Source organism: Cibotium barometz, chromosome 55 (genome assembly GCF_041138505.1).
Source record: "Cibotium barometz isolate CiBa-2024 chromosome 55, ASM4113850v1, whole genome shotgun sequence".
NCBI classification, from domain to species: Eukaryota; Viridiplantae; Streptophyta; class Polypodiopsida; order Cyatheales; family Cibotiaceae; genus Cibotium; species Cibotium barometz.
The window spans coordinates 23,279,193-23,351,281 of NC_141100.1; the positions used below are offsets into that span (position 1 = coordinate 23,279,193).

General features: G+C 41.0%; 1 protein-coding gene and 1 long non-coding RNA gene across 4 annotated transcripts; both read right to left on the minus strand.

Annotated features, from left to right (window-relative positions):
- Positions 1 to 26,464: 26,464 nt before the first annotated feature.
- LOC147607517 (zinc finger A20 and AN1 domain-containing stress-associated protein 8-like) lies at positions 26,465 to 28,002 on the minus strand. 3 transcript variants are annotated; one of them, XM_086790682.1, is made up of 2 exons: positions 27,889 to 28,002; positions 26,465 to 27,286 (listed from the first exon to the last, which is right to left on the minus strand). In XM_086790682.1, the coding sequence occupies exon 2, from the start codon at positions 27,256 to 27,258 to the stop codon at positions 26,722 to 26,724; it is 537 nt and encodes a 178-aa protein (XP_086646808.1). In that variant the 5' UTR covers positions 27,259 to 27,286; positions 27,889 to 28,002; the 3' UTR covers positions 26,465 to 26,721. The 3 variants fall into 3 exon arrangements, with proteins under 3 accessions (XP_086646808.1, XP_086646809.1, XP_086646810.1); XM_086790683.1 differs by having other exon boundaries at positions 26,465 to 27,327; positions 27,889 to 27,934; XM_086790684.1 differs by having other exon boundaries at positions 26,465 to 27,316; positions 27,889 to 27,909.
- A 30,746-nt stretch (positions 28,003 to 58,748) lies between these two features.
- Positions 58,749 to 61,469, minus strand: LOC147607518 (uncharacterized). The gene is made up of 3 exons (XR_015264752.1): positions 61,350 to 61,469; positions 61,068 to 61,206; positions 58,749 to 58,908 (listed from the first exon to the last, which is right to left on the minus strand). It is a non-coding gene; the product is annotated as an uncharacterized LOC147607518 (long non-coding RNA).
- Positions 61,470 to 72,089: the final 10,620 nt, after the last annotated feature.

The following is a 72,089-nucleotide window of genomic DNA, read 5'->3' on the forward strand; positions in this document are numbered from 1 at the left end:
CGGTGGTCGCGTCGTGGAACCTGTGTGCCACGGAGCGACTTTTGCCTTGCCGAGGGGGGGGGCCGGTGGTCGCGCCGTGGAACCTGTGTGCCACGGAGCGACTTTTGCCTAGGCAAAAGTCGCTCCGTGGCACACAGGTTCCACGGCACGACCACCGGTCCCCCCCCTCGGCCCCGGCGCACCCCGCACAGCTGATCTAGGCAAAAGTCGCTCCGTGGCACACAGGTTCCACGGCGCGACCACCGGCCCCCCCCTTGGCCCCGGCGCACCCCGCACAGCTGATCAAGTCAAACAGGCAAAAGTCGCTCCGTGGCACACAGGTTCCACGGCGCGACCACCGGCCCCCCCCTCGGCCCCGGCGCACCCCGCACAGCTGATCTACCTTTTTGGGGCCATACGCAGGAGAAATCAGCCTGGTCAAACAGGCAAAAGTCGCTTCGTGGCACACAGGTTCCACGGCGCGACCACCGGCCCCCCCCCTCGGCCCCAGCGCACCCCGCACAACTGATCTACCCTTTTGGGGCCATACGCAGGAGAAATCGGCCCATCGAGTCGAGCCATAGTCGGACGGGCGGTGGTAGACGAGCGTTCACATGAGGTCGAATGTACATAGCGACAACAATTACATGCAAAAGACTACAATTACCTTGACAAGACAACAATCACTTGCAATAGAAAATAACTTTTTTGAAAATAGACATGGTTTTTCATTAATCAAATTGAGATTACAAAACACGGATTTGTTGCATTACAAAGGCTTCCCCTATCTAGTGAAAGAGAGCTTCCTCTCCACGGATACGCCTAGCTAGATGAAGATCAGATGGCTTCGAAGTGACACATTTTGCATGCACCATGCACAAAACCGTGTCTTGGAAAAGCGAAACCAAAATATCCTCGGCACCTTGTTGCAGAGCGCCTAGTGCCGCCGCTTGCACACGATTGACATCCCGGCGCTGGTCGTGGATAATCTCTTTGACGAGACGCCCAAAAGGTGCCTTTGGAATAATTGGTGTGCAGGTCTTTTGATATTTGCAAATTTCTCTAAGGGCAACTGTCCCTGGTCTCCACCTTTGCTTCTTCTGCGTTGTTGGGGGCGGTGGTGCTTGCGCGTGGCGAGTCCAAGCTGGCATGTCATTTTTAAACTTTTGTCGCTGCTCTTGGAAGTTATCGGAAGGGGGTTCTGTGCGTTTAGGAATGGTTTTCCCCTTCTTAGCCTTTGCAGGTGTTGGAGTTTTCTTTGCCTTTGCAGATGGAGTCTTCTGAGCTGCTCTCTGCTCTGCCTCCTTCCTTACTCGCTCCTCTTCATCTTTCCTTTCTTTTTCCTCACGAAGCCTCCGTGTGTTTGCTGCCCTGGCTTCTCGTTCAAGCTTCTGTCTCTTATTTTCTACTTCCTCAGCTGAGAGTTTTCTCTTTCCTTTACCAAGTGCACGAGCCAAGACTCTGTCTAGCATTGCATTGAGAATCCTATTGCTCGGCAGGTGCTCCCTTTCTACTGTGTCTTCATTTCTCCTCTTTGTATATTCTGCTCGAAGACTTTGTATAGCCGCTTCCAAAATTGTGTCATCTTCGTATCCGGCCATTCACAGGTCAGCAACAAATCCGTGAGCTTTTCTGTTAAGCCAATCCTCCTCCGCAGCAGCAAAGAATGCTAATCTTCTCTTGTTGCTTGCGGCGGCCTGAGCTTCTTCTACAGCCTTCTTATCTGCCTCCGCCTTCCTAACTGCCTCGTCTTCTTCCGCCTTCTTGGCAGCCTCATCCTCCTGTGCTTTCTTTGCTGCCTCGTCCTCCTGTGTTCTGACGGTCTCTTCGGCTTCTTTTCTTGCTCTCTCAGCTGCCTCCATGTCCTCTGCTTCTTTGTGTAATCTCTTCGCTTCTTGGCATTCTTGGGCTTCTTGGGCCTCTCGCTCAAGCCTCACATGCTCAGCTTCCAGATCCATTTGGGCTTGTGGGTAAATGTTTGGGATTGCAGTTCTATGTGCCACCGGTAAGGGCCCAAGGTCTTTGAAAATGTCATCCCACGTATTGGAGGGAGGATCATTTGGGGGCTCCATGTGCGTGAGATATTAGTGCACGAGCGAGAGAGAGAGAGAGAGAGCGCGCGAGAGAGTCAAGGGGAGAGGAAGAGAGAGAGCTCACAAGTCAAGACTTTTAAAAATGACTATACTCACTGATATTTATAGGGGGCCAAAATTACAAAAAAGTCAATTTACAAAATGAACGCGCCAAAAAGTGGCGAACAAGAATTATTGGGTGGGTAACCACACGCGGCCATTTCTTAGTCGACCACTGTGCCATTGCCTCGCTCTTTCACGTGCCATTGACTCATTGCACCCTTCTCTTTCGCCTTGCACCTAACACCTTCATGATTTTGCGCCTCAAAGACAAATTTTCGGCTCACTTTTGGGCCTTTCTCCCAGTAAGTGCACGGTAAAACCAATTGAACATTTCCTAAAACGCATTGCTGCGAACCTTGCCACCGCCATGACCCGTGTTCTTAAAATAGGCCGCCTTGGCTTGGTAATGTGATCGTTCCATGCCTTGGTTGCTCCAGGCCTGTTCTCGCCGTGACTCTGGCTCCATGTTCCAAGCATAATTGATGTGGAGCATCAACAATTTGTCCATAATTCTAAGTCTTGCGTGCAAGGTACACACATGTACTCGCGACAGTGGAATTGAAAAAATAGGGTTCCAAGTAGCATCCTCCTCTGCGCGAGATGGTGCCTTGCTTTGATTGCAGCTCATAATTCCATTGAGCCAAACGTGCATACCCTTCCCTTTTTGTAATTGATTTGAGCCCTTTGCACTTGCCTGCTTACGACCTTTCACCTTGGTTGCTTGTTTGGCCTTCCCCACTGCGACACTTGGCATCCTTGGATGACAACAAAAGATGCATGGAAACAAAGTGTTAGCACCACTTTTAGTTCCCAACATGCATTTGAGGGTCTTGAGATCACCACCAAGGTGCCACTCTATTTCAAAGTGACCAGTGCTGCCAGGCACATGCAAGACTTCACCATTTGATTGCTTGTGTATCACTCCTTGAATACCTGTACGGGTGAAGTACCACCTCAGACTGTCATGGTCCTCGTGCGGAAGGGTCCATGCCGCCTGCCACCATATGTTCTTCTCAGACTGCACTCCAAAGTAATCTTGCTTGCGTCGCTTTGTGTGCAAGTTATTCTCCGCATCACCTGTTTCATCTTCGCCGTCTAAGCTCTTTCGCTTCAATGCCCTGCTCATGAGTGTCAGACTTGTACGTTCCACCCTTTGGCCCTTTACAACCTGACATTCATCCAATTTGAGGACAAATATAGCCTTTCCATCCGTCTCCTCTAATGTCATATCATAAAACTGAATCATAGCTCGTTGAAGCGCCTCCACCTCGACGTAAACATTGTTAAACTTGTTGTAAGCAAAATCTTTTGAATTTGACATTGGCATGCTACCATCCACCCATCTGTAGCCGCCTAGCAAGTCGGCAATATTGTTGTTTGCTGACTTACTTGCCATAACTATATTGTATGGTGTTGGAAGTATAGATCGTGTCATTCCTTTGCCTCATAGATGTGCTGTGATGCAAGTATACAAAGCCCTGTATCCCTTATCACTGATACCTGCTGTGTCGCACACAGTGAGCATGTCAACGGGACTGACAATCTGCTCGAATTTCTTGAGAAAATACTTTTGAATCCTGTCACGCAACGCACCATTTACTGGATTGGTTATCATATTGATTACTTTCTGCTCTGGAATAATGTGCTCAAGGATAGACTCCTCAGTATTGGAACAACCTAATATTGCTTTAGCACATTCCCTGGACATCACATAGTTCACAGTCAATGACATAACTATATGAAAAAGGAATGTAATGCTAGTTTTGAAGCTGTGATTACCTTGTTTGACGCACACGTCGCTTGCGAGCCCCCCCATCTTTGGAAAGAAGACTCAGAGGCTTGCGCTTTCGCTGCCTTGCATTATATCCCACGGGGAGGTGAGTGAAATGATCGACACGTCGGCGAAGGTTCCGAGTTGAGTTTCAAAGACGGAGATAGTTCTCTATAGCTCGATCCCTCCTTTCCACACCTTTATCAAGCTTCATCTTCTGCTCTGCATCCTCCTTCTCTAGATCCTTGACTCGAGCCAGCATATGTTCCTTTGTGGCCATGAAAGTTGACGCACATTCTTCCTTTTCTGCCTTGCATAATTTTAGAAGCTTCCTGAGGTGATTTTGATTTGAGAGTTCCTGCAAGTACAAAGAATAGAGCCTCTGACAGTACCCTAAGAAACCATTATAACCATCACCCAAGAAGCGTACGACCTGCGTGATATTACGAAAAGGGGGAGGTGCACCAGTCTGTGGATCAAGGGGATAAATGCTTCCATCAGTCCAAAGATCAATGGCTTTTGCACCTTGAAGTCGTAGCACCTCAGCAGGAATACATCCCTTCGTTCGATTACTTCGCATTGTGGCATACTCCTCGTCTAAGTCCACGTGCAAGCGAAACTTTGATTGCTTGTTGGTGATGTCCCGTAGAGCCATTGTACCTAGCAAATGGAGATGGAGATGTAGATGGATACAGAGATGGAAATGTGGATGGTGATGGAGATGGAGATGTAGATGGATACAGAGATGGAAATGTGGATGGTGATGGAGATGATGGAGATGGAGGATGGAGGTGGAGGATGGAAATGTGGATGGTGATGGAGGAGATGAAGATGGAGATGGTGATGGAGATGGAGGTGGAGGAGATGCAGATGGATATAGAGAAATGGAGGCCTTGAGGAGATAGATATGGAGAGCTTGCTAGTGATGGAGATGGAGAGCTTCAGCTTGCAAGGATGTGTAGATCTGTACCTTCACAGGAGGGGATGGTGAGCTCTTCCATGAGAGCTGGTGGAGAGGATGATAGATATGGAGAGCTTGCTAGTGATGGAGATGGAGAGCTTCAGCTTGCAAGGATGTGTAGATCTGTACCTTCACAAGAGGGGATGGTGAGCTCTTCCATGAGAGCTGGTGGAGAGGATGATGGAGTAGGAGGTCCAGATCTGCAGGCCATGGCTCCTAGAGAGAGAAAAAGAAGCCCTTACCCAAGTAAAACACCCTAAACGCGTTTTAGAGAGAGAGTGTAGAGAGAGAGTGGGATCTGCAGCACCTCCAAAAAGGGAAGGAACAAAGTGACGAAAATTTTCAAACATTCTTTGTGAAAGGTACTTCACTACAAGACAAAAAGGCAGTTAGGTCCATATTCCTTCCCAAGGACAGAAGATCTAATGATTAGATTACCTTTTGGCCTATTTTTTTTTTGTAGAAAAGGAAAAATGCATTTTCAGGCCTAGGCCACTAGCTTGGTCAAAGCTTGATTAGCATTTTAAGCATTTCACTAAGTGTCCAAATAAAAGGGCCCAAGAAGATCCCAAACATGTCCTAATAGTGGTTGGGCAGTTGACTAACCCACAGGACTATAGGCTGGACTAATGGATCCCTAAAATGAGACTCAATTCTATTATGGTACGATAGATGAAGTAAATCCCGGATAAAAATTGTTCTATGGAAAAGAATCAACGGCTGTGCCTCTCAATGAGGAAAAAAGCATTGGTCTCTATGACGCAAGTGCAAGTCTTTTCCTTGATCTGACTATGATACTTACGGGTTCGGTTAGATCAGTTCAGTTAGTTAAGGCTCTTGACTACGTTAGAGTAAAAATATCCTGGAGAAATCGCCCGTGCTTTTCGGGCGAGGGAAGTTTTTTCAAGTTTCGGTTTTGGAAGAACCGAGGGATTAGTCTCTTGTCCGAATATTCGTGGGCGAGGCCCCGAGTGAAGGATCCTGCCCTGTGCAAGAAGTGCTACTTCCACTGCTAGCACCCCAGGATTCATTGCACGGAGGGGACAAGGATCTTTCAAACTATGTGCAAGGGAAAATGGATGAAGGAGTGAATAATGGGGAACTCCTTATATAAAAAAAGCATGAGTGAGCTGGCCGATTGCCTCTGGGGCTGGCCGACTTCTCACAGGACAAATAAATAGGAGAAATACAATAAAGTGTCAGATAAATGGTAAAGCCCTAGAACACTGAGATGCACAATTCTAACAGCAATCTCTTTAGCACTTATTTGCTTTCACACATCTAGCTTTAGCCCATGTGGTCAGATAGTCTACTCCAATCAAAATATAGGTCTTGCCCCCTAGTAGAAGTGGTGGGCAGAGGACCAATTGCATCCAATCCCCACAAAAGCCCCATATGATACAATAGTCTTTCTCAATTCATAATGCAATACTTTTCTACCTTGTTTTCTGGTGGCAAGGGTCATAGCTCCTGCACCAGTGAAACATCTCAGACTAGGCCATACATATCCAACAACAGTTAAAATCTTCCTTAGTATTAACTTCAAGGCAAAATACCCTCCACAGACCCCTTCATGGTGGCAGGAGGCCATAATGGCGAAGATCTCCCCCCTGTTTGTTGGAACTCTCCTCAAAATCAGGTCCTTGCCTTTCATATACAACTGATCATTCAGAATAGTGTACTATAAAGCTTTCCTTATAAAACCACATTTTTGCCTTTTAGAGACAAATATGTAGGTACAAGACTTGAGTGCAAGAAATCTTCAATGTCCTGTAAATTCTCTCTTCCAACATATCTAGGATGGGCTACTATGATGGGATGTACTTCTAGATCCTTGCCCAACCCCCTTTTTGCTAATGCATCTGTAGCTTGATTCAAATTTCTCTTCACATGATGAATCTGTGTACTTCCTAGAATCTATGTAGCATCCTCCTAATATGAAAATTCCATTCTTTCAATTTGCGGTTCTTAGCTTTCCAAACAGCTTGTAGCTATCTAATGAATTCCCTTCTTGAGACACTTCTGAAGGCCATACTCTAAGGTAGCATATTCAGCTTCATTACTAGTCTGCACTTGCAATTTAACTCCGTCTTGAAATACTTCACTGCCCCTCTAGATTCAGTAAAACTACTCCTCCATTGGCCACTCTTGAACTTCTCTTGAAAGCCCAAAGTGAAAGCATATGACAGCCTTGTTTCAGGGTCTTTCCATCTGGGCACCTTCTTCTTTTCCACTGTTTTCTCCTTCAACACCACTAGATTTTGTCTGTATGTCAAAATATCAGTAAACTAGCCCTTGTGATGTCCTCCACCATGCATGTAAATTGAAACTCTTTTAGCTCAGTCAACAACTAAGACAATCTCTTAGAAGGAATTTCAGACTGAATCAGATGAGGAAGCAAAGAATAATGGGTAAGAATTGTCAAAGGCTTTGGGAATAAATAGGATCTTAATTTCCTTAGAGAAAACACCATAGCCACCATCACCTATTCTGTCTCAGAATAAGTCCTCTCTCCGTGTGTCTTTGTCATGTGCTGAAAAAAAATAGCCTCATATAAGAGCGTTCCTTCTCTTGTTATAACAACATTGCTCTCACAACAGCCTCACCCACACTAGGGTTCACAAAAAATTCTTTGTTCCAATAAGGAGGCATGACTACTGGCAAAGTGCTTAGCATCTGTTTTATTTGCATAAAGGCCTCTTCCTCTTTGTCTTGCCAACTAAAAGGATCTCTTTGAGATGCCTGCTATAATGGATATAAAGCCTGAGATAAAAGAAAGATGAACTTGGCAAGATATCTTACCTTGTGGTTAAAAGTCAGCAAAATTGCTTTACATTTTGACGAGCTTCCAACAAAAGAAAAGCCTTCACCTTTTCATTCAGGATCAACTTCAATTCTGTTCTCTAAAACCACATGACCAAGCAGAGCCACCTTGGCGTGAGCCAAATGACATTTATCAAGATTAAGCTGCTCACCCAAATCATCTAATCTCTTCAAAGCCAACCTCAACTTCTCACAATGAATCCATTTGCCCCACTGTATATACAAAAATGATCAGTAAGCACTCTAATGAAAGACCCTATATAGGCCTCAAACACCAAATTCATAAACCTTTGGAAGGTTTCATGGGCATTTGTTAGCCCACCCACTGTATATATAGAAATGATCAATAAGCACTCTAATGAAGGACCCTAGATAGGACTCAAACACCAAATTCATAAACTTTTGGAAGGTTTCATGGGCATTTGTTAGCCCAAAGGGCATAACCCTATAAGCAAAACACCCCAAGGGGTAATAAAGGTGGTCTTCCTCTGATCCTTTGGAGCAATTGAGATCTGAAAGTATCTTGAATATCCATCACATACACTATATCTTGCCCAGTCACACTATCTAGAATCTCATCTTGGAAAGGGAGTGGTTAATGATCTCTTTTAGTTACTACATTCAAAGGTTTAAAATCAACACAGACTCTCCATTTACCATTCTTATTTGGGGTAATCACTATTGGAGAAGCTCATCTTAAATTATCAACTGGGTATATAAACCCTACCTTCAACAATTTATTCACTTCTTCTCTCAACACTTGCTGTTGTGTACAACTCCCAACCTTCTCAACCTCTGTACAACTATAGCTTCTGGCTTTAGTTGGATCTGATGCTGCACTCTGCAGACACTCCCCTAACTTGTGTATAAGAAGAAATGAACAAGTCTAGAAATTGCTTTAGCATTCTTATATACTCCTTCCTCTCAGCCTCAATTAGATCCTTAGCCAACATCTTTTGTAACACTTCTCCTCCACCAGGTTGTACCTCAACCTCAGACTTCATCCCCTTCCCTTCCTTTGTACACAGTTACAATTCCCAAACATCTGACTTTAGCACTATTTTCCATTCTTACTCTAAACTCTTATGGGGATCCAACCTTCAATCTTTATGCTTCCATGGTCTGTTGGGTCATTACACAGACTTATGCACCACCATCAATATAAAATTTGGGAACTCTATGCTTGTTGACCCAAGCATCCATAACTGGCAACAAATAATCCTTATCTCCCTTCACCTGCACTATATTAATTTGACCTCCCTTCTCTTTCCTCGGGCGTCTTGTGCTGACAAACTTTCTCCATGTCCTCTTGAGTTTGGGGCACAATTGCAAAAGTTAGGGCCATATCAAACTAGGACCCTTCTGCTAAAGGTCTTTCATTAAATCATACTCTTCCTCATGGACACCCATACGGAAAATCCTACATACAAATGTGTCTTTTGGACCTATCTTCTTTGGGCCAATCCTTCACTTGCTTTCCTTTCTTCCTCTTGGATGGCCCTAGTTCATCCTCTACTTCTGCCCCTATGGTCCTTTTATTATCTAAGACGTCTACTTCTTCATCCACTCCAATCAAATTTACTTTTCCTTGTCTTGGTCCATTTACTAGTTGTGCTGAACCTGTGGCACTAGTTGATCAGGTATCTCTTTTGCCCTCCTGACATTATCTAAGATGTCTACTTCTTCATCCACTCCAATCAAATTTACTTCTCCTTGTCTTAGTCCGTTTACTAGTTGTTGACATCTTGTCTTTCCTCCCTCCTAGGTGCCAAGGGGATAAACATCACCTCCCATCCTCTTAGGATAAGGGCATTGAGAAGATATGTGACCCCTCTCCATACAATTAAAACACTGAATATTCATGTTTGGGCCTCCTCTTTCCCTGCCTCTCATACCATCTCTATCTCCTATCCTAGGGGCATTTCTGCCTCTATGCAACAGATTGAGATTCAAATTTTCCATGTGGTGAGTCGGATGATTAATACCTTGCATCAGCTGATCTGTAGCCATCCAAAATACTGGAGCAATCCTCCCTTCTTCTCTTCTTTCCCCAAGAACACCTAGCCTTCCTTCAGTCTGAACTTCTCTCTGTTTCAGAGCCAGCGTGTGTAGCTTCCAGTTCTTCTCTCTGGCTATTCTCAAGGCCTCTTCAAACCTTTCGGATATCTTCAACTCCACTTTCTGGATAAACATGTCTATCTTGAGAAGAACCGACACGTGCTCTGTTCCTCCCAAGGAAGCATCCCATCTTCCCCACAGGTCTTCAAAATTCTCCACAAAGCTCTTAAACACATCAGACATGTTTTGTTTCAGCTTTTGAATCTCTGGCCTTAAAGCATCTAGGGACTCACTTTGTTTATAATGCTACACAAAATCCACTATAATGTCTTCATATGCCTGACCCTACCTTTAGCTGAGCTCTCCATGTGTGCATCCACTTTTGGCATCTCCCTTCAATAACATAGACAACAATATCATCTTATCGTCATCTCTATCCTTCCCAAAGGTAAAAGCTGCCAACTCCATCCAATCCTCGCCAAAAAATCCTCTAGATCCTCTCCACCAGCATGTCCGTGGAACACTAGATAAGTCATCATGGATGCCATCTACCCTGTTGAAAACTCTCAGACCTGCACACAAATTGTAGGGTGCTTCAAAGCCCTCCTCTGGTGGAGGCACCAAAACAATGATGTGTCTGAGAGACCTACCTTTATAGCCCATCTGAAACACACTACCATGAGCAAGGGATAACCACCAAACACCATAACCTAGCACAAACACCAACAGAAGATACCAGTCTACTTAAGTGATATCCCTTGATCCTCAGCTGACATAGGCGGACTCTTGAACACACCCCAATACTTCAAACTGTATAGCTGATTAGTCACAAGACATCCTCCCAAGTCAGTTCTGACCTTCCTCAACTTGGATCTTCACTTACAAACTTTTCGCTGCCCACAACTGACACCCAGCTGACCACAAACACTCTCAATAGACATAGACAGATCATATGTTGACTGTACACTTACTTCCAAATGTTGACGCTCACTTCCTTCCAAAATGTGTTCTCGAGAATCCTCTACTATCCTCCATTATGAGCTAACCTAAAATCCACCACCCGAGAACCTTCCTGAACACCTTGCGACATTTCAATTTATCTGTGTACTCGTATTATACTTTAATGGAAAATATCTTGCGACATTTCAATTTATCTGTGTACTCGTATTATACTTTGCTCTCTCTCTCTCTCTCTCTCTCTCTCTCTCTCTCTCTCTCTCTCTGTGTCTCTCAATTTTTTCATAAATTGTTTTTAAAGCTGTCTTAAATTGCTAAAATAATGAGGGGTTCAATAAGAATTCTGGATATTAAAAAAAACAAAGATATGAGAAAAAAGCTCGTATATCGAGAAGAATGCAAGCCTCTGATCATTCTCTTTCTCTAACTGTAGAAGGTTGGATAAACTCTCATCCACTCCAGATTCTCTTACATCAACATTTTGTTCTCTTTCCTCACCCTTCAGGTCTGTCTGTCTTACCAACCTCTGAGTCCTCCGTAATGGACTTGGGGACGTGACTTCTTCAACCTTAACCTTATCTTTCTTTTTCCGTTTCAAAGAAGGAGGAATATCTAGGATCTTAGCTACCTTTCTATCTCTAAATGGCAAGGGAGTAATAATTTTAACAAACCTATACCTGACCCTATTGACAACTATCATGATCTTTCTTGTGGGTTCGACCGGGGGAACTAAAGGAACTTTTTTGACTATCTGTTTTGTACGAGCCATCATCAAAAAAACGATACTGAAATCATGAAAAAAAGAGGATTGTCATAATTGGACATTGATCAAAAGGGTGCATTGCAGTAAAGATAGAAGTCACAAAAACAATTTCCATCCACGATGCGATAAGCATGTTTAGACAGAGAACAAACTTCCTTATCGCACCGTGGGAGGTGACTTTCACAAGCGTACAATAGAGATAAAAATCACACAAAATTTTCCTTTTCCCTTCCACGGTGCGATAAGCGAGTTCGGATAGAGAACAAACTTTCTTATCACATTATGGAATGTGACTTTTAGTAGAGATAAAAATCACACAAATTTTCCCTTTTCCCTTCCACGGTGCGAGAAGCGAGTTCGGACAGAGAACAAACTTCCTTATCGCACTGTGGAAGGTGACTTTCAAAATGGCATGTGCAGTAGAGATAAAAATCACAAATCACAAATCACATAAATTTTCCTTTCACAGTCTGTGAGATAAGCTTGTTCGGACAGAGAAGAAACTTCCTTATCGCACCGTGGAAGGTGACTTTCAAAAGGGTGGAGTAGACTCATAAAATTTTCCTTCACAGTGTTTCCTTTCCACGGTGCGATAAGCTTGTTCGGACAAAGAATATACTACACAGTGAGAATGCTCCACAAGAGCCTTTTGTTTTAAAAAGTGAGTCTGTAGACGAAGAGGTCATGGACCTTTTATCTGATCATGACTGCATTCCAAGCACAGTGTTCGATGCGGCTTTGATGAAGGCATCTACAGTTATTGATGAGGGTTGTTCTATGCAGGGAGAGCGCATAAAGTCAAATTTTGTCATCCCTAGGCTTCCCTCTTTCCTTATAAATGGGAAGAGTTATTTGCTTCTTTCCCATATTCAAAAGCTCTGTAATTTTAGGGAAGATTACTGCATGGCGATTATAGCAGATGGTTGTGAAGCTGCCAGAGGATTACTTGATGTAGAGAATGAATATAAAGAGGATTTGTTGGCTTTGGACATAGAGGTTACCGAGAACTTCATAGAAGCTCCTGAGGATGTCTTTATGCTTTGACAAAGCTAAAGAGAGAGAAGCTTCTATTCCTAGTGAAGAGGAGTTTCAGAGTCTTCAAAAGGAGATGGGGCTTACAGAGTTTGGTTGAGGGCCTTTGCCTCAGCTTGATCAAGAAAATGAAGAAGGATCCATTAACCTTTGGGATGCGGCCCAGTTGGAAGAGGATGAGAACCAAAGGTAATCAATCCCATATATAAATGCAGATTGAGCTTAATGATGGATTAGGAGATTTTATGTTATCTTTTTATGTTTCCAAGAGTTCATGTTGTCAAGCCTTTTATGTCAATGCAGATAGAGCTTAATGATGTAGACGGCTTCCTTGGACGTGGTGGAGCTGCTCGTGCAAGAGGGGCAAGATTCCGCTCTTGCACACTACATCTTGTCTATTGATGGCAAGGAAATTTTTATTTTCTATCACAGCAAGTATTCTAAGGATGTCGAAATTCCCTTACTAGCATTCAAGGCACTATCTAGATATACAGGTTATGCATTTGTCTCTTATTACAATTCACATAAGGTCATGCTCATAGAGAAATGTGCTGCCATTCGTATTTTTGGATATGGTCATGGATTTTGGCCTTCTAGAACCGGATATTTCCTTTTAGTGCTATGCTAGCTATGCCCTAGGTGCTGGAGTAGATGTCAAAACACTCAAGGGTTATAGTCGCAAGAAGTTTCTGCGTTATAGAGAAGAAATGCCTAAAGGGGGATGAAGAAGAAGAGAACAAATTGGAAAGCAAGTAGATCTTGTATTTTGTACACAACTGGATTTTGTAATCACCTTTTTTTAATTTTATGAAATGAAAACCATGTTTTGGATACATAAACAAAATTCCATGTTTTGTGTTGGTATTCAAAGTGTTGTTTAGCAATCCAAGTTCTTAGTACTATGAAACCTTCCAAAATTTTCCTACTCGACTTCATGAAGATCTCCATGCCGCATGACGTGCTGGTCCTATGCCAGCTTTCCACTTCGATGATCTCCTCATTTTGGCGTGATTTCTTGCTGCCCTTGCTAAGTTGCTTGTATGAGTCCTTTCCATGGATACTTTCCATCCAAAAGTGTATCTGAAAAACTAGTTAAACATCTCCTTGAGGTAATTTATACGAGTCTTCCCCCCTCCATGATGGGTGTTTTTAAAATATACGCCTCTAGCTCAATAGTGAGATTTCTCCATTACTTGGGTACTCCACATGTCAAGAGAACCATACTCATCCATGAAGTATGCACCATGAGCATACAGAATATGCTGCAGGAAAATAAAAGAAAGTCAACATTACAGTACCCAAGTAGCCCATTCTCACCTTCTCCAACAAATTGAATGAATGATGGTAGATCTGTGAAAGGTGGAGAGCAGCTCGAAGAAGGATCATTAGGATATAAATATCCATTAACCCAAAGATCCACATTACTCCGACCCTGTTGTCTTCTTTCTTGCTTGTCCTGTGCATTAAGATGTTCTTTTCTGATAGGTGCATATTCATTCAATATGCAAACATGCAAGTCTATCTTCCTCACTAATGATGGATTATCTGAGGTGTTTGTTACTTCTGAGAGTGCCACTACAACAAGAATTGGGGGTCTATGAATCTGTATGGATGAAATAGTAACTCTAAGATGGTAGCTCTAGAGAGAGAAAAAATCTTCACATGGAAAAGGAGAGCTTGGGAGAGACTCAAACAACAGATGGCTCAGATACTGTAGGAATGGGAGAAAGAGAGAGAATCGTATTGCAGGCATGGAAAATTGGGAGAATGAATGAAAACGGTTTTTGAGGTTGATGTGGAATTTGATGGGAATTTCAAATACGGCATTAAAGTGTAGTAAATAAGATTGAAAGGGTAGAATTGAAAGTAAATGGATTTTTCCTATTTTCGAGCCTCGCTAATGGACGAGATTGATGATGTGGAAAGAGAAAGAGATATGAAAATCCTAGAGAGGGAAACTAGAGCCTAGAGGGGGAGCCTAGAGAGATCCCCTACTTTTAGCAAGAAAGTACGCTTTTTTATGAGCTGTGTCTCCTTATGCCACAACAAAATTAGTCTTAATTCCTTAAAATTAGGGATTCTTATAGGGCCCTTTTTATGCTCAAATGCCCCCTAATGAGTGCATAGGGCTTGATGTACAATGAGGCACAATATGTATGAGATTTTTGGCGGGATGTATTTGGACCATAGGTTAAAGAATCTAAATTCCCATTGGCTCCTATTCCAGCTAAGATTCCATCTTTTATTAAGTTTAAAGTTGCGGCTCCTACCAGATGGACATCCTTTGTGTGAGAAGGTTAAGGTCCTCTTCATTAAGCATGTATCTTTCTTTGAGGTCCTCTTCATTAAGCTTGTATCTTTCTTAAGATTGGCTTTGGACAACCAACCTTGGATCTAAACTGTATACAAGAAATTAAAGACTCCTTGTATACATTGAAATATCTCCTCTTCTCGGTACTTGTCTTATCGCACATGTCATTCATTGGAGGAGACACCATCTCATGTGCATTGTCTATTATTGGAAGAATAGCATGCAAATGAGAAAAATGCCGTATAACTATTAATCGGATGCCATAAAGGTGCTTGCATTCACTAATCCAATCTGGACAATCACAATAGTTACTTTGCATATACTGACATGGTACCATTGACTTGGTGTGGAGCTACTTTGTACCTTAAATAATAATGTCATTTCATTCATAGTCTGTAAAGAAGATAAGTCAACTTCATATCGGCGTAGAATCTTCTCTCCTTCAAGCAATTTTAAAGTGTGCTTTTTTGATGATCCTTTTGATGCTAAACTGGCCAGAATCAGCTATCACACAAGAATAAAAGAGCAAGATTATAAATTTAAACAATTAGCAAGCTACACAAAAATAAGTCAAAAACATATACCTATTTCTTGCTTGCTTCTACTTAAAGAAACCAAGTAAGATTCCACCCATGTGACTGCTAGTCTTTGAATCACCCACAAGTGCATGCATTAAATCCAAAATGGATCGATTTATACGAGCTTCCAAGAGCGTGCATTTGATATATTGCCATAGCTGCTCCGCCAAATTTGTTGTGTCAACATTTCCATAGTTGAAAAGGTATCCAAACTTTGGCCATCGTTTTCTCCACATATAATTTTGTCCACACCAACCGTTTCTAACATAACGGATGACATTGTTTTGGATTGAATACTTTTGTAGAAGTAGTTAATACCTTCACTCAAAATCATCCTCCGTTAACAAAATGCATAAGGTTTGACATTGAAGTATATATATCATCTCTCATCTCCTTTAGAACGTGAATTTACAAACAACATTTGCATATATCACAAAGCTATAAATATAAAGGGCAACCTAGGTGGGTAATAAATAAGATTAACTATAAAATGGATTAGTTCTACCTGTGGAAGAAGATTCTCGACCCAAGCCTTCCTAGTATGGAACCAACATAGCAAGACGTGATATGCAATCTGAATCGGGGTTCCATTATCTTGAAATTCCCAACAATATGGATCTTCATTCACCACCTTGAGTATAGCCTCTAATTCTTGTTTTGACTTGTCAATAACAAATGCGGTAGGACAAACATGACCCATTCTAGAGAGAACAAATCCACAGTGTCAACTCCAAGAAGGCAATGACTTCATGGTGGGCTCCCACATCACATGTGCACAACATGAACCAAATTGGTATGCCAATACCAAGTTGATTTGGTAGCACTGCAACATATAAGGGTGACCCAAATACATTTGTCTTCTTGAAAGTGCTATCTATGGCCCATGAGTTGTTTTTAGAGAAACGTAAAGCCATTTCTAACATCCAATCATCTTGCAAAACCAAGATGAATGGCATATCTTTAGCATCCTTTGCACTTGGATTATAGGGTTGGCAATACAACACCTACATAACAACAATGTGTGATATAGAGATCTCCAAAGTACTGTGAAGTTTAGAATACACTACCTTTTGTTGTTGTTTCAATGCTAAAGCCTCCATGTACATTGACTCCCAATCATCTTTAGAAACTTTACCTGCATCATGTTGGTGCACTCAAATAATTTCTCTTTATGATCTAATAATATTTACTCATAACAAACGATCATTCTTAATTATCTAATCGTATTTAGTCATGGACAAAGAGCAAGAAAGTACCTTCAATGCGAACTCGATATGACAATGAAGAAACCTCTTTAGGAATCATGAAGAACCTATAGATAGCGTAGTGAAGAGTAGATGCTCTCTCCATATGATATCGTTCTTTAGATAAGGACATTTTTGCAACATGGAGAGAGCTTCCCACATCAAACAAATCTTCCGTGCAGCATTCTATAACAGGTGGGTGAACTGGCAAAAGTGATATAAGTCACTTCTTGTGTTTGGTTCATGTCCTGTATGGATTGGATTAATGAAAATACACACTTCATCCTTGTTGTCAATGTATTGCACTTTGAAAGTGCATCCACATTTCTTTGATGTGCATAACCTCGTTATTTTTCCACTTCATTTAGCTCCACCTCCTCTATGACACATATAGTCAACCATAGCCTTGGAAGGGTGGTGCCTCTTTGATGAATGCACCATGACTAGTCTCACCATATTCTCTATCATTATATTCTTTAATTGCATGTCCACATCAACCCTATTTGTATGTATAGCATATATGATGGCTCCTTGTTTAGATCCCATTTGTGATGCCTAATTAAAGGGAGTTGTTGACTCTTACCACAATTTCATGTACATGTATTAATAAACTCCTTGATATAAGATGAGGGTATTCCATGCCTTCTGATGTCAGTGCACCATGTTGACTTGATCGCTTCAAGCGTGGCATTTGCACTTTTGTGTTCTCTTGAGCCTTTGACACAGTGTGCAGCTTTCACAATGCTTTCCCACTCCTCAATACGTGCAATCTTTAACTTAAATGGCCCCTTCAAACAAATACAAAGAGAACCATCCTCTCTCTCTCCCAAGCAAAGCTCATCTTTCATTTTTCACCATTTCTTCAAATCAAGCATTCCTCTATCATCATCATGACTTTTAGCATTTTCAAGCTTATGGACACATCATCTTGTAGTACTATTATCATTAAGTTATATAGCTCCTCACTAAAAGAGAAATATATACGGGATAAATGCTCATTTGGATTGCATAAAACCTTGCAATTTTTTGAGACTTCCGTTGTAGTATCATGGTTGTTACCACTTTAACATTGGTCTTCAATGTTTAGATCATCACTACTTGCATCATCACTATCCTCATCTCCAACTAGCCAATCCATCGTTGTGGTAATTTAAGACTACATTATCAATACATACACAATCAAATTGATTAATATGCTAAACTATAAATTGTTTAAAGATAATGCACATCACATTGGAGATAAAATTATGTCAAAACAAAGAATCTCATCAAATTGATCAATATGCTAAACTATAAATTGTTTAAAGATAGTGCACATTACATTGGAGATCAAATCATGTCAAAACAAAGTGTTTTTTGGCAATGCTTATAACCAAAAGTATAGCTCAATGTATTAGAAAGATCAAGCTAAGAGAAATACCTTCTTGACAGATTAATGCAAGTGGTAGTTTGATCTTTAGATCCAACAACATAATAGAACGTTCTTCTCCTCCCCATTGTTCTACAATGTATTGTCTATATATATATATATATCTATATATATATATATATATATATATATCTATATATATATATATATATATATATATCTATATATATATATATATATATATATATATATATATATATATATAGAGAGAGAGAGAGAGAGAGAGAGAGAGCCTATAATGTCAATGAAGTCATTTTTTTGTTTTGGTTTTTTCGTCATCCCAAAATTACGATGGACTATTGTCCCGAGATTACTATTGTCCCAAGATTACTTATTGGTGGCTAGCATTATTGTCCCTATACAGATGTTTGATAAACATCATTTAAAGAAATATAGACACTCTTTTCCAATTTTTTAGAATTATACCAGTGCATTCAATTCTCTTTACTTTTTTCCAAAAAGATTCACCACCCTCCGCTTGGCCAGCCTGAGATTACTTTCGATCTGAGATTACTTTGGGCCCGAGATTACTCAACTGGCGCCCACCGCCAAGATCAACACCCCTCACGTCAAGATGCGACCCCCAAACCTTCTCCGCCGTCGATCCCCCTTGGTCTTACCCGTGTCAAATAGAGCTAAGGGGGGAGCACCTTGCGGCCTCCTCTAGGGGAAACCCTTAGTTTGAATAACATTGGGGAGCAAGTATAGGACACAGACCAGCACTAGGAGAGAACTAAAAAGATGACACCCTAACTGCGATAGGCATATTCATACAGATTGTCTCTCTCTTAACTCTGGGTCCACGGTGCCATTAGTGCTAGGTTTTGATACACAGGGTTCGTGTGAGCACTAAGGCGATAAGGTTTCGATACTTATGGTTTGTGTGAGCACTAAGGCGATACGTGGGCATCATGTGTGTGCATAGCAGCATCTACAGCTATTCCAGGCTTCTCCTTTCTCCCCTCTGTGCTCGCTCTGTGTTTTGCCTCTTTCCTCATATCTTCGCACCACCGTGAAGACATGGTGCAAGATATAGATCTACAGAGACATAGATCTAGGTGGTCAAAGAGTTTATGGCACTTGTCTCAAAGATATTCCCAATCTTGTCCTCCGAGCACTATTGCCAACAAGGAGAAGTTTATGGCACCCTAAGCACGGGGTCTTTAGGACCTCTTCAAGTGGGATCAACCATTGGGAGAGACTTATGTCCCGTCGTCATTTTAAAGCCATCCGATCTAAAAACAAACTAAAAAAAGTTATCTTGGAGCGGTTGATAAAGCTTTCTGGCATCTCTTTTTTGATGATAAAGCAAACCAAGATTTCACAAGTAAACTAGGAGGCGAGGGTAAACTAGAGAAAATTCAAGGTACTGACATATTTGCCACCATGGGCACACCAACCCCGATGCCATCAACAAGGCAACACTGCTGCCAACACAAGACACCTGGTGAGAAGAACACCTCCACCAGCTACTCCGGGGCATTCCGGTAAGTGACAATCAACACAACGTCGACGTCCACATTCTTCTCAACAACACATAAGTGCAGGTAAATTCTTCACCTTTTTTTTATTGTTTATTATGTATCTCTACTAGGTGGGTAGAAGGATAGAGGCGGTATAGCTGGGATTGTTTGCAAGTAATAGACTGGATAGTCCAATTGCCAAACCATCCATAAGCCTAAAAGAACATGTTGCTACCACACCAAAGCCAAATTAGCCTCCAGTTTGCGGGCAGCTCCTTACAAGTTTCTGGTATGTAATCAACTCTCTTCACTCACATCCTTTCACCACTAGCATGTAAGCACATTTGTTTGGAGGTCCCACCCCCGCCTTATCAAGACACTCGGACATCGGATCCCATTCTTGCTGCAACATCCATGTCTCATGCCAACACTTTGCATGCTTGTCTCATTCAATCTTGCCTTAAAGAAGATATTGGGAATGTAGATTGGGAGAAAGCCATGGATGAAGAAATGGCTACATTAGATGTAAATGAGACTTGGGAATTTGTGCCATTGCCTAAGGACAAGAAGGCTATTGGATGCTCAGGGGGTCATTCATAAATATGTAAGCATAACATGTGGGTTGAATAGAAGGGATTTTTAAAACCCCTTTTTTACATATTTTTTTACATACAGAAGGGTGCCATTTAGAGGGGGCATTGACAGATTAAATAGAAAAAGGGTATGTTTTATTGATGAGAAATTGGGTAAAGGATTCTTCAATGTCCTTTTTGTCAAAGGATAGTCTGTGACCAAGTTATTTGTTGCCGAAGGACCCCTCTTCTCTTGGGCCAACATTTAGTGAATGGGTTTCCCTTTGACGTTTAACAAGAGTATTCAAAATTCTTTCCATGTTTAGGTTGAAGTGGTCGGCCTCCCCCCTTGGCTTAGACCGGCTTTGCATGATATTTCTCATTCTCTTTGCCCAGTGTTGTATCTCCCAAACAACGATGTAGCCGATAGACAAGCCAATAGTGTTTGCATTTCTTGGAACACTTCCAAAGAAACGTCGAAATCTATAGATGTGGATTTGGGTGGCTGGGGTATCACGGAGTTGGGCCTAAAATTTTGAGCTTTTCTAGGGGCATATTTTAAATGTGGTGGTTTTGGTCATATAGCCAAAAATTATCCTGAAGAGCATGTGGCTCAAGGGGACGGGGGGAAAGAAAAATGGAGTGGAAAAAACTACCGACTCTGTTATGAGAGCCAGGAGGAGGAGGATAAGGGAAAGGAAGTGACAAGGGAGGCCAGTAAGGGTGGTCCGGAGAGGGAGAGTGGGTTAGGGTAAAAGGGAAATCCAGTGTAAGGTAAGCTAAGATGGAAGCCAGGAAGATTCAGCATAGTCAGGGGGTAGAGGGTAAAAACTCCAATTCCCAAGGAAGTCTGAGCCCTATTCTTTACTCTAACCCATTCAATCCGTTAAAAGAAAGTGATAGCCGTTCGTCATCTAAAAAAAGGTTTGATTTCATAGTAGATGAAGCCTGGAAAGAGATTCAGAAAGAGAAGATTGTGATAAGGGATGAGGAGGAGGTTAACATGGTCCCAGAAACTACGCCTTCATGAAAAACTACACTAATTTTTTTGGTTGCATGTGGAACGTAAAAGGGATAAAAGATTAAAAAAAGAATGCTTTGTTTTTGGAGGTTAGTGGTGACTATGGGGCTATTCGGTTATGGCCATACAGGAACACAACCTTTTCGGCAAAATATCTAGAAAGGATAGATTTAGAGATTGGGTGATTTTGTACAGGGGTGTAAACTCGGGTTATAGTAGCAGAGTGATGACCTTAGTAAGGAGTGATCTTAACCCTAGCATAATTGCCAACCATCCTAATGGTAGGATTCTGGTGGTAGAAATCCTAGTGAGAGGGGAAATAATCTGGCTCATCAATATCTATGGGGCTCACAATGGAGTGATATGTGGAACTAGATCACCAACTTAAATGCTCAAGTCCCGTATATTATTTTGGGAGATTTCAACATGGTAGAAAAAGTTATGGATAGATGTGGTGGAAGTATTGTTTTGATAGGAAAGGAGAAAGGCAAATGGGAGGACTTAAAAAGAGATCTGGGTCTCATGGATAGTTGGTAGTTAGGGGATGGGATAAGTTTGCAATATATATCTTCTTCTTCTTTGATATGATCTTTTCTAGCCAACAAGCTACTTGGGTTCCACATACTCTGAGAGTCTCTATTGACTGCAGCTCTGCTCTATCTTCTTCTTCTTCTTTGATATGATCTTTTCTAGCCAACAAGCTACTTGGGTTCCACATACTCTGAGAGTCTCTATTGACTGCAGCTCTGCTCTATCTGATCATATTGCCTTTGAAACAGTGTTGGGATGTGAATGATGGGGCTGAGCTTGATATATTTCATTACCCCATAAGGAAACTGAGAGTCAATAATCCCCTCCTTAAGGATGCTCTTTTTGTGGAGTATACTGAAGAAGCAATTAGAAAGTTGAAAAGGAGAGGGGGGGTAGATGGTGCATGAAGGCAATTTGCTAATGAAATGCAAGGGATTATTAGAGCTGTGGGTAAATTGAGAGCAGAGGAAAGGAGATGTGAAAGAAGGAATTGGGCTTTACAATTGGAGAAACTAAAGATCAAAAGACAAACAAGTGGATTAAATGTAGAGGAAACTAACTTGTATTTTAAATGCCAAGCTGACATTTAAGGATGAAGATGACATATGTGCTAGAGAGGAGGAAAAGTGGTCCAAATGGAAATTTTTTAACAACAAAAGGAAACCTGAAAGCAGCCTATTGAAACTCAATAGAGAGGTGATGGGGAGCATTATTGATGAAGATGGATAACCTTTAAATGATATGAATACTTTGGCTAGGAAATGGGTAAAGTTCCTGGGTTCTACCCTTAGTTTAAAGGAAGATTACTCTTTGAGGAGATTTCAAGCTGAAGATAGATTGTTGGGGTTAATCAGTCAAAATGTGGATCTTGACAAAGCTAGAGGGCTAGAAAGGGATGTGGATGTTGAGGAGTGTTCGGTCTCCTTGTTTTGATTGGGGAGAGATAAAGCTCCACGATGGGATGGGTTATCCATAGAATTCCTCATTGCGTTCTGCCCTTCCTTAAAGGATATTGTGGGAGAAGTTTGTAGGAAAGCTTTCAACACTGGAAACATAGATATGGACTTTAAAGGGCTGGTGAAGCTTATTCCAAAGCAAACTTCTTGTAATAGGTTTGGTCACTGGAGACCCATCACTTTGTTAACCGTGATTTCAAAATTCAAGCTAAAGTGATTTCCCTCAGAATTACCCCAGTATTACAAGAAGTTGTGTCAAAAAAACAACATGGTCTTATTAAGGGTAGGTCAATATATGACAATATCTTTGTTGCCTTGTTAGGAAGAGATGTGGCTATCAAAACCCAAAAAAATGTATTATGCTACAACTTGATCTAGAAAAAGCCTATGACAGGGTTCATTGGTCCTTTGTTGCAAGAATTATGGAAAAGCTTGGATTTGGGACTAAAATGGCAACCTGTATCTATACTTTGACTTGTGGAGGATACTCTAATGTGATGTTGAATGGAAGAGTGGTGGGAGGATTTGAGATCAATAGGTCTATGAGACAAGGTTGTCCTCTGGCCCCCCTTTTGTTTGCTATTGCCTCTCATCCATTGGTGATGTCACTAGAGAATGCCTGCAAGGCAGGGAATATCCCTGGTCTAAAACTGAGATACAGTGATATGATCAGTTGGTTATACAATGTTTTTCTGATGACTCTCTGCTTTTTTAAAGAGTTGAGAACAATAATGTTAGAGTGGCTTTGGGGGCTCCTAACCATTGGCTTACTGCTCTGCAGGTGAGATGTTATGAAGGTTGGAAAAAAAGATTACCCAGATTTGGACCTAGAACCAAGAGGTGGTATCTCAAGGAAAAACAAGTTGATCATAAGGATTTTGAGAGAACATTTTGAAAACATTAAAAATAGCTCTTGGGTTTGTGCCTATATAATTTTGCGAATGTCCATATTCCTATCGGTGGATTAAAGCTTGAAACTTTTAACGGGCATTGCTATTTTCATCGGTATTGCAAGTGATGGCTTCAAAGAGAAATCTTTGGTGTGTGGAAAAATTTGTCAACTTTATAGGCATTCGTCAACTTGTATTTGAGGTTGCCCTTCAGTCCTAAGTGCACTATAAACTATGTATCTAGATGGTATGACCTTTAGTCCTAGTGCACTACAAACTATGTATTTGAGGTTGCAATTCACTATGTATCTATATGGATCATTGAAGGCCTCATAGCATGGCCATGAAACCATGTGATCATGGGCATGATGACGACTGAGAGGATAGAAAGATGCGGATACATGGACATGAGGCTAGGTGTTCATGGTGTGAACATACTGAGGCATGCTGATAGGGTCATCATGGGCATGAAGCTAAATTTACCATGATCTTGTAGGAACATGAAGATAAGGAGTGTCATGGGCATGAACTCACGTTATAAAGAGTGCAAGTTTAGCTAAGCTCACGGGTATAAGCTCACCTTAAACTTTTTGCTCCTTTGACTACTCTCTCTCTCTCTCTCTCTCTCTCTCTCTCTCTCTCTCTCTATCTATCTATCTATTTTTGTTTTGTATTTTTTCCCCTTCCCTTGTATGCTATAATTATACAGTTGAATGTTATGCATTTGTCCAAGGTGCATCAGGTATCTTGTGCCAAGGGTCTTCCTCCATGCATATGGCAAGTTCTTGTGTACGTACTCCTTTTAAGGGCACATGTGCTTGTGTTTGTGGCAAGAGATGTTGGCTCTAAAGTGGTTGGTAGTATAAATGGCTCTAGTTAACAAAGCCACATATTAAGCCTTTTGGGCTTGCCCATGATTACTCATATAGCAAAAGGGTTCCTCAAACTTGCACATAGTTTGTTGATCAAAGATGTAGTTAGTTTTAGGATGAATGTGCAAGATTAGCGACCAAAAAAGTACCGAGCTATTTTTTTTAGCACACTTTTCAATTGATTTGGTTGAGCCACTATTTCCAAAAAGACACATTGATTTTTTGGCCTTTCTAACTTCACAAGGCACTCTTTCTCAAAGAAATAGCATTACTTTCCTTCTCATTTTACCTCCAAAAAAAACCTTGAGAATCAAAGTATCCTCTCTCTCTCTCTCTCTCTCACACACACACATTCACCCACCCACACACAAACTATTACAATATATCTTGCTATCAGTGTCTTTTCATGCTTTTTAACAATGTTACCTCATGGGGGAAAAAAAATCTTGTCTAGCTTGTTTCACAATCATTGTACTTTGATGTTTTTTAAAAACATAACCTCATGGACCCCCCCCCCCAACAAAAAAAAATAAAACTTATCTAGCTTGTTTTCCAATTCTTTAATGCCCAACAAATTCTATCGACAAATTGTTTCCAACTTCTTGCAGCTTGTTTTATATACTTGTACCATAACCTAACAAGTTGAAAAAGCACATCATACTGCCCAATTCCAAAATGTCCATCCAAATAACAAATCAAAGCAACCAATAAGCTATTTCAATTCTATCTTGGAATCACATCAAACATGAAATGTCCATCTCTGCCCGTCCCAATGTGCACGAGGAGGCTGTATCATGAGTTGCCATGGTCTCCATCAGAACGCCTTCTACATAACAAGGCAAAGCACTACATTGTTGTATAGTTGAAACAGAAACATGATCCAAAGAACTAGATGTCCTTGAGCTATAAAATGATGTACTTCTTTATCTCATTATGAAAGAGATTTCAAATGCTACATTCTCTTGATGAGTAGAGAGTATCTTTTGTTCATTATCTTATCATTTGGAGTAGCAGGAGGCAAGAGCAGTCATGGAGGAGGTGAAAAACTAGGTGGGGAGGAAGTTTTCAGGAGGAGGATAAATTGGGTGAAGGGAAAAAAGTATGAGGAGGTTCAAGGAGGGTCAAGGTGGAAAGGGAGGTGGGTTGGTGGAAAAAGAAGAGCTGGAGGAATAAGTGGTGGTTAGAGTGATACTACTAGTAGGGCTAGATGATGTGAGGGAGAGAGGTAGGGCGGAGGTGCAGAGAGAAAGGAGATAATCGGAAAGACGAATGCACAACGGAGGATAGAAGTTAGAGGGATTGAGGAGGCTTCATATGAAGGAGTAGGTGGTGAAGTAAGGCCAAACAAGATAGGACTTGGGATATTTACCATTTTGCTATGCCCTAGCCCATCTTGGAGTTAGGAATGGTCATGGCAAGGCGTGTTTTCCTAACTCCAAGATGGGCTATGCCCTAGCCCATCTCAAAGTTAGGACTGGCCCTGGAGAGGCCTGTTTTCCAGTCTAGGGCGATCAATGGAGCCGGGTGCTGTTCCGAAAAATGAGGCCAACTCATGGGCATGACTCATGGCCATTCCTGGTCATCACGGCCAGTCAGGCCAGGCTGGATTCCAGGTTTAATGCTACCAGGGAGGGCAGATTCCGAAAATGATTAAAGAGCAGAAACCACCGCATAGGATTCCGTGCAAAATGGCTTGTACTTGTACAGATGGTTATTGTTTATTCTGTCAGTCACCTGACCATGACAATCTAAGGAGCTCCTTTACATGCTACTGACATTCCATTTCATCTTCTTGACTGGATCCAGGATGTGTGAGAGAGAGGGAGGGTGCATCCAGGGAGTACTGAAATGGAGGTAGCCTGTCCATACTAAAGCCATGCAGCTGGAACCAAGCTGTCATCTGTGCATACCAACACATATAGTGCCTCAACATTTTCCATCAAAAGTTGTCCTTGACATGGTAGAGTCATTGCAAGGCATCAAAGTGCACAAGCCAAGCCAATCCATCAAACTCAGAAGATGGATCGCAAGAGGAGCACAAGATTGTCATGATGAATAGACTACGATGACGGGGCCTATTTAAGAGCACCTGAAAAATTATTCACAAAAGACACAACAGCAGCAATCATTCAATATATTTGCATGTCCTCACCTTGCACACACCAAGCAGCCACCTTACCATTCTTCAGAGTGCGGGTTAAGGTGTACCCTTCATTTACCTGCATTTGATAATTATAGCTCAAAACATGTCCTTGAAGCTACTACTTAACAAGCTTCATGACCTTGAGCTGTACAGTTGCAAAGTGAGATTATCCTGACATATGACCTCTTTCTACACTAGCACAAACCTTTGACATGAAGGCTACTTTCAAAGCCTAAATCTTGTCCATCTTATCTGCTTTAACAACAGGATTAGCCTTTGATATTGCCTCTTGTGCAGCTGCTCGGTAATCGAAAGTGCAGTCGTGCTTGTCGTGGTGGCGGTGGAGAGCGCAAAACACGTTCCTGCAACGACACTTGAATCCTGTCAAGCCTACACGCTTCTTGCATGTAAAGCATCTGTTTGGCTGCTGAGATGGCTGCTCAGAAGCCGAAGCCAAAGCTTCTCTGGGACTTTGATCGGTTTCCAAAGATTGGTTTGAAGCTCCTGCCTCGGGGACGACTACCTCTAGCTGTGGCGGCTGCCTTCCTATCTCTGCCTCGGGCTGCTCGGATGAAATGGTGGCAGCATCAGCCACTTCGGCCTCCGCAGCCTTGGCCTGCGACAATACGATCGCACGATAGCACTGCGAACAAAAGTTCATGGTGGTTGCACTCCCAAAGAATCCACAGTCATTTGCACACAAAATAGGCCCCTCAGGAGGCTCACGGCCTGTGTCATCCTCGTCCATCTTGCAGCTTTCCCGTTGCATACTGAGCGAAATCTCGGCTTGATTGTGCCTGTGTGCCACTATGGTATCAGCACCAGTTCTATAAGCCCTCTCTAGACAGCAACACATGGTATCAGCACCAGTTCTGTAACCCCTCTCCAACAGAAACATTAAATGAAGTACAGAATGACAACACATAAATAAAAATGTATACAAGTGCAGTGCAGGCATGAAGAATATAGACATATACTGGGGTCTTCAAAGCTCCCTAAACTGTCTATAAAAGCCTTGTTTTTCTGAATAAATATGCATTTTCTACACCCAAGAAAATAAAACAAGATTTTACGGCATCCTACATAGCCCATTAATTATTAAAAAGAAAATATAATATCTAAAAGGGCATAAGAAAATAGAATTCTCTCAAAGCGGCATTTTTGCATTGCAGGCGAAAACGAAAAATTGTAGGAAAAAAATCACAGAATCAGATGAATTGACACAAAATGCAGAAATTCACAGAGGAATTATCAAGAGGATCATAGAATCAAAACAAAGCTCAAGAGAGAAGCAGAGCGAGATGGAGAGGAAGGGAGCCAGTGAAGGCGGTGTTAATGAAGGGGGATTAACTGGGTTTTGGGTTTAATTAGGATGAGCTTTGGGTCTTAATAGGATTACCTCTAGGCTCTGATAGACAAGCGCTCGCGTGCGTACCTCCTCCTTCCTCGAGAAGAAGGGAAGGCCCAACGCTTCTATTTTATAGCTGCCCACATTCCTTACTTAGGAATAGAAAAATTAGGAGAAATTTGATTTTGTTGTGCAAAATATGATCCAACAAATAATAAATAAACATCCACCACATTAGGCCCTAAGGGTCGCTTCATATGGAGTTCCCCTCTCAAGTCCTACCATTCCATTGGCTGAAGAATTGGAATACCCAATCTTGCGAGACTAGACGATGCATTGTGTTTCAATCATGCTCAGGCTTGCTTGGCTAGTGGGCAATGGAACTCCAAAGGATCGATGCTGCTCAAGAAGAAGCCTCCCCATACCATGATTACATTGTGCACTCGTGTAAACAAAGACACCCTTGTACCCATCCTAGCTTCTCCTTATGCAATGACATGCAACTTTTCCTATTCAACTCTCCAAGTAGAAGATATATCATACCCACCAACGCATCACACCCCCCCCCCAAAAAAAAGACGAGGAGGATAAATGTAAATGATTTGGTTCCATCCGTATTGAAGCCAATTATGCATGTGTTACACAGACCTTTGCACCCTTACACCTAGCCTGTTCTTTGGAATATGATGCCCCATCACCAATTTCTTAGGCCATGTATGGGCGGGGGATTGAGCGGGGGAGATTGCCTGCCCATGAATTATGGGCGGTGAATACCCACACCACATCAACATGGGCAGGCAGGGGTATGGCGATGTGTAATGGGCCTTACATCCAAGGGACACATTCGTAGTGGTTGCATGTGAAATAAGAGATTTGATACCAAGCGCACCTACTTTGAGTAGATTAGGTACCTTCAAGTTGTCCACGTTGTTGCTTTTTAGATCTAGTATAGCCATGTGTGATAGTGTGAACCCATAGACAATTTCATAAGATCAGGAGTGCCTTACAAGAGACATTGAGGAGAGAACTTGAGTTTACTTTGAGTCCTCACATTGTATGTTTGAGTAATTTAGTTTTTTACAGGCCCTTCTAAGGTGCGATCCTAGTTTGTTTATTGACAAGAGGGAAGTAATTTAGTTTTTTAATAGGTCCACCTAAAGTGCACTCCTAATTCTTTTATTGACAAGAGGGGAGCAATTTCATTTTTTTATAGGTCCTCCTAATTCTTTTATTCACAAGAGGAGAGTGCATAAGTTTTAAATATAGAGGTCATTTTGGTGAGAAGAATAGGAACATTCAATTTAAATAGGAAATCTACATAGTCGGAGAGGAGATAGACAAGTATATAATGATAGATTATAATAAAATTTTCAGTGGGATGAAATTTTCAATGGGATGAGTTCATCCTCTTTGGAGACAAGCTCCACTTTATTAAGGATGGCCTGTAGACTAGAGATCAAGGTGGCCATGGCTATAGGAGGTGAAGAGGTAGCTTCCTTACTAAATTGATTTTTTTGAAACTTTTTAAAATGAAATTATAAAAATTGTCATCCATGAACAAAAGTTGTATAGTTTTTAAACTAAAATTTAACAAAAATTATAGTGCATACTCTAACAAGTTTAGTTAGATAAATGATAGATGCAATTACATTAGGTATGGATTTTTACGTCCACATTTAGACACTTAGTGTTTATTAAATCTATATATAGACAATTATGTCAATATGCATACATGTACATGACTTGAAATATAACTTAACAATTGGCGTTAGCATAGATGCATGACTTTGCATTGACTTTAAAGACTCCTACATGTGCACATACATGACTTGCAATTCACCTTAAGAATTGGCTTTAGTTTTGTGATACAAGATAGAACAATTTGTTGTAGAGGGGAGAACAAAGTTTGTTTATAATGCCGAAGTTCTTGTGCTTTTCATTTATAGGTTGTGTGATAATGTTAACTTTATTTTGGAGTGTGTACCATTAATGTGGACGTAAAAATCCATACCTAATGTAATTGCATCTATCATTTATCTAACTAAACTTGTTAGAGTATGCACTATTATTTTATGCATAAATCCATAAATCCATAAATACTTAAATCCTAATGTAATTGCATCTATCATTTATCTAACTAAACTTGTTAGAGTATGCACTATTATTTTATGCATAAATCCATAAATACTTAAGTTTATGTGTAAGATTTTTTATACATCAAGTCTACTAAGTTATTTGAAGTAACTTCAAGTCTACTAAGTTATTTGAAGTATACTTATTCCATGTATACTTGGTCTGTGTATTAAAAGGAATGACACAAAGTCTATGGTTGATAACTTTAAAGTTGTGTATGTGCTAATGGTTGTGCTAGGTGGTCCAAAACTTTATACCATCGATCTCTAATCATTCTCAAAATTCCCATTTTTTTTCCAAGAATGTGCGAAGTGGGAAATTGGTGAGGCATTCGTCCTTTTCTCGTTTTGATATAATGTGATGATGTTTTGAATCCTTTATATTTGAGAGAACTAATCTCCAAAGCAAGGGAAGTATACTCTATAAGTGTGTAATTTCCATATGTCATCTATGATGACTTTGTTTACAACCGCTCAATAAAGTTATAGTCTTTGTTTACCACCACTTTATAAAGTTGTAATTTCCATTTGTCATGTATGATTACTTTGTTTACCACCACTCTATAAAGTTGTAGTCTTTATCTTGCCCCATTAAGGATAATATAACCTACTTAAACACAATTTAACTTTCTTGTCTCTTTCTTTTGATTTTATATTTCCTTATAGAAACAAGTGCTTATTCTAATCCCTCCTTTAAATGCTTTAAATTATAGGGTTATAGGAAAAACATTATTTGGTGGTATATTACTCGTATATTATTTCCATTCATTGCTTAAATTGGTAGGAGGAAGTACTTGTATGGAGTTTGATGAGGATAAGAAAGCTAAGTTTTTGAAAACATTAGTCTTCTTGAATAAAGAGTAGAATCTACATGTAAATTTCTTGTCTTTGATTGGTCGATCTCTTATTATTTATTTAAAATGCTACAATTTACAAAGAGCTAAAAATAGACCAGTTAGACAACATCGCTCGATGTTGTTTTCTTGGGGCATGTATGCATCCCTCTTTAAGGCAGCCATGGGTTCACATACCATGGGTGCTGGGCTCAGATCAGATGTTGCCAAATGAGCCATTCTTGGCATAATTGTATAGATGGGTTTGTATACCATGGATGCAAGTGTTGGAATTTAGAAATACTATCTCCACATTTCCCCTTTATTTATTGTTATGATCATGAACTTATCCATCCACCTTGAGATACTTCTCAATCTCCTCACACCATGTTTGATATTTTTGCTTCTCATTGGTGTTCTCTGTAGGTGTCATGGAATGGTGTAGTAAACAAAGAAATAGATGAAGATAGAGAGAAACACAAAGAGATATTATGTAAAGAAAAAAAAATGATCATGAAATATTAAAAAGAGAGAGGGGATGGCAGCGCTATTGGTATTATGTAGGGATGGGAAAAAAATGTCTTGAATGCCATGGAATGTTGCTATGAACAAGTTTCTAGGGAGGAGAGATAACTTTGGAGAAAAGAATAAGGATAATAAATGGTGGAAAGTGAGAGAGAGAGAGAGAGGAAGAGGGGGGGGGTAGTGTGGGGGAGTCAGCGATAGCTATGGAGGAAAAAAGAGGGGGAAGAATTTGAGAGAGAGAGAGAGAGAGAGAGAGGGAGAGAGAGAGAGAGAGGTGGGTAGTGTGGGGGAGTCAGGGATAGCTATGGTGGAAAAAAGAGGGGGAAGAGAGAGAGAGAGAGAGAGAGAGAGAGAGAGAGAGGAGAGAGAGAGAGAGGGGGGGAGGGGGTAGTGTGGGGGAGGGAGGGAGAAGAGAGATGATACCTTTCCCTCCAAAATCCATGAATTTGGAAAAGGACTGTTTTTATAATGACGGAAAGTCAAATCAATAAAGTGGGCCATAAATCTAGGCACTAGGCCCCAAATATAGGGGTAAAAGGTACTTTTTAGAGTAGTTACATGGTGGAATCACTCAAGAAAGGGACCTTTTCACCCTTGATTAATTAACTTAATCAATCTTTAAGCAATTACTTAGAGGGCCCATTTTTTGCCATATTTGCCCTGATGTTTATTTATTCAACTTGGTGATAGACAAATCAATAAAGTGGGCCATAAATCTAGGCACTAGGCCCCAAATTTGAAGAAGATAAGTTTATGTCTATATATAAAAATTAAATTAAATTTGAAGAAGAATAAGTTTATGTTTATGTATGGTTGGAAGAAGGCTTGTTTTTAACCATTGGATAACAAATTCCCATCATTCTTAATCTTTATGTTTATGTATGGTTGAAAGAAGGCTTGTTTTTAACCATTGGATAACAAATTCCCATCAATCTATTGTCCAAAGGCTAAAGGAAGGTGGAAAACCATTAGTGGGTTTACAAAAACCACAAAACCACCTTCCTTAACACTAATCCTCTTCATAATCTATCCATACGGATTGAATCCACAAGGGAAGAAGCATAGAGGGCCATAGCAAGATTGCTAAGCCAGTGGAGGTGTCTGATTTCTATAATGGAGGGATATGAGAGCATCCCTAGTCAATTTATAGTTTAAAATAGTTTTTCTTCTCTCATAATAATAATTAGTAATTGAAGAATTAAACGGGCTAAATCCCCCAATTCGGGCGGCTAGTGTGGGTAGTGAGAATTTTCCCCTCTCTCTATTCTTTCCAATCGGTGATGTCACATATTTGTTTATTTCTTTTAAATTGGTTGCTGCTACGCGAAATCAGCCTATAGGGTATTTATTTTAATAAGATTTGTAATAAAGCTTTTTTAAAAGGAAATAATTAAATTTTCTCCTTCTCTCCCTCAAGGCGGCAACACTAGATTCCACTAAATCTGTCTCTTCCCATAGCCACGCTGCACGAGGGAGTAGGAGAGTCATTCCATTTGTTCAAAGCTTTGATAATAATGCTTTAATAAGCTTTTTTTATTAAAAAGAAGATAAAGCTATATATATATATATATATATATATATATATATATATATATATGTATACAAGCCTCATGCTCTCTCTCATGAGTTCTACAAGAAGGCTTTTATTTGCCTTTTAAAAGGGAAGAGAGAGCTTATTACTATAAGCTTCAAAAATATTAAACCCAATCAAGGGGATTTAAAGAAGAAGAAGAGCCTTTTTTTGTTTTTTTTAAAAGAGAGAAAATTTTCAAAAGAAGCTTTCTTTGGAAGCCTCTTGTTATAAAAAATTTTGGCATTAAGAAAATTTTGACTTTCTCGAGAACGGAATCAAGCCAATTATTTCGTCGATGAATTCAAAGGCTAAATTCTCCGTTTTCATTTATTTCCAATGGCTACTTTACCCATACCACCCACAATGGTACAATAACAAATCTTAGCACTTCAAGAACAAATTGCTAGTGAACTAGAACTCCGACACAAATTACAGTGTCAAGTCAAGCGTGCCAAACGCAAATGTGATTCTTCCAATTCTTTCGATTTAGATGAAGTGAAAAGTGATCATATTAAACGCACTATTGAAGCTACCTTGCGTGCTCAAAATTCTAGGAAAGACTCATGAATCAGCCGAAAGGCATTCACTTTCCAAAATTATGATGGCAAGAAAGATGCACGAGTTCTTATTGCATGGATTAGCCAACTAGATGATTATTTCTCTGGCGGAAAACAATGACTCCCTAAACCTCGGCATCAACATCTTTGAACCCTAAAACCTCTCAAAAATCATTTGACACATCTCTTAATGACTATAACACTAAGATAGATGATTCACAAAAGGCTGATAAACATGATTCAAAGAAGTGTTACAGGTGTAACGAGATTGGACACATCGCAACAAATTGTCCACGGAATTTATTTCATTAGGACTCAATATGATTGATGAAGATGAAGAAGAATACCACGACGACTACTCAGACTCTTGAGGTAACATATTTATTGCATTTGATTATTTAACACTTTTTGTGGTAAAGTTAAGGAGAGTTTTTATGCATCAAAAGTAAAACTTTTTGAAGAAACTGGCCCTTCCATCTTGAATTATACTTTATGAAATTTTCACTATAGATTAGTCTTGTGGTATGGGACACGAGATTAATCCTATGTGAAGGATTCTGATGCATACTTATCTCTACATCTATGTGGGATGATTTCTGGTGTTATGGGACACTAGAATTTATTACATATAGAAGTCCTTGATACAATATATTTTGTTATAAATTAGAGAACATACTTGAATTTATATAGTATATGGCAATTGATCTCCTTTGCTCGTAATAAGCAAACACGCATCTAAGGTCAGTTGCTTATCCAAGCAGAAGGGATGTTACATAATGTCCACCCTTTAGTTATACGTGGACGCTCGAACACTAGTGTGCCATCCTAGTGAATTGGTATCATGGGTGACTCCACATTAAATACTGATTACCTAGTGGTATTGGCATAGCTTGAGATCATGCTTGACGGGTGTATGTTGTTAAAGTGTAACAAGTAGTACCATGCTTGACAACTGTATTGTGGTCAAGTGAAACAAGTGGACTATGCTTGACAACTGCATATGGTCAAAGTGAAACAAGTGGTTTATGCAACTGATGTGCCATTCTCATTGGAGTGTAACAAGTGGTAACTCGCACCATGCTATGTTACATAATAATGTCCACCCTTTAGTTGTACGGGGATGCCCGGACACTGGTGTGTCATTCTAGTGAATTGGTATTGTGGGTGACTCCACATTAAATACTGATTACCTAGTGGTATTGGCATAGCTTAAGACCATGCTTGACAGGTGTATGCTGTTAAAGTGCAACAAGTAGTACCATGCTTGACAACTGTATTGTGGTCAAGTGAAACAAGTGGACTATGCTTGACAACTGCACACGGTCGAGGTGAAATAAGTGGTTTATGCAACTGATGTGCCATGGTCATTGGAGTGTAACAAGTGGTAACTCACACCATGCTAGATGATGTGTACATAATGTTACTCTCATCATAGTGAAACAAGTGGTGAATATATGTTGTGTTTGTGCCTATCAATGTATCATATTGGGATTAATTGTACACAAGGCAATTAATTGGGATATGTTTACAGAAATAGGTGATGAGCAATGTGTGTGTGTGTCACACATAAGGGATCTTTTCTATATCATATTATTTGATGATGGTGCGAGGATCACCAATTTAGGTTTCACACGAGAATTTATTGTTGTAGCATTTTCTTTTACACAATTGAGGATAGTTGCTTCCTCAAAGAGGAGAACTGTTACGGGTATATATTTTATCATATTTTTGATGAATTAATAATCGAAGAAAAATATGCTTGATTTAATGTGTGTAGGAATCAACTTAATAGAATGTGTGAATGTGCACATGATTATTATGTGTGAAAAGGTACACAAAGTTATTTCATGTGTAAAGACCCACTAGCATTTATATTTGGGATAAGGTTTTTATATGTACAAACCTTAGGGATTTTGATATGGTTAAAAATATGTAAAGCAATACCCCAAAAGTGGGAAAAGCAAGCCCAATTTGTACGCTCAACTATTATTAACTCCTTGGGCTATTTTTATGAATACAATTCTCTAAATACTCATGTCGTGGGTGATGTTATTTTATTTCCCTTTCCTTATGTTATGCTATGTTATTTGATTTCAATTTAATTCAAGTCTTTGTTTCAATTTTTGATGTATTTTGTGAGTTTTTAATTATTTCTTCAAGAAGTACAAAAGTGTCCCATGCCAGAGTATGCCTTATTCACTTATTTATCTTGTTGTATATTGATTTTGATAAATGTGTCTTTATCCATAATTGTTAACCTAAAACTAGAATCTTCTTCTACCATTTTGTACTTTGATATTTCATATAAACAAATAAACCTTTGTGCTAATTAAGGTTCAAACCTAAAAAAAACTTGGGAGAACTCATGCCTCCCCTCACACCAAACTAGGATATTACCAAAGGAGCTAAAAGTGGTTGCTTAGGCTAGTCCTAAAGAGAATGCGGGGGAGAGGGAGAGCTTGAGTTCCTTGCAAGTAAACACACACACAAGAGGGAGCAAGACACAAGAGAGAGATGGATGGCTGAATTTTCTTATATCTTCTTCTCTTCTCTATATCCATATATCTAAAAATATAAGAGTACATACTACTCTCCTACAATAACATACAATGGTCGATCCATATTGTGAACTTGACTATATGAGTTGGCGCTATAGCTATGCCATAACGTTAGTACTCAAAAGCTGGTGGCATATCAAACATAATCTCACCAATCATACCATTGGCAAAAGTGCGAAAGCTATCACTGAGGTGAGTCATCAATGTTCATAGCACTAGTTGAGCTCGATATCTCAACACTCCCCCTTGAGCTCAAATCCACACAGTGCACTCCAAGTAAGCTCCTAAACCTATGGAGCTTCTATGTTCCCAATGCCTTCATGAAGCTGTCAACCATACGATCCTGACATATACCAAATCTACATCACCTACTACTATAGAACCTTCTCCCTCACAAAGTGATAATGCACGTCAATGTGCTTCATTCTAGCATGGTATACTGGGTTATTGGCCAACTGTGTGCTACTCATGTTGTCACAATAAATGATAACTTCCCTATCCATGGGCTCACCCATATCACCAACAAGTAGCTTTTGAAACTAGGCTACCTCCTCATAAGCTGCTAAACAGCACCTATGTACTCTGCCTTTGTACTCGATAAAGCAACTATTAGCATTTTCTTACTACTCCAACTCACAACAGCACTCCCAAATGAAAACATAAAGCCACTAGTAGACCTCCTATCTATGACACAACCAACCCAATCAACTGTTACCATATTATAGTAGTGATGTGTGTGAACACACTTAGGACCGCCGGGGCACTTTTTCCCTCACTAGGAGGTTTTTTCCCCCGTGCATTGTATATACGCCCATTATCTTCTAGGGCTTGTTATCTTTCATTTTGGCACTCATAATACACTACTGTGTTGTGCTCAAGCTTCCTCATCTTCTTGAAGTTGTGTGTGCATTCCTGCAACCCTAATTCCAACAATTGGTATCAGAGCAGGCTTCCTCCTCCCGGGCAGCATCACCGGCACCTGCCGCTTCATCTCCTCCGATTGCGACGAGGTTTCACGAGCGTCAGCAGGTTAGTATATGCAGGTTTGTTTCAGAATTTTGATCTGAAGTCATTTCGCCCTCCGTTTTTGCATTCCAAGTACTGCGCAGGCAAAATCGTCCTACTGTGCAGATTTTCTGTCAAGATTAAAATCTGCAGGACAGGTGCCCATTCGTCTGTTTTGGGCTGTGCTATATAGCACAGGTCGATTTTATACAGGTTTTCCTCTTGCAGACAGCATTTACATCTAGTAGTACAGTCATTGGCCATGGCTGACAACAATGATGTATTCCGCATGTTGGCTGCTGAGGATAAGTTGGATGGCACCAACTATCCATTGTGGGCATATATGATGCGACATGTATTGGTAGCAAAGGGGTTATGGAATATTGTGCAGGGTATTGATGCACGTCCTATTGTGGCTGGGAATGCTGCAAACACATCAGAAACAGGTACTGTTGATGATGGTGCAGGCACAAGTGCTGTAGCAGCTGTTCGAGAACCACCACTTTCAGCAGAGCAGATTCGTTGGGATGGTAGAGATGCGCAGGCTCATGCCTTGATTGCGCTGTCTGTCAAACGTACCATTATCCCACATATTCGCTCCTGCAGGACTTCTAAGGATGCTTGGGATGTACTTGCCACATTGTATCAGGCAAGAAATGAGGCTCGTGTTGCTTATCTCCGAAAACAGTTGGAGAATGAGCATATGAACGAAGGTGATTCTATGGATAGCTTTTTGACAAAGATCAAGGATTTCAAAGAGCAGCTCATTTCTGCAGATGAAATCCTGTCAGACAGTTCACTTGTGCAGACTGTTTTGAATGGTCTACCAGATTCTTATCAGGGTTTTGCTTCCACTCTTCGCTTGATGATGAAAGGCAATCCCAATGCCTTATCATTTGAGGAGTTAGTTTCTGTTTTGCTGCAAGAAGACCAGTCAAGGCAAAACAGGAATAGTATGCGTGTCGCAGATCAAGCTTTCGTTGCTAATCAGAGAAGCGGGAAAGGTAAAGCTGGCTTTTCTTCTAGTAAGCAGAAATCTGCAAATGCTGCGCAACCAAAGAAGGAAGACAAAGATGAGAAGAAGGGTGACAAACAGAAGACATTTTGCAAGTACTGTAAGGGAAATGATCATGTCATCAAAGCGTGTCCTAAGCTGGCTGCGAAAGAGGCTAAGAAGAAAGAGGCTGGTATGGCTGTTGCAGATGCCTCTCCTTCTAACAATGAATCTGCTAATGTTGTGCTAGATACAGAATGGGCATTCAATGCGCAGTGCAGTTATGACCCATCTTTGCATGACACATGTATGTCTGCAGTAGATTCAGATGTATGGTACTTTGACAGTGGTGCCACTAAGCATATCACCTCGCAGCGCAGTTTATTCACTTTCCTTGAGTCTGCTCCCACAGGGAATACTGTCACTTGTGCCAATAACTCCTCTTATCCCGTTAAAGGAGTTGGACAGATTGTGCTGAATGTTGCAAATGGCAACACCTTTACACTTTTTGATGCATTGTATGTGCCAGGTATCAAAAAGAATCTGCTATCAGTCTCCGCATTTGCCAAAACAGGTTTGGTTGTAAAATTTGTGGATGACAGATGTACTGTTCATGATCTCTCTTGTGGTGACATCATTGTAGCATCTGGTTCACTATGTCGAGGGCTGTATAAGCTCAATATGGATGGCAAATGTGTAGAGGATTCAGCATGTGCTATTATGGATACGCAGGCTATTTCAAATGCAAAACTGTGGCATGCACGTTTTGGTCATTTGAATTTTGCAAGTTTGCTGCGCCTGCAGAAATCTGAAATGGTGTCTTCTTTGCCTAAGCTTGAGGCACCTGTCAAGCATGTTTGTGAGGGCTGCATATTGGGTAAAATGCAGCGTGCTTCCTTTCCCAAAGATGGATCAGTGAGAGCTGAACGCAGATTGCAGCTTGTTCACAGTGATGTTTGTGGTCCCATGCAAACTCCATCATTTGGAAACTACCTTTACTTCGTGACTTTCATTGATGATTTTACCAGGCATGCATGGGTATATCCTTTGAAGGCAAAGTCCGAAGTGTTTTTGTGCTTCAAACAGTTTTTGGTTATGGCTGAAAATGTGTCAGAAAGTAAGATGGGCACCCTCCGTTCAGATCGAGGGGGGGAGTATATGTCTTCAGAATTTAATGCATTTCTGGCTGAGCGTGGGATAAAACACCAATGTACAGTGCCGTATACACCACAGCAAAATGGTGTGGCTGAGAGGAAAAACAGGTCTCTCATGGAAATGGCAAGATGTATGGTTAAGAGTCAAAGTCTACCACATGGTTTTTGGCTTGAGGCTGTCATGTGTGCCACTTATGTACTAAACAGGTGTCCCACCAAAGCATTACAGGTTGTCACTCCATATGAGGCTTGGCATGGCCGCAAGCCATCTGTTGGCCATTTACGTGTTTTTGGTTGCCTGGCATATGCATTAGTGCCTGTGCAACATCGCAGAAAATTGGATGACAAAGCTGTCAAATGTATTTTTGTTGGATATAGTGCTGAGAGCAAAGGCTATCGTTTGTATCATCCACAGACAAAGCGCATTTTGGTTAGCCGTGATGTTGTATTTGTGGAAGATGCAGTTCAGCCCTTGGTTTCATGTACTAAGGAGACAGATATCAGCTCACGTGATGTCTATGATACATTGTTGCCTCTTTTCAGTGGTGCACAGTCAAGTGCAATACCTCATGAGGCAGTTTTTCAGCCTATGCAGGTTTTAAATGATGGCACAGATCAGCCTATATCTGATGCAGATGTGCATGATGCACTTGAGGATGAGAGACAAGAGATTGAGGGCTCTAGGAATATGCCTAGATGGCTGGTGCAGACTTTGCGTGACAGCAAGTTGGATGCCCCTTTGTCTAGTCGCACTCGTTCTGGCTCTCATGGTGCCTCTTATGCGTCAGATTGTTATGCATTGGCTGTTTCTAGTATGTGCGATGAAAGTGAGCCTGTTTCATTTGATGAGGCACAAAGTTCAGAAAATTGGATGGCTGCTATGCAAGCAGAATACGATGCTATTATGAAGAATGGTACATGGTCTTTATGTGACTTGCCCCCTGGCAAGAAGGCCATTGGCACTAAGTGGGTATACAAATTGAAGCGTAAGCCTGATGGCACAGTGGATCGCCATAAGGCTAGGCTTGTTGCAAAAGGTTATGCTCAAGAGAAGGGCATTGATTTTGATGAGACTTTTGCTCCCACATGTCGTATGACCACTGTTCGTAGCATCTGTGCATTAGCAGCTCATAATGGTTGGAATGTACATCAGCTGGACATAAAGACTGCGTTCTTAAATGGAGATTTGCATGAGGAGGTGTATGTATCGCAGCCTCGTGGTTTTGTTCAAAGAGGGCAGGAAAACAAAGTGTGCAGGTTAAAAAAGGCTTTATATGGTTTAAAGCAAGCTCCACGAGCTTGGTATGAAAAAATACATGCATATTTGACTGCACATGGGTTTCAGAATAGTCCAACAGAAAGCACTTTGTATGTTAAACGTGTGGATGGTGTACATCTAATCATTGCTCTCTATGTCGATGACATGCTGCTCACAGGACCAAATGAGAGTCATATTGCTGATTTTAAGGCTGATTTGAATGCCTCTTTTGAGATGTCAGATTTGGGGCATTTGCATCATTATTTGGGGATACAATTTAAGCAGTGTAATGGAGGTATTGCTTTGTGTCAGACAAAGTATATTGAAACATTGTTGCGGAGATTTGGCCTTGAAGACTGCAAGCCTATTGCTACTCCAATGGAGACAGGTTTGAAGTTGAGTCTTCATGATGCTGGAGATCACTTTGATGTCACACTCTATCAGACAGCTGTTGGTTGCCTCATTTATGTATGCATTACGAGGCCAGACATTCAGTTTGCAGTCTCACAGGTGAGCAGATTTATGCATAGCCCAGGCATTAAGCATTGGCAGGCAGTGAAGCGTATCTTTCGCTATTTGAGTGGTACTCGGCATCTTGGGTTGTTTTATCCCAAGGGGGGATCATTGCCGCCAGATTTACATGCTTTTTCAGATTCTGACTGGGCTGGTTGTTATGACACACGCGTGTCCACGAGTGGTTTTTGCTTCATGCTTGGAAGCTCATGCATATCATGGTTGAGCAAGAAGCAGCCTACTGTGGCCACTTCTAGTTGTGAAGCTGAGTACAGGGCAGCTTTCACAGCTACGGTTGAGTGTGTGTGGCTCAGACGCCTTATGGCTGATTTGGGTGTTGGGCAGCCATCTGCCACCACCATCTTCACTGACAGTCAGAGCGCATTGGCAGTTGCGCGGAACCCAGTGTTCCATGCTCGTACGAAGCACATTGAGGTGCACTACCATTATGTCAGGGAGAGACTCTCTGCAGGAGAGATCAGTTTGGCTTATGTGCCAACACAGGATAACCTTGCAGACCTTTTCACAAAGGCTCTGCCTCGTGAGAAGTTCGAAGCTTTTCGCAAAGCTTTGGGCTTACTCCCTTTTGTGGATTCGTCCACATAGCTAGACACTTCCCTATACATGAGTGCTAGCTCTTGTTCACCGCATCACTCCAGGGGGGATTTGTTACCATATTATAGTAGTGATGTGTGTGAACACACTTAGGACCGCCGGGGCACTTTTTCCCTCACTAGGAGGTTTTTTCCCCCGTGCATTGTATATACGCCCATTATCTTCTAGGGCTTGTTATCTTTCATTTTGGCACTCATAATACACTACTGTGTTGTGCTCAAGCTTCCTCATCTTCTTGAAGTTGTGTGTGCATTCCTGCAACCCTAATTCCAACATCAACATTTGTGTACCCAGGTAGTTGTATCTCTATACCAACCTCATAAAGTGTGGCTTCTTAGGGGCTTGCATAAACTAACTCCCAAAAGTCCAACAACATAGCTCAAGTGTGGCCTAGTAATGGTCATGTAGATCAAGCTACCCACTATGTACCTGTACGTAGTGGAGTCCTCCAAAAGCTCACATGTATCTGTGGAAAACTTTGTGTTCTACTCCGATGGCACTGAAATAGGCTTACATCCTGTCATATCATACTTGGACAACATGTCTAAGTGCATGTCCAAGCGATACTGCCTTTGTAATAAAAAAATTCCATGAGGTGATCTCACCACCTCTATGCCCAAGAAATACTGCAGCTCACCCAAATCCTTCATCTCAAACTTCTGCTTCACCAACCCTTTAATGCAGCCTTAGCAATGTGACAGCTCTCACTGTTTCCATTCTTTTGCAACTAGGCGGAATGCCTCATAGTCAATTCCATAGGTCTGCACATAGTCCTTGGCAATCGATCTTGCCTTATACCTGCTCATCACTGAACCATATGTGTTATGCTTGACCTTATACACCCACTTATATTCAATTACCTTCTATTCCTTAGGCAAAGAGACTAACTCCCATGTTGCATTCACATCCAATATTGCCATCTCCTAAATCATGGCATCTTCCCATTTTTTATTTCCAAGTGCTTGCTCAAAATAAGTGGGCTCCAACTCCTGTATTGATTTAACCATGTAAGAATAATGATGGGCTTTATATCCATCATATCTCAACTTGTCAAAACAAGGTACCTAACCCTCGTAGATATGTATACACCTGGATCACTATCAGGTGTCCTCCAAACAGCCTTGGTTCTCCTTACACTAGGAGTAACCGCAAACAGAATGCCAAGTTCCTCATCAAGGCTCTCCTCAGAGCCACTAGAGTTACCATCCACATATGAGTGACCTGTTGTGCTACTGAAAAATTAGGCACAAAAGGTGATCTATCTTTTCCTTCCCTTTGCATGATGATACATGTGTACCTGCATCTATCCTCAACTTGCGTGACCATGGACTAGCACTGGATCCACTACTAGAGGACTCTCCAGGTCCACTAAGCACATGTGATTGTTGCTCTAGATTTGGTGTAGTAGTAGTACTTCTTACATCTGCATCTTCTGTTGCCTTCAGTACTGTTGGTGTATACCAGCTACTCATCTCATCAAACACAACATCTTTACTTACTCGCATCTCACAAGTGGTAGGGTTATATTATCTATCACCATTCTACTCCAAAGCATAACTCATGAAGATGCATTTCTCTCCCTTTGGATCCAACTTTGTTCTAACTTCATTGGGAATATGCATATATGTAATACACCCAAATGAGACACATCTAGTTTTATGCCTGTAAACTTATGTTCAGGTGTCATACCATGAACAGCTGTAGTGAGGGTTCTATTCATAATGTACACAGTACTTTTTTACCCAAAAATTATGTGTCATATTGTTTTCAGACATCAAGGCACCTGGCACTTCTACAATGTGCCTATTTTTTCTTTTTGCAACACCATTCTGTTGTGTTGCAGAGTGTACCTACATGTAAACTGTCTCTTAATTCCTTGCTTTCTCAAGAAATCACCGAACTCATTAGAGAAATACTCTCCCGCACCATCAGTTCTCAAGCATTTTATTTGTATGCTTTTTTCCTTCTCGACCAAGACTTTAAATCTCTGAAAAAGAGAAAACACCTCACTTTTCTCCTTCATGAAATAAACCCACACTTTCCTAGTGTGATCTACATAGCATTATATGGGTTATATAATGGATTTAGTATGAATAACACGGGTTATTCATCGTTTTCTCATTTAATTAGACAAATAACATTTTTTTTCTTTTCAATCGATAAGTTCAATCAATAAACTTATCAATCAATAAAATTATTGATCGATATATTATCAATCCATAAACTTATCGATCGAAAATATATCGATCAATCACCTTATTGATCAATAACATATCTATCAAAAAATTGGGGTTATAAGCCGTTAAAAGCTTATTTGATCGATTATCTTTTTGAAAGCTTTGTGAGAGAGTGATGAGAGAGAGAGAGAGAGAGAGAGAGAGAGAGAGAGAGAGAGAGAGAGATTAGAGAGTGACTTACAGGTTTAGGGTTATAAGCAGGTAATATTTGTGAAGCTTTTCTTTTTTTATTTTTTATTTTTATTTTTATGCTTTTTTTTGAAAAAAAACTAGTTGTGTTCACTCTAGCACCCTTATGGGGTAGTTGTGACCACTCTAGTTAAATACTAATACTTGTTTAAGCTTATTGTGTCCACTCTGGTCTTTTACTGACCAATTGTGTCCACTTTAAGTTCAATTTGCCAGCAGGAAGCCACTTACTATGTCCACTCTAGTCTTACCGACTAGTTGTGTCCACTTTAAGTTATCCTCACACAAAAGCCACTTACTGTGTCCACTTTGGTCTTAATGGCCAGTAGTGTCCACTTTAAGTTATCCTCACATGAAAGCCACTTATTACTGTGTCCACTCTGGTCTTACCGAGACCAGTGGTGTCCACTTTACGTTATTCTCACACGAAGCCAATTACTGTGTCCACTCTGGTCTTTATTGACCAGTTATGTCCACTTTAAGTTTTCCTCACACGAAGCAACTTATTGTGTCCACTCTGGTCTTTACCGACTAGTTGTGTCCACTTTAAGTTCACTGTATAGGATCCCTTATCATGTCCACTATAAGTATAGGTATGCCCAATTTAAGATTAGGTGTGTTGACCTATAGTTTAAGTTCACGGTCATACATTCTGACATGTGATCAATCGTATGTCATCTATAATTTTTTAAGTTGTGTGATAAAATTACATACGTTACTTAGAAAAAAATCATGTGATGAAATTAATGTTTAAAATTTAGCATATGATTAATTTAAATATTTTACATTTTGTAGATCATGGCCATGTCAATTAACAAGCCGCCTCAATGAAAACTCCTTTCATAGACTGTTTACATGTATTTAATAAACATGCCTGAAGATGAGCTCAGATCATATTTTAATCCAAAGAGGAAGGAGCTTTTTGTGAGAGCATGGTAGGTGAAGTTAGCAGGAGGGCGTTAGGAAATTTTTGACAACCAAGTTGGCTTGCTAACATCAGGCAAGATCCACATAGAGTGTATGCGTGCTTTGGGCCAACTTTAGGTGGTTGCAAAGAATATGCCCACAGAGAAGAGGAGTGTTGAGGGTTTTGCTACCCAATTATTAGCATTCATCACAAATTTATACAATAGCTACAAAGGAAAAGGCAAAGATAAAGCCATGGTTGAAGAAGAGCAAGAGGTTGGTCGTCCTGTAAAAATTGCCAAAACATAGGTCATTACCATAGCCAATGCACCATGTCTATGGTTGCTGGGACAGTTTGCAAATAGAGTTTTTGCCAGCTGCTAGATTAGGTGAAGGTGCATTCGGCTTTGTGTGCAAGGTCAAAGTGCATGACCCAGCCTTCCCAGATAATTTATATACTATGAAGTGTATCACTCGTCGGGATTCATTCATGTCACCGGAGATGATGGCAATGCATGAGGCCACTTGAGTGCATATCACTCATTGTGGTATCATTTCTGCAAAGGGATTAGTGCATTCAGAGGAGGACATACCATCAATCATCTATATGTTTTGGAATGGTGGACATCTAGAAAGATGGATGAGCCAACTTTGAATTGATGGATCAAGACCTATGCAAAGGGATTTCGAGGACGTGCCAAAGAATGTAAGCACAACAGGGACATTTGGAGGTTACATCCTACAAATCATTAATGGCCTCTTCAAAACCCTTGAGTACATGCATGATGAGGATCTCCTACACTAACTTTCTTTTACAAAAACATGTTGCACCTGAATGCTTTTCTACAAGTCCTCCCCCTTACAAGGCCCAAGATGTATATTCTATGAGTTTCCAAATCATGCGCTTGCTTGATTGTATTCCAAATCCATTTCTAAATGATGAAGTTGCTGTATTAATTGCTTGGATAAGCAAAACCATGCAATTAGGGATGTGAATATATCCCCTGTCAAGGCCATCAACAAACAGATTTAGCTTTGTGTTGCATGGAGCCCAAAAAATTGGGCTAGACATTAATAGGTTTTCAGGCTTGTGTCCATATGATGGCTAGTTGCCTTGTATTTACAAGTAACATGGATTTATTGTACATCTCAGACTTGTATCTCAAAGATTCTATCTGTATTATCTTGAATATTAATGGCAATGTTAATGTAAATTGTCTCAACAATTCAAGTGTGAATACTGTGGCTATGCATCTTTAAATTGTCTCAAATATTCAAGTGTGACTATACTAAATTGTCTCGAATATTAATGGCAATGCTAGTGTAAACTGTCTCAAAAACTCAAGTGTTTATTTGCATATGATTGTATCTAAATTGTCTTCATATTAATTGCTTATTTGTATATGATTTTTTTCATTAAATATAATAAAATTAATTATATTTCTTTGTCAATACAGATTAACCAAATGGCGGCTGAAGCAGCTCGTGAAGGATATAGACCTCCGTAGGTTGAGGGAATAGATCATGCGGAGTCCCAACGCATACTACAAGAGGAGACTCGTCAATTTGGCAAGCAAGATTTGTCACAATTCTTTGAGGAAATCCCAAACGAAGAAGGTTTGGAGGGAGATCCCCTAGCACTTAAGGACATGAAGAAACTGTTTCCTTCCCACTTTGTATGTGACACTCTGCTCTAATATTCAGCATGTAGGACTGGCCAAGGTCTTACTTCTAAGGTTTATACATAAAGAGAGAGAAATGCTAAGCAATAATCAAATGGCATTATATTTTATTCAACATGTGTTCGTCCAAGATATCCTAAGGAGACGAGTAGATTGGGCGTCTCGTCCAAAGAATGCAGGAATTGGTCTAGGTAGACCTAAGGAATGAGTAGCTTTACAAGAAGAGAAAATACTCCCTTGGCAGCACAAAAGCATCCCGTCATCTTGTTACACAACGAGCATGAGGAGATCATTGAGATGGCTAGCCAAGGAGTTGCCTTTGCTAGCCAAGGAGTTGCCTTTGCAAGCTAAGAACAAACAACAGAGAGTGTGATTGAGAGGATTGCCCAACTTGAAGCAGAGGTTACATCATTGCGTGTAGAGAACCAAAAGCTCCACGCAGTGATTGCACGTTATCAAAGTCCAAGCAATGCGTTAGCTAAGTTGTTTCAACATTGATGATCTACTTGGAAGCCCAGTAAGTGTTGGTGTTGGTGCTAGTGGTGGCCACTTAAAAGGTGCTCGTGGTGGTGATTTAGATGGAGGCATCACCCAGGAGGATGCAAAAGACTTATCTTAGTGACTCAAAAACATTTAGTTGTAAAAGATGATTTAAAGCTATAATGGCAACCTCTATTTTTGAATATATATATATACTCACAAAAATGTGATGTTGTATTTCAAGTTGCATTACATGTTAGTGATTGATTATTTCAAGTTGATGAGTATAATTACATTATTCTTCTACTAGCATTGGCACTATATCATCAACTTCATCCATATCTGAGGCATTTGATCGTACTTCCCATTCATCCTCATCTTCACTACGTCTCTCTTCTGCAACCGCGTTAGTAGTCAAAGGAAATGGCTTACAAGATTATGCAGTACGAGTAGCTATATTATGAGGCATATGTAACATTCTTATAATGCCAAATACATATACCAAGTTGGTTGCATGTGATGCCTTCAATCGATTTCGTCGTTTGGTGTGAATGAAATTAAATGCTGACCAGTTTCTTTCACAACTTCCTAATGAGGCTGCAACTGAAAGCACATGTGTGGCTACATGCTGCAGCTTGAATGTTTCACTCCCATACTCTTTCCACCACATTGGAGAGCTCAAATTTTTTATTGCATCCAAGTGCCATGGATCCTCAAAGCTACCCATTCTATTAGCGAACTTCACATGTTGGTAGAAGGCTTCTTTCCCATCATCATCCGGAAACAATTGACCACATACTATTTTAAAATTACCACTCACTTCATTGTTCACTGCTGAGAATGGGTTTTAAAGCAAGGCTCCAAGGTAAAAGCAGCCCCATGCAAAGGTGTATGCAATTGAATCCATCTTTGATTAGCCTGGGCTGAATTGGTTAAATTCATTTATATGCCGTATAGCTTCAGACATTAACTAGTACACTTTACCAATGACAAACTTCTCACTGTCCACAATCTTGAGAAGTTCTACAAGAGGCTTAGCAATGCTGGCAATTTTATCAACATTTCACCAAAATGTTAGAGAGTATTAAATTTTGGCACCTAGTTGCAGCATCAGTGTGTTTTGAGTTCTTGGCTATTCAAAGATCCTACCTCCTATCTGTCACTGTTTGGGCAAACTACTAACAACCTTTGCAATACATAATATGTTGTAGCAAATCTAGTGGCACAAAAGATTTGCAACCCCTTATCAAGTGACTTTGAACGAAAAAAAGCATGTGAAAATTGGTGCTTTCTGATAAACTTCACAACATGGTTTGCATCTAATAAAGTGGGTTGAATGAATGGCATTTTTCCAATATCCTTAACAACAAGTTTATAGTATAAGTAGTACATGGCACCCATGTTATCATCACAGGATACTTTACTAATATGGCCTCACCTGCACCCCTATAATCTGATGCATTGTCTATGACTATTGCTCTTACATTTTTTGGCCCACCCACTCTTGCAATTGCCTGGTCATAGATTTTTTGTATGTACAAAGAGGTCTTCTCCTTCAACGAGGTGTCTATAGCCTCTAGAAACATAGAACCTCTAGGACATATGCAAACAATATTAATCAAGGGATTCTTTTAACAACTAGTCCACCCATCAATTGCAATTGTACAACCAAATGTAGGCACAAAATCAAACACTGTACATTTTAATGCAAGTTTAGTCGTATGTTTGACCTTGTCAAGATACTCTATCAGCATTTTATTGTAACCAGGCAATTGAAACCCAGATTTTGATGTACTCATCAATAAATCTTGAAAAATAGGATTTCGGATTACATTGAATGGAATCACACATGCAACAAATGCTTGTGTCCATTTCAAATGGAATTCAAGCATGCCTTGCTTATCAAATGTTGCCTGCAAAGGTGTTTTCTCTTTACGACTCTTCTTGCTAGAACCCTGCATCATGTATGTGGACAAAGTACTAGAAGATGGACATGATGCAGATGGAGTACTTGTGGATGGAAAAGTATTGGATTGACAGTGCACCATGTGTAATTGATTCATGTGTCGGACCACAAGATGGCATACATTCACTTGTAGACACATGTGTTTTATCTTCTTCGACCGTTTCCATTGGTCTTACTGCAGACTAATTTCCTTTTTATATTTACATCCCCTTTAACCTTACGCTTTGCTACATACTTATGTAGTTTAGTATGTAAGTGAGCAGTAATACTATGCAATGTTTAACATTATTACCAATGCCAAACAAATTTTCTTTGATTCTAGTAGTGCTACCATGAAATGCATGACCACAACTTTTACATCACATATGAGATGATGTTTTTCCTTGTCTTTAAGCCTCATCAACATAATCCCATTCTCGACCACGCACCATTTTAGCCGATTGATCTAGAAAACATGTGCAAAAGAATATTAGATATGAGTAATACCCTAATTGAGAGTGAGATTAGTCTAATTAGGAGCTATTCAGTTCAGGATATGTCAAATAAGGAGCTGATCAGAGGTAGATTGTTGGAATCAGAGCTGAGTGTAGTAGGAAAGAGTCAAATCTGAAGCTATCGGATGAGGAGTTGGTCAGATCAAGAAGTTGTCAGATTAATAATTGTTCATCTTAGGAGATGTTTCAATCAGAACTGATTAGAGGAAGACTAGTCGGATCAGGAAGAAGGAGTTGGATCAAGAGTTGATAGATTAGTAGCTGTCAGGAAGACTCGCCAGATCTGGAAAGGGTCAGATTAGTACAGCTGGTCGGAGATCAGGAACGATGGAGTAGGACTGGTCGGCAGACCAGGAAAGAGTAGAATCAGGATTAGTCAAATCAAAGAAGAGTCAGATTAGGAGCTATTCAATTTTGAAGCTGTCAGATTAGTGACTGTTCAGTTCAAGAGCTGTCGGATCAAGACTGTGAGGAACCCTATAATGAGTTAACATTCCCCCCTTCCTAATGTCGATTGCGTCCTCATGATCGCATTGAAGACCTTTGTGTGGGGAGAATTGACAAGTTTTGTTAATGGCTTTTACTGTTGAGTGATGTTCTGGTCCTTGTTCCTCCAGAAGGAATAAGAAAGGCTAGTTAGTAAATAAAAAGGTTAGTGGTTTATTGGGAATTCCTAACAAGGTGGGGGTTTTTGTGATTGATTGCATGTTTACATTTTTGTGAGCTTATATATATATATATATATATATATATATATATATATTACTCACTTTGTTTTTAGCAATCATAAGCAAGGTTACATGTTCTTTGTGTTAGTTGGGGAAACTAAGAGAGATTAATAATGGGGCAGAAGAGAAGGAAGAATATGGAGAAACATAGACAAAATCATTAGAACGAGATTGTAATTCTCAGTTCCTCATTTGATTCATTGAAGCGACATTCATCATTTGAAGAAATTGGCCTTCAATGATGTTCCTTTGGGTGGCAAAATTCTTGTCGAATATTCTTGAGTAGGACCTATTCTTGCATGCTTCTTTCCACGTGTTTTTTTATGCTTTTATGTATATTTAAGTGCTTTATGAAGTAGATAAACATGAAGTACAGTAAATGAGTCAATTAGACTAGCCACTTGTTAGTGAGGCATGAAAGAATTATGTCAACTTGTTTGCGAGGCTAATGTAGACATAATAGAGATCACGACCTTAAGCAGCGGTTTCTATTGCCCCACTACCTTGAGGCGACTCGAAGACGAGTTCAAGGGAGCGCGTCAGAACGCGCAACCAGTCCTTCAGTTTGCTAATAGAATTTTGACTTTATGTCTGCAATTAGGCTTATCTGATTCGGACAGAAGGGACATTTTTGTATGGCCTTGACGGCATGCAAATCCAGTGGGAGGTGCATATGTTTAGGCCAGCCACCTTTGAAGACGCACTCTTGCTTGCGCAGAGTGCATAAATGAAGCATAATGGTGGCAAGCCCAAGACTCCCAAGGCTACCGCCTCGGGGGAAAAAGGCCAGAACCAGACGAGGTCTTCCCCCCAGGATAGAGCCCGGGAGCCTCTGGCTCCAAGAACTTGAACAATGCATCTAAGCTTACTCCAGACCAGAAAGCGGAGGCAGGCAAGACAGGCGGCAAGTTGAGTTGAGGAGCTTTCTCAGTACAAGAAGGAGCGTAGATGTTTCTTTTGTCATACAAAAGGATATACTTCTCGAGAGTGTCCTAAGAAGCCTCTAGAGCTTCCGTGGTGGTTGGTGAGCTCAGCTCCCACACAGACCTTAGTGGCTGCCCCTAGTTCATCAAATCTCGGTGCTTTAGTTGGAGCAATTATTAACCGTCGACGGTCGGGAGCTCGAAGATAAGCAGAAGGGCGCCCATGACCAGGAGTATAAGCACAGTAAATTACTCAAGTCCTTTGGCTACATAGGTGGCCAGAGAGTCGTTGTCTTGTTTGACACAACGGCAGCACAGAGGATGTGGTCATGGAACAGGCCGCTAGGCATGCCCATTTCGTCCTGACTTCTTCGATGGTGGACAAACAGGTTGAGGGTTTTAGCACAGGCATGACAACGAGCGTCAAGTATGAAGCTCTAGGTGCTAAATTAGTTATTCAGGGCATAGAATTTATGCGTGATTTTATGGTTGCCCGTCTTGTAGGAGCAGACATAATTTTGGTCATTTAGTGGATTCACAAGTTTCTTCCTGATGTCGTGGGACAAGCACACTTTCCTAAGCAAGCAGTCAGGAAAGGCGCACATTGTGCGATGATATACATCCAGACAGCCTAGACGATGGCCAGTGCTTCCGAGAAGTACTCGACTCTCCATGAAAAGTTCCAGAAGATTTTTCTTTGGGACAGTCTCCCTCCCCAGCTCTTCTCGTCCAGACCGGAGGACCACAAGATTAACCCCCTCTGTCACGTAGGCTGTAACGCTTGTGACCGACGGCAGACTGGATGGCCAAGGACGTGGCCATCCGGGGTTCAGTGGGAGAGGACGCCCATGCGGAGTCATGGGCGGCCAAGCTAGTGTGGACGGTAGGCCACACACTATATAGCTTGGGGGATGAGGGGCAATCCTCATTCTTCCTCTATGACTGGGTGGTGAGCCAGAGCCGTCCCCTCCTGTGGTAGCGCCCATAGCGGTGTTACAGCGATCTAACACTGGTATCAGAGCGTGAGTTTCAATTGGGTCAGGGTCCGTGCGTGACCGGGGGACCGGAGCCCACTTAATGGTTTTCAACCATTCAAAATCTCATCCTTATCTCCCCAATGGAGGGTGTGGAGGGAGGCGGCCAGAATTGAAGGGAAGAATTCTCTCTCTTTCTCTCTCTCTCTCTCTCTCTCTCTCTCTCCCCGTCGCACACACCAAAGCGATTGCAGGCACTTTTCTCTCGGATCGAAACTTGAGTTACCGGAGAGTTCTCAAGTCCATCCTGTCTTCCATGTGAGTAAACTGAAGAAATCAGTTCACGGGCTAGAGAACGCAGTTTCTCCAAAGATTTTGGTGGACTTGATAGAGCCACCAAAGATACCACATGAACCTGAAAAGATTCTAGAGTATCGTGACAGACAAACCTGACATAAAGTATACCAGGCGGTACTTGTTAAATGGACAGATAGGGATGAGGAGGTAGCTACCTGGGAACGCCGTAGTGCAATTTCCAAGAGGTTTCCCCAGTTTGTTTTCGAGGACGAAAACTCTTCTTAAGGGGGGGTAATGTCACATAGGCTGTAATGCCTGTGAGACCGACGGCGGCAAACCGGATGGCCAAGGACGTGGCCATCCGGGGTTCAGTGGAAGAGGACGCCCATGCGGAGTCATGGGCGGCCAGGCTAGTGTGGACGGCAAGCCACACACTATATATCCTGGGGGATGAGGGGCAATCCTCATTCTTCCTCTATGGCTGGGTGGTGAGCTAGAGGCCGTCCCCTCTTGTGGTAGCGCCCATAGCAGTGTTACAGCGATCTAACACCCTCCCAGGCTCGGAACCCCCGAGCAAGTTTCTGTATCGTTTTCCCGAGGCTATGGAATCGGAGTTGGACCGCCAACTCCAAGAATTGTTGCAATCTGGCTTCATCCGCCCCAGCGTGTTGCCATTTACAGCACCGATCTCGATGCCTCGAATTGATTATATTCTCGAGAGGATGAATGGAGCAAAGGTGTTCTCGAAACTTAATTTAAAGAGTGGGTACCACCAGGTGAGTATTATGGAGGGGGACATCCCCAAGACAGCCTTCCGTATGGAATGGACTCACTATGAATTTGTGGTCATGCCATTTGGCTTGACGAACACCCTGGCTACATTTAACCGCATGATGATGCGTGTTTTTCGGGACTTGATTGGAAAGTGTGTGTTCATATTTTTGGACGACATACTCGTTTTTTCAGCTACGGTTGAGCAGCATAACATTGATGTGGAGAAAGTCCTTAAGTTACTGGAAAGCAATGAGCTCTACGTCAATGAAAAGAAGTCAAAATTTTATCTGTTCCAGGTGCATTACTTGGGATACATAATTAGTGACGAAGGCATTTGACTTGATCCGGCTAAAGTGGCCGAGATTGTCAATTGGAAAATACCTCAAATAGCCGATGACATCAGATCCTTTGTGGGTATATGCTAGGCATACTCCACCCACATAGACAAGTTTTCTGATCTCTCGGCAGATCTCACCGATCTGCTAAAGGGTGTGAAGACAAGAAGGCAAAAGATTCGAATGACTCCACGAGCGTTGGAGGCATTCAAGAACCTCAAGGTGGCTTTATCAGAAGCGCCTTGTCTAGCACTTGCCTCATGGGACGAGCCATTTCAGGTGATCACTCACGGATGTGAGTAATATCACAATTGGTGGTGTGTTACAAACAGAATGGTCATCCAGTAGCTTACATGTCTCGTAAGTTGCTGCCCGCAGAGAAAAATTACTCAGTCTACAATCGTGAACTCCTAGCAGTTATACATGCCTTGAAACATTGGAAACATTTTCTGTATGGCCGTGACTTTGAGGTTAACACTGACCATCAAGCATTATGCTGGATTCAGACAATGCCAAGTGCACAGTGGAGTGATCGACATCACCGCTGGAGTCAAATATTCCAGCAATTTGGTGATATGATTGAGTACCTTCCAGGAAAAGCCAATCCAGTGGTGGCCGATGCTTTGAGCAGGAAGGGACAAGTGACTTTGATTCAGACCACTAGACTCGATCTTGTTGGTATAGGACTAGATGACATGAAGCACACGTACACGGATTCCAAGGAATTCGGTACACGTGGGAACAGGCATTGGATGCCACAGGACCATGCCACTTTCTGATACTACGCGATGGTGGCTAGCTTTTCTACAAAGGCCGACTGTGTGTCATGAAGTCGTTCAGGGCAGCTCTTCTCCATGATGCCCATGACGCCATTACTAGTGGTCATAGGCGCATGAATTCGACTCTGGAGGAATTAGAACGGCAATATTATTAGCCAAAGATGAGGCAAGATGTATTTACATATGTACAATGCTGTGATATTTGTCAGAAGGTGAAAGCTCCTCGTGGAAAGAAGATCGGGTTGTTACACCCCTTGCCAATTCCTAAGGGTCCTTTCCAAGATATTTCAATTGACACGAATCTGCCTCCCTATCCGAGAGTAAGCGTAATACGCAGTGCTTAACTATTGTTGATAGATTTAGCAAATTTGTTATGCTTATTCCTTTTGCAGGGCCAATGTGACCGCCGAGGATGTTGCCCAATTGTTCATTCGGCATTGGTACCCGATTGGTGGGATTCCTAGGACCATAGTGTCAGACCGAGATGCCAAGTTTACCAGTCATTTTTAGAGGGCATTGTTTGATAACTTTGGTAATAAATTGAATTTTTCCAGTGCATTCCACCCACAGATGGACGACCAGACAGAGATATACAACCAGTTGCCTTTGATGTGCTGAAGTGTTATGTCCACAATCAGCAAGGAGTGGGAATCTTATTTGCCTTTAGTTCAAGCTGTTTTGAATGATTCTTTTTCTTCAGCTATTGGCAGGACTCCATATGAGGCAGAGACCTTTCCAGTCGTTATTGACCAGGACCTCGTCTTCAGTACCTGAAGCGAATAGAGTGACAGAGTCTTACCTGGAGATTTTAGAGTCAGTTAAAGACAGGTTGGCTAAAGCACAAGAGGCCGATACTCGACAGGCCAATAAAGACAGAAGGGATATGAAGTTTTCGGAAGGGGATTGGGTTTATCTTTGGATTATGAAGCAAAGGTTGAAATAGGTGGGCAAGCGATGCCCAAAGTTGTTTTTTAGGAGCTTTAGACCTTTTCCCATCCTGAAGAAGATTAATGAGGTGTCTATGCGGTTAAAGTTACCTCCGAGTTGGACTATGCACGATGTATTTCACGTCAGTTGGTTAAAGCCATATGCAGGTCCGATCCCTTTAGAAGTTAAAGATGAGGCGGAACCAGATATTGTTGATGAAGCAGAAGTTATGGTTCCTTCTACACTGTTTCAAGCATGGCTCAGGCCGAAGACAAAGACAGTTCCTCCACGAAGTTTCAGGACCGAGGGACCCACGAAGCGGTATGGCTTGACAAAGAGTTTTTCGAAGACTATCCAGCGTTATTGATGGATTATTTGGAGGCTATGCAGCTTCCGTCAAGTTAAGCAAAAGGGGAGAACAGATCCTTCTACACTGTTTCAAGCATGGCTCAGGCCGAAGACAAAGACGGTTCCTCCACGAAGTTTCAGGACCGAGGGACCCACGAAGCGGTATGGCTTGACAAAGAGTTTTTGGAAGACTATCCAGCGTTATTGATGGATTATTTGGAGGCTATGTAGCTTCCGTCAAGTTAAGCAAAAGGGGATGTCACGTGCATCCCGCACTTGGATGCCACGTAGACATATCTGTACAGAAGGTAGAAGACCTGGGATGGTAAACTGGTCCCATGTGAGCCCAGTAGTTCGGGGACGAGTCAGCCACCAGGGATCCATCCTAGTCGTCCGAGGTCAGGTGTGCATTATCCTGCATAGGAGTCCAAGGTCAGGTGTGCATTGTCCTGCACATGAACAGTGCCAGTCCGCGCTGTGAGTCTCCCTCTAGAATGATGTCAATGATTCTGTGTATCTAGTATAGTACTGGATGTGCTAGATTATTGGTAGGTAGTTAGGGTTTGCTTTTAGGAAAAGGGGCCAGCCCATAGGGCTACCCCGAGTCTTTGTGTGAACATGGGGATAGTGTAAAACCACCGCCGTAAGGGCCAAGAAGGCCGTGGCTGAACCCACCAGCCATGGAGGGGCTGTAGGACAACCCTAAGGGCAAGCTAGGGGAAGCCTGCAGGCTGTATAGCCTAATTATGGCTATAAGGGAAAGTATGGGGCAGCCCATACAGGCTGCCCAGTCCCCAAACAGCCTAAAGACAGTGCCCAGCCCCTAAGGAATCATGCCCATAGTGTCCAACCATCAAAGGAAATGATGCGCAGATTTTATATGTTTTATTCAGCATTTAATGCTGATTTTACAGTCGTGGGACAGAATTAGTGCTGGCCGCCTGGATTAATGCTGGCCGACTGCTGTTTATGGAGTCGTATAAATAGTGAGCCCACAATCCCATTGAGTCATCTCACAATTCACCAAGTGCTCAAGCATACAAGGGCTAGGACAACCAAGAAGTTGCTAAAGCAAAGGGGTGGAGGACTGCAGGTCAAGGGCAAAGATTTCTCAGCCAAGAAAGGTCAAGATTTCTATATTTTCTTTTCAGATTTACATCATTCTAATAAAGCAAATAGTGGGGGCCCGACAGAGGGTATTTGGGACCCAATACTGTGTCCTCTCCTCTCTCCCTCTCTCTCTCTCTCTCTATTTTCTGCACATCTTCATTCAGTTTTGTGGGTTAGTTTTGTCGTGAAAAGTGTGCTGGTTTCTGAGCATTGAAGTTACCGATCTCCCCCGAAGCTTCCACATGTTACAGAGTACCCTCTAGGAGTAAGAATTGTTTTTTAGTCATTATTTTATACATTGATGACATGCTGCTAACATGCCCTAATGAGAAGAAGATTTCAACCTTCAAGGCCGAATTATATGTTTCATTTGAGATGAGGTCTCTTATTGAGAAGATTTATACACAGTACCAAAAGTAAGCCTCGGTAGGCTACCAAGCGAGTATTCTAATACTTACATTAGCAGGCTACCAAGTGAGTGTTCTGATACTTCCATTGGTTGTGCTGCTAGGTGAGTGTTCCGATACTTATATTGGCAGCTATCAAATGAGTTGGTAGGCTTCCAAAGTGAGTATTTTGACACTTACAAACAAGTCCCTTAGGCTACTCTATGCTAACTTAGGGGAGTGATATTCACCTGCATGCTTTTAAGTGACTCTAATTAGGATGGATGCTATAGTGTCCACTAGTGGATTTGTCTTTCATCTTGGTGATTCATGTATATACCATGGATCAACAACAGAGAGACTGATTGTAGGAGAGATTAGCCTGGCTTATTTCTCTATACACGATAATGTGCCACATATGTTCATGAAGACTCACAAAATTTTTGCAACGCTTAGGACTTATTACCATTTAGAAATTAATTAGCCACATGATCCCTATACATGTTTGCATCTCACTTCAGGAGGGATTTATAACCATTATATAATAGTGATGTGTAGGCCTAGGCTAATAATGGACTAGGGTACTTTCTCCCTCCTTATGAGATTTTTTTCCCTTAAGAGTGAGTACACACTTTTATACGTGAGTGTGTAAGTGAACTTATTATGTCACTTCACCTCATTCGCATCAATCTACTTTTAGCATTGTTTTTATCTCTTTCTTTTACATATCTCTATGCATAGAACTATCTATAAGGTTATGGACATAGCACTATGCATAGACCTATATACGTATCTTTATTCATAGAGCTATGTACATATCTCTATAAGGTTATGGACATAGCACTATGCATAGAGCTATATACATATCTTTATTCATAGAGCTATGTACATGTCTCTATACATATTTCTTATGCATAGAGCTTAAAAGAGAGATTGCAAGTGAATATAAATAATCCAAAGTGAGATGATGTATATTAATGATTAATTGACACTAAGTATAATATGTACATATCTCTATACATATTTCTTATGCATAGAGCTTAAAAGAGAGATTGCAAGTGAATATAAATAATCCAAAGTGAGATGATGTATATTAATGATTAATTGACACTAAGTATAATCATTCTCTGACATATCAAGATCATAGACATTGTGTAAAAGCTAGAAATGAAGCCCCATTTTATAAATTTTGGATCAAGTTAGCTCTCTTTACACCAAGTTTATAACTTGGGGGTCCACCACCTAGGGCTTTATGTAAAATATCATATGAATTAAGATGTTTCAATTTTCATAGAATTAACACAAATGCGCTCCCTCCCCCCTTACTCTAAACAAGGTGAACATTGGAGATGGAGCCGTTATACAACAAGGCAATACAATTTAACCCAATTTTGAAAAACCTCCAAATTTATGTATATATGAGCTTTATCTTGATGCTAATGGCTCAATTTTGCAGCAGAAAGCCCCAAATAAATTGAAAGCAAGAGTTTAATTTAGAGGATTATCACCTTGATATGAAAAGGCCCTAAATTTTGAAAACCCTAATTTTTCTTTGAAATTACAGATTTGTTGCTGCTGCTGCTGCTGATGATGATGATGTGACTTTGCTACTCTCACTATTACATAGGTAATAGCAAAAGGTGACAGATCTGGGCAAAAACGAACGCAAAGGAGAGTCAGCGACTGGAGAAGATGGGCCGGTTGCCTTGACCCTCAGAGGCGGTGGCAATTGCTACAGAGCCATGTGCAACGCAGCTATAGTCAATGCAATGCCCAGGTCAAGTTTGTCGTAGAAGCAGCAGGCTCACAACACCAAGATCTGATACCAAATGAAGGTGTCATTGGGGTTATGCACAGGCAAGAGCCATGGTGGAAGAGTACAAGTACTAAGAGAGAAGAGAAGAGAGAAACTCAATGCTCTAGAGAGATGATTGCATAACTCACTGACCAAGTACATGCTTTTATAGGTTGCAAAACTTATCTTTTGACTCACATAAATCACATGCACACATAAGCATATGACACATGTCACACACTTACCTTATCTAGTTATAAGAGTGTGTTTACACCGAAGCAGGTGTTCGCACGCACACATAACCCTTTGGGGGCAACACACATGGATACACACACATGAGACTCCGAAATACCCAACACTTTTATCTAAAAGAGACTCTTTTAGAAATGCATTTATGATTACACTAGCAAAAAGGGATAGAAACTGTATGGTGCAAAACACTACAAATCCAGTTCAGATGCACACCATCCATCTCATCCCCATCAATCTTTTGTGCCGCCCATCCTGTCTAACCATGTGAAAGCCATACAGGCTCTTTACAACAATGTTCAGGAAACTATTTTTACTATATCTTTCATGAATCCTTTTCATGATGGAATGAAGAGGAAATGATCACTTTGAGTAAGTATTTTCTTCATAATTTCATCCAATTATATCTCAAACTTCAAAATTTGGAGGTAATTTTCCTTCTTGCACCCTTCTGAGAAAGACTTTTTCTTTTTCAAAATTTGAACCAGCTCTAGGTTAAAGCAAACCTGTCTTTTCCCGAACCTTGCTTTACAGATCACCCTAAAGGACAAGCCTGTGCATCTTCATTGGGATGTGGCCACCCAATAGATGCAGGCACAGGCACGTGTGTGAAAACCCCTACTTTGGTTCTCCATGATGGATACAAAGGGTAGTCAAATGTTTGAACTTTGGACCCAATGTGAGTGGGCCTATATGCACTGTCATCTTCCTAAGAGGCTATACATGGGTGCCCAAGAAAAAGGGATCTATCACCCGAGGCAAGTTGCCTGATGTCAAATCTCCAATGCCAAATTGGGAGGCCTTATTTGTCGGAATATCAATCTTCTGTACCTGCCTGTCAGTGACATTTCTGCCAGCTGATGTGGCCCAATTGTAACTCTTTGTCTATGCAGAATGCTGACCTGGAGCCTCATCCCTTCACAGCCTGTCATCATCCTGATGTGGCCTGATATTATTTCTTTGCCTCCCCACTTTCTGTGATGGCCGGGAAAGGCCTTGCCGAGGCCTTTCCCTTGAGGAGGGGGGCAACCGGCTCCGTCACAGTCATGGGTCGATGGAGGACGAATCTAGGCCGTACAATCCACTTTCTTTTGTCTCCAGAATCTGTCACCATTTGAATTAATTTCTGACTTTGTTGATATGTCATCACCTCTCCCACCTGCTTGTCAACATCTGCACCACAATGCTGATCTGTGAAAACCTCTTCCATCAGCTCATCAACATCTCACCACAATGCTGATTTGTCAACACCCCTCCCACCCGCTTTGTCACCATCTTCACCAGACTTGATATGTCATCACCTCAAAAGCTGGCTTGTTTATCTCCCCACCACTGTGGCGGCCGGGAAAGGCCTCCCCAAGTACACCATCATGGAAAGGATCTCTCACCTCCAAACCACCACCTCCCACTGTAGTGGAATGACCTTGAGCCCGGAGAACGTTTCTCTTGTGATGTGATGATTCATGACATCAAATAGCAAAGATTTTTCAGTCAAAACTGATGGGTAATTTGTGCTCCATCTTGGTATCTTTTACCACCCCACTTCTGCAGGAAACACGTTTTTCCTTCAACAACAGCTTTCCTTTGTCTGTGCATCATCCATAGCTGGCAAGGGAGCAGAGGGTGCATCTGTGCTTAACATCATAGCCAAGCCAGCAGACCAATATGGTCCATATGATGGCATCGAAGTGCAGGGAATGGGACTTGACCCTCCCATCATCTGATGATGGGTGATCTGTGTGTGCCCCATGTTTCACCTCAAGTGCAAAAGCAACTCATCCATCATATCATTCCAAACCTCTGTCTTGTTCTAAATTATGCCTACATGTTGTTTGAATGAGATTATGGCAAGGTTTCCTATATAATTACATTGTAGATTTGTTATGGAAACGAAAACGCGACATGAACACGGCAAAGCAGAGTAGTGTTTGCACCTGCATTTCAATATAGTCCTCCACTCCTCCTTGGACGCCTGCGAGGACGGCAACAGAAATATCCAAAGCACAGGCAGAGGATCTTGCACCAAAAGAAAGGGCTCTGCATGCTTTCTTCTTTCTTTGGAATGACAGAAATCTGCAGAAGAAAGACACAGAGGCACCTCATGACTTAGAAGACACATGTGGGCTGCATTACTAACTGGAACAATCTCATCGTTTGTAAATAAAAGCCCAATTAGGACAGAAACAAAGGTAATGATAATCATAATCAAAGGTTACCATGATTTCTTGAACTAATCAAAAACCTAATTACTTTCTTTTAAAGCCTGATTGCTTAATCGTTACAGAAATGATCAAGATAACTGGGCGTGGAGAGAAGAGGCGTACGCCTGCAATTTTACAACACCGCACGCAAAGTAACCTCAGATTAAGAACTAACAAACGCCACTCTATTTTTCACTTTCACATAATTTTTATAGCCATTTCTCTTCAATTTAAGCCTTCCATGTGACATACTTTTACGTGCTTCTCGAGTGTTCTCTTGAATTTAAGTACTTCTTGTTTAATTAGGTAAAAATGCTTTTGTAGTGTTAACACTCTTGAATTTTGGTACTTATTGTTTAATTAGGCAAAAATTACTCTGAAATGCTTTTGTAGTGTTCTCTTGAATTTAAGTACATATTGTTTAATAAGGCAAAAATTACTTTGTAGTTGGTGAACAGTGATAATGATGTGAAAACATGTATGGATGGTTACATAAAAAATGCTAGTCAAATCTTACAATTAAAGGCTCTCCAAGTGTTCTAAACACATGTACTCTCTAGAGAGATTTGCAATGGATTGGAGCTTTGATTTATGACTATCATCTTGCTATTTGAATTATAATTATTTTTTCAAACCAATCAAGAGGCCATAGAACAAGAGTTGCTAGGTGTAGCGATACTAGTTATAAGGAGGTAGCAAGAGACTAGTGAAAATAAAAATATGAACGTATTATAATTTTTTAAATTAGTAACCCAATGAGTGACACATTATTGCTTAATCACACATATAGAAACTCCCATAAGATGCATTCTTGCAATCTTCGAGCGCGATACTCTTTTAGAGTCTTTTATTTATGTATTTTAACCTTCTACTTGAGGCAAACTGGGGTGGATTTCTCTCTCTCTCTCTCTCTCATTTCCATTTTTACACCATGTCAAGTGGTATGGTTTCAATTTACGCATATGCAAATAACCTATACATCACGCAAAGGTATTACACATAGGCTATGTGTAATGCATATGGTATGGGCTACCACACATCCAATAGGAAACTCAATGCATTCACCTTTGGAAAGAGCAATAGAACACAACTGTCGTAGGGCACTTACCAATGCTTCAATCTCGTGTCCCTTGCGGTCTCGAAGCTCACTTGAGAAGCTCCACCTCCACGCTGTCACCGTACAGTCGCTCACACCACCACACAAGGCAATCACTCTCTCTCACTCCTCCACAAAAGCATACAAGCATAAAAGTATAAAGAAAGCACATGTGCTAGAGTACTCTCTCTCAAAACAAAAGCAAGAACTCTCATAGCACAAAGGGGGATTGTGTCCATTTATTATGAGAAAATGCCTTATATGCAATTGGCCCTTATTCACACTTGGGTGCCCAAAACTTACTTAACTAAGGCCTTGGGTGGCCAATATCTCATAATGTATAACTTTATAGTGCCTTTGCATGACACTTATTAATGTCCTCAAATAGAGGAGCATAGTTGTTAATCCAAACTGGGATTGAGGGTTCTTCTGAATGCAACGTGTGATCTCCAGAACCCAGTGTCAACCATATCTTCGAATGTTACATGTATGTATGCGGGTAGACACCTTAGGCGATGATAATATAACATCATGCTTCTATCACTAGGTCCTTAATTCATGTTGAATTGTAGCTGATTAGCATCATATCCATCATATCTTTCTTTAGGTTGATCTATGAGGACCACAATCAATTTCAGGAATCGGACACTGGCGACAATTGCTAGGTCCGGAATGCAGTACCATGCATGTATCTAAGTTAGCAATTGCTTCCTTTGCTCTCCTATATCTGTAAATGTTGCTGGCAAGAAGACAGGAAAGTTGTTGTAGATGTGTGAATCCCTTTGCTTTGCCTCTTGGAACTCCAATGGTGTCCACCTTCTTTTCAATGGCATATACAAGGGATCCACTCTCTCTGTTAGTGGTGCACACATATATTGATGACTATATTCTGGAATGGTAAGGTAATCTTTCCTCCATGCCGATTGTATACCGGATCTTCCAGTTTGGGTTGGCATCATCTGTGACAATGGTTGTATATCCCCCTCGTGTATGGACTGGATTAGCCTTTCTGAAAGCAGTAACTGATCATGAATGTAACTATTCTGATTTCAAGTAGATCTAGCAAGTGTGGGTTTGCCAGCTTTGTATGTCGTGCCACAATGTGCCCTCTCCAACCAAGGGTAATAACTCTTCTAATTTTGGCTCTGGTGCTCGGAGAGGGTATGGTACATATGGCTGCTTCGTTGGAGTAACATCCGAATAGGCTTCTGATGTGACAAGATCCGTCGAGTATGTTCAAAAGGTGTTATTTGCATTAATACTTTGAACATTACCTTTGGCTTGAGCAGAGGATTCCCTGCTCAAGCCACAATGTGCCCTCTCCAACCAAGGGTAATAACTCTTCTAATTTTGGCTTTGGTGCTCGAAGAGGGTATGGTACATATGGCTACTTCGTTGGAGTAACATCTGAATAGGCTTCTGATGACAGGATCTGTCGAGTATGTTTAAAAGGTGTTATTTGCATTAACACTTTGAACATTAACTTTGGCTTGAGCAGAGGATTCCCTGCTCTGATTAAACCCTCGTTCTCTGCAGCAACAGACAAAGACTTAAGAATAAAATTACCAGTAAATGGTTCAAGAGTATCTTGGGGTAGAGTGTGACTAACCTCTCGATTTAGCCGTGGTGGAGACGGGTTAGGTGTCGGAAACTCCTTGGGGGCGAGAGTGTTAGTGGGAAAATCTAAAGGTTAAGCAAGAAGTCTACAAAATATACAGTTCGCTGTTAGTAGGAGGAGCACTTGGGTATGGATTAAGTAATTCACTTGTGACATTTGAATATACAATATACAGGGTAACTTGGATTAGGTAGTAATGAACTTGATGCTTCTCCTTGACCCTCTCCAGAACTAGGGGATGGGTGGTTGGATTTGTTAAGCTTCATAAATTCTTGTAGCTCAGTGATATCCTCCAGAGATATGTTAGGATACTCAATATGTATTTTATCAAAATTGTAAAGTATGATGGTCAATATGGCATCTAGATGTTTGATAGTTTAAGAATGCCAAAAGGATGATATAGTTTAAGAATGCCAAAAGGATGATATAATGTAGACTCACAAAGATTTAAATGTTGGTGAGTATTATATAATTCTAACCACCCATAGCTTATGATCCACTGGTAACTGTGAGCTACAACCGCGTAATTAGCTGGTGTTTCAGGAATATCATCTAGAACAAACATGTCTAATTTTTCAACACTGTTGTCCAGGATGTCTGAGTTTTGTAGCACTCGACACCAACTACAAAGGTTGAGCACAATGGGGTGCAATGAATTAGGTCCCCTAGAAAATCCCCATGATAGGGTCAGCATCACGCTCTGTATTTTGTTCCATAAGTGTTAATTCTCCTAGGCTCAAATCATCAGACATATTGATATCATATTGTAGTAAAGAGAGTGTTAGTGTAGATAAAAAGAGTCAAAGTTTGAGGAGGGTCCCAAGGAGTTACTAGCAACAAACCTATCTCCGAGACTCTCAAGGAGTAGTCACAACTCGTCGGTTGGCTCTTGTCATTGGATGTGTTCCGGGATTGCTGGCACTCCAATTCCTTTATGCGAGAATCCTTGGTGGTGAGAAGATCTGATATACTCGTTTCTCGCACCATTCTTGTGGCATCCAATTCTTCAAATCGCCTTGTTGGCTACCTCCTATGCTCATCTGGCTGCAACTTCCATTCCTTGAGCCTCCGTAATCTTTTGAAGTCTTTTTGCAGCCCAAGCTTGACTAGCTTGGAGCTACTGTGTAATTTGCAACATTGGATGTAAACTCTATAAATTGAGGCATTGGCCTAATGAGAATTTGCTGGTTTTTGATTATCCATGCCTACATTAAGTTATAAGCTATTTGCTAATTACTCACTAATTACATCTTAATTATTTGCTAATTACTCACTAATTACATCTTAATTATTTACTAATCACTCACTAATTATGTCTTAATTACTTTGTTAATGATATTGATTCTAGTATTTGATCCACCATAGCTCATCACATAAAGCTCTAATTTCAACACTTTGTTCTCTTTCTTGTTGGAGTTGGAGCACTCTTTTTTCAGCATCCTTAAGGGTTGCGGATAGTGATTTTAGTTTGCCTTGTAGTTTTTCCTCCTTAGCCTGGAAGGCACTTTGGAACTCCTGTAGAAGCTGTTTAGCCTGGATGGTTGCTTATTCCTTGTTATGTGCCACTTCCCTTTGAATCTTATCGTTTGCCTGTTCCAGTTGCACTTTCAAGTCTATATTTTCCTTGATTCTTTGTACCAAGGTTTGGCTAAGAACAAGATTGTTATTTTCAAGTGTTTGGTATCTCACTTCCTGCTCCTTTTGGCAGCCTTTAAGATTTTTAGGATTACATCTTTGTGTGTTGCTTCTGCTGCTGTTAAATGCTCTTGGAGTGTTTAAACTTGATTGGTTGCATCCTAGACCTGCTTCCATATCATTGTATTTTTGTCATGAAGCATATGAGTTGTCTCAGAAGATTGCATCGCTACACTCTTTGCTCTTGTTCCCAAAGAGAGGCACTTGTTACCCGTTTCTCCTTCCAGTCTAGAGTGTGGCAATTGTAAGAGAACTTCCAGGCCTTCCCTTGTCTCATGAAAGAATTTGTCGTAATCCATGTTATGGAGGAAGGACGTCTCTGGAATCCCCTCTACATCATCCAAACGTTGCCTCTTTATGGGGCTTGGTGTCTCTTAAATTCTGTCGCTTTCTTGTATCCAATTGCTCTTTGGGGAGTCCTTCTTGGAGTGATGTGGCTTCTTCGTGGTTTTTGTGCTCTGCTTCTTGTAACTTTTCCTGTTGAGTCTCTTTATGCAGCTCAGCGGAAGTAGGTGTATTTAACATTGTTGAACTTCTAAGAGGGGAAAGGTTTTTGAAAATTAATTGTGCCGGACGTGGAGGGGGGGTTTGATGATGTGTCTGTGATGCCATCCCCTCTAGAGGTGGTGATAAGCTGAGACTTGCTGCTTCTTGCTGCCCTAGTACTTCTTCCTAAATAAGATGCTATTTCTTGGTATAGCTTGGCTTCTATTCTTTGTGTTTCCTCTGCAACGTCAAGCATAATTCCTCTCATTTTCCTTTCAGTTTTCTTCTTTCTCCCTTTCTTGAGCTCCTTCATGATTTCCTTTGTGTCCATTAATAAGGCTTGTCCTTCCTGCATTTCTTAAGAGGTAAGTGGTGGTGGTGCTATCTATATTGCTAGTTGCATCCATTCTTCCAGTTCTAGATCTGGAAGAGGCCACTGAGCTATGTGATTCAGCACCTTTATCATCAAGTACGAGTTGCATACCTTTGATTGGTGTGCCTTTAGATAATTCTCCATTTCTCTATGGATGTAATATGCCCAGTCATATTCTCTTTCTTCATATTCTCCATTTCTCTATGGATGTAATATGGATGTAATATGCCCAGTCATATTCTCTTTCTTCATGTACTTTGGCTATCTTGTTAAGGGGAACCCTGTTGTACCTATCTATTGGCTTTACTTGCATCATGAGTGACATTGCTCTACAGGCCTTTTCTGTCACCTCATCCCTGATGTTTTCATACTCAGCCCCGTTGGAGTTGTAAGAAGTTTTCTTCAGCATGGCGTCTAGGGGCATATTTTCGTAATTATGATAGTGTATCTTAAGAGGTGGTGGTAACTGTAGGGCCTCCCATATCAAATCTTCTATGATTCCATCTGCTTTAGTTACCTTTCCCCTGTTAGTGGCCTTGTCATATGACTTGTGGTACTCCGCACACAACTCTGTATATCAATGGTTTAGGGGGAGATGTTCTGCCATCCGCCCTAGCCTAACTTTCTCTAGTTTTTCCTTGACTTTTGCATCCTCCAAAATCTGCAAGCTCTCAGGGTTGTGGTATTGCAAAGCTATCTTTCCCATAAGCACTCTGGACTTCCTTCCTTATGATGGAGCCATGGAATGCGTGTGCATATACTGATCCAAATAGTTCAATTTCGGGCCTCTTGTGGGTCTTTTCCTTCTGCTAACTAGTGATCTACTTGCACTAGTGATCTACTTGCACTAGCTTGTGTCACTACGCCGGAGTCTCTTCGTCTTCTTCTGGGTCAAAGGTAGCTCAGGTCAACATCTATAAGAATGAGAAGAAGGTCAGTCTAATGACTAGTGAGGGCATGTGAAATGCCTGGTTGTTTTCTCTTCTTCTTCTTCTTCTTCTTTTTCTTCTTTTTCTTGAAGTGTCTGCAAGGTTATATTTGATGAGAAGTGTTTTAGTGCTGTGAGCAAATAAGAAGGTATAAATTTCTAATTAAGAAGGTGCACATCGTGATAGTGCAGGTTAATGTACCGTGAGATGAAAGGATGAAAGGGTACAAAACCCGTGAGGTTGGTAAACACCGTGAAAGTGCAGGTGTAAAGCCGTGAGATGTTTTTCTGTGAGTTAGTCTAAAACCATGAAAGTGCAGGCTTTCCATGAGACGAGCTAAAACCGTGAAATGGTATTTCCGTTAGTTAGTCTAAAACCGTGAAAGTGCAAGCTTTCCGTGTGAGACTGGCTAAAACCGTGAAACTACCTAAAACCATGAAATGGTCTAAAACCGTGAAATGGTGTTACCGTGAAAGTGCGGGATCTAAAACCATGAAACACGTTTTCGTGAAAGTGCAGGGTTAAGTCTCGTGAAATAGTTTTCCGTGAAAGTGCAGGGTTAAGTCCCATGAAATAGTTTTCCGTGAAAGTGTAAGGTTAAGTCTCGTGAAAACATTTTTTGCTTATACCCTATTTAAGAGTTAATTAGTGAGTAGTTTATGAAGTGATACGTCTCACGGGAAAAAAAGATTCATATGCAGCAATCAGTTTTTGTGAAAATATAGTATCGTGAGAGTGCAGGGTGTGATTTGCCAATGTGATTACGAGGTTTGTGAGACAATGAGAATGTATGTTTTTGCAAATACGGGGAGCAATCAACCACACCTATGCAATTAAATAAACTCTTGTATTTGTGTGAACTTCCGATCATGAAATTTATGCTCAAGAAGAAAAGAACTGAAAAAATGAAAAGAAAACGTGAAGGCAAGGTACAAGCTCCCACCTCAACCCAGATATGTCGATTTTGCAAGCAGATGATCAGACGCAAATCAAAAGCGTGGAGATGCAAGCTCGGGGATCAACCACACCTATGCAATTAAATAAACTCTTGTATTTGTGTGAACTTCCGATCATGAAATTTATGCTCAAGAAGAAAAGAACTGAAAAAATGAAAAGAAAACGTGAAGGCAAGGTACAAGCTCCCACCTCAACCCCCAGATATGTCGATTTTGCAAGCAGATGATCAGACGTAAATCGAAAGCATGGAGATGCAAGCTCGGGGATCGCACACACGATGGAGACGACAAACGCAAAATGCACGAAAGGGAAAGAAAATTGATTTTATAGCACGGTCGTCGGACTGGTGGGTGGTTGCCTTAATGAAGAATGCCATGTGGCTTCCCATGATTGATCGAAGAAAATGTGACCGTTTCATGACGTGAACCATTTTGTGCTGCCGAGTGTGTGCAAGGTTGATACCCTACATTCCTTTCATGCCTCAAACACTCAATCATGCATTCAAAGGTTAGATGAAGTGAATGATCCCCATTTTTACCTTGTATCCATTTTTTAGTAATGGATACCTTTGTACTTCCATTTGTTTATTGCCATGGAAACCAAGGTGGTACTTTGGCACTTATGGGCATTTGTTGTTGCAATCGTTTAACTCCATGTGAGAGTGCTTGATCTTTCCCTCCATCCAACTGAAGAGTGATTCTTCTGAATCCTGTTGATTGGGATTTGTATCTATGTCCATTTGTTGCACCTTTTCCTTCTTCTTCTCAATAACATTGCCCAGCTCCTCTATTGTGGTGGGTATAAGTAGTGGATTTGTTATGTTTAGTTCATCCTGTTAAATTGGCTTCTTTCTCCACACCAATGTTTGGGCATTCCCAGCATTTGTTTTAGTTGGGACTTGTGGCTTTGGTTGCCCTTATTGTCCTTTTCTTTGTTTCTGAAGGTATATACAACAAAAATGGGCTTTGGGTGGGATTTAGGCACCCATATTGTTGTACTGCCTTGGTAATAGCCTTATGCCACTAGAAATTCCTTTCAAACCCATTGCTTAACGGAGAACCTTGTGGAGTGTGGTTTTGTTTGAAATACTGCCAGCTTACATTTGAAGGCCATGATAAAATGCAAGCAAAGTGATGAGCTATGGTGGATCAAATGCAAGAATCAACATCATTAGTATGCAATTAAGATGAGATTAGTGAGAAATTAAGCTAATAGGATAATGTAGGCAATAATACTCAAAAACTTGCAAATACTCATTAGGCCAATGCCTCAATTTATAGGGTTTACATCCACAAGATGCCAAGCATCTTCACACCACTTGGCGCAGCGGCCCCTTCTATACCCTACATGCGGGGTCCCCCGTTGGCACTACAGGCCATCCCACAGTTATGGCAAGTGAAGGTCCTTCCTCCTCCCTTACCTCTTCCTCGTCCTCGTCCTCGTCGTGAGAATCCTCCTCAGGTGTAGAAAGCTTTTTCCTCTCTAGTTGTTGGGTCCAACCCTTTCTTCTCTTTGACCTTGGTCTCTTGCTCTAGTAGAGCTCCTTCTATCTTATGCAGCTTCAATTCTAGTACATTCTTTAAGGTTGCCACAATGTTCTCATATTCTCCTTTATTCACACTCTTTAGAAGCACTCTTTAGAAGCACTTCTAGTGCCTCATCATCCTCTACCTTCTTCCCAATGGCTGCCAATTGTTGCTTAATGCTTTTGTATTTATTCAAGTGTGTGGTTAGAGGTTCACTTTCCTTCATGTCAAGTTTGTAGAATTGCATTAGAATATTTATCTTTGAATTTTTTTCTTGAGTGCCAAATAATTTATTAAGTTCATCCCATGCATCTTTAGCCCGATGTATCCCTACAATGTGGTGAATGATTTCATCATTTAAGCTAAGGGCAATGAGCCCTAATGCTTTCTCATTCTTATACTTCCACTCATTCTGCCAATGCCTCAATTTATAGGGTTTACATCCACAAGATGCCAAGCATCTAATCCCACTGATTTCTCCTTGATTTGTGCCACCTCCCCTACATCTAGGGGCACCTTTTCCTAGAATCTTTCCACACCCCTATATTCAATCATGCTACCCTTGATTCTCTTATCAGTAGATTCCTCTCACACTCAGAAAGGTCCTAATCCTTTGTACTTGAGTTTCTTTTTCTAGTGCTTTCCTACACCATACATGAGGATAAGGTCTCCCGTTTCTAGTGAACCTTTTGTTTCAAGTTATTGTCAAACCAACGTTTTCTTCGTAATTTTTTGACCATAAGACCATGTGATGCAATTAGTTTGGTCTCATCAAGTTTCTCTAAGTTTATTAGCCTTTCAGCTAATGCATTCTCAGTCAATCGTTCTTGCACTGCAATTCTCAGGCTTGGAACTAGGTACTCCATAGGCATTACCGCTTCAACACCATAAGCTAGACAGAAGGGAGTATATCCCGTCACTACCTTATACGATGTTCGATATGCCCATAGAGATGCTATTAGCTTATGTTCCCAATCCGTTCGACTTGATTCTAATGTTTTTGTCAAGATAGTACACAAAATCTTATTTGTACTCTCCGCTTGACCATTAGCCTACTTTTGGTAATAAGGGGATGACTTCCAGTGGACTACAAGGAATCCAGCAAGTAAGTGATCAATCACCTCATTAATGAAGTGTGAACAGCGATCACTGACTAATTCTAATGAGCAACCGAATCTCAAAATGATTTGTTCATATAGGAACTTAGCTATTGTTTGTGCATCAGCTTGCTTAGAGGCTCTGGCCTCTACCCATTTCATGAAATAGTCTGTGGCCACTATCACATATCGAACTTATGAAGGATGCACAGCTGGACTAATAGGTCCAACCAAATCAATTCCCCATTTCTTACAATAAAAGGTTGTCTTACAATAACCGGGGTAAGTGGTGTCATGTCCCTTTGTTGTGGGATAGCAAATCGCTGACATGCTTTGCACCTTTAAATAAACTCTATGGGATCCCCAAACAACGTAGGCCACCATACTCCTGCTTGAAGCACATTGCGAGCTGTAATCTCCCCAATGAAATGTCCTCCAGCTATCCTTGAGTGGGATTCAACCAATATTGTGACAAATTTGTCTTCCCACACATATCTCCTTTAGACATTGTCCTTTCCTGGCTTGTATAGTTCTTTAGCAATTAATTGATAAGATGCAACCAGCTTAACAGGGTTAAAGCATGGTTAGGTGCTACCACTTTTCTAGTTTTAAGTAGAAAAAAGATGACTGATTTTAGGGCTCTTAATCATGGTTTCAAATTCTAAATAATATTCTTCAAAGTACTTTTATGGACAAGAATCTTGAAAAGTAGTACTAGTATTTTCTAAATTTACCTAAAACTCTCCTAAAACAAAATAAAAAGTAGTGTCAACGACACTGCTTTTTGTACTACCTATCCATGCTTTCACCCAACAAGCTGACGTATTTTATCCTTGTTTAAGGGTCTCTCTTGTGGAAAACCATAAGCTAGATAAATTTTTTTTTCACTCCATTCGGGTACCATGTCCAATTTGAACAAACAAGCATCAGGGAGGTCATCATCGACACTAGTTGTCGGTTCCCCATTTGGAATCCTTG

What these genes read in the sequence shown, in the direction of transcription:
- LOC147607517 (XM_086790682.1), bottom strand. Translation starts at nt 27,258, where the DNA reads ATGCAACGGGAAAGCTGCAAGATGGACGAGGATGACACAGGCCGTGAG.